This window comes from Cyanistes caeruleus, chromosome 19, assembly GCF_971803275.1.
Source record: "Cyanistes caeruleus chromosome 19, bCyaCae1.hap1.1, whole genome shotgun sequence".
Classification (NCBI taxonomy): Eukaryota; Metazoa; Chordata; class Aves; order Passeriformes; family Paridae; genus Cyanistes; species Cyanistes caeruleus.
The window spans coordinates 2817514-2889602 of NC_141719.1; the positions used below are offsets into that span (position 1 = coordinate 2817514).

Here is a 72089-nt window from a genome sequence, read left to right on the forward strand (position 1 = left end):
CAGCTCAGATGTGAGCAGCTCCAGCCTGGTCTGTGCTCACCAGAGGGTGATGCCTGGGAGAGGGAGGCAGCCCATCTGCAGAGCAGGGCCTGCCTTTGAAAAACCACCCTCTGACTTTTGGCTTCTCAAAAATGCAACCACAGAAAAGATTTTTCTCTCCAGGCCTCATCTGGCAGGGTCCTTGCTCTGAGGTCTCAGCTTGCAGCATAAAAGCAAGAAATTCTTCCAGATCTAATGCTGTAACTGCCAGGGGTGGATGTAGCATAAAGCAAGGTCCCCTCTGGGTCTGACTGACATCACCCACATCCCCAGATGGCACCAGTACCACCTCCAGACATTATCCTGACTGCAGCTGCAGAAGATGCTCCAGCTCTCCAGTGCCTTTTGCATCCATCAGCTCTTTCCCACTCCTTACACTGCTGTTTGCTGGGTCTGTCACCAAATCCATCAGCATCACACATGGATGGAGATTTCCTGTGGGTCACACACATCATTGACATCATGCTCAGTCTCCTTGCCCCAGCACTCAACAGCATCTGTCCTTCAAAAACCACTTTCCCAGAGCAGATCCACCTGGGATCTTCTGGAATCCACCACACACTGACCAGGCCAGCACATCCCCAGGTGGATTCATGAGCAGACTAAGAGTGCCCAGGCCAACAAGGTAAACAACACCCCCGCCCTGCACAAGCCCCTGAGGCTGCTGGCATTTCCCTCCCCGATGGGGATGTGGCAGCATAACACACACACTGCAGCTTTTTCTCCAGGGCTGATGGGACACAGAGCCACGGTGCATCTCCCAAGCCTAGGTCAGAGCAATGCTACCATAAATATCCTGCTCTGGACCCCTTCAAACAGCCTCCAGCAGATCAGAGCATTGGGGTAAGCAAGGACACGTTGATCCCACTATACAATCATGCAGAGGAGGTCAGAGGAGGGTCCTGCAGCCTCTTCAACCCCCCCTGCCCCACTGAGAGCTGCTGTCAGCAGCAGTTGGGGTGACAATGTTGTTGGAACAACACTTTCCCATTCCTCCCCAATTGTGGGGTGATACAGCACCAGCTTCATGGCTAATTTGAAACAGCTTTGGTAAATATGAAATCATAAAAAGAGGGGAAATTTCAGCACAAGACAACTGAAGTCTCTCATGCAACTGTTACTTTCCCTTTGGCTAAATTGATGTGAATGGTGGATAGACCCTGATTCTCATGGGAACTCATCCACTTGCAGTTTATCTACAATGCAATAAAAATAATATTAAAAATAGTCTGTGGAGTAGAAAGAGCAGGAAAAAAAAGAAAATTGACACCTGATGCTGTTCTTCTCCCTTGTCTGAAATCCAATAGCTGAGCTATGGGAACAGGCATGTCCATGTAATTATAACTCCCAGACCTTGTCTTGAACAGAAACTGGGATGAAATTATCCTTCTAGGGGACTGAAATGTTTTCATGTTTTATTGAAGCAGCAGGTATGGTGCTGCCATCTCACCCTGGGACCACAGCCCATGGCTCTGTTCCACCCTCCTGTAGCAGGGAGAACAGATGAAAATATCAAAACCCACAAGGCATTAAGGCATTGTGTTAAAAGGCAGTGTTATAAAAACCTCAATGCTGCAGGAAAGCCTAATTTTGTAACAGTCAAACCTCTCCAAACAACATAAAAGAGGGAAAGATGTCATAAAATGCTGAACCCAAGTGCCAGAGGGACAGGGCAGCGCTGGAGCTCGTCATGCCCCCAGACAGGCTGTGCTCTTCAACACAGACGTGTCTGGGGTGGTTTGCTGAAGAAGTTTTGAATTAAGACTGCTGGGGAGTGAAGCAGCAGGCTTGGAATCTCTGAAAAATCAAAGGTGGAGAGGGAGAGAGGTGCTAGTTCCTCCTTGCACTGAGCCTCGGGTCTGGGCACTGCCTGGCTGGGCAGCACCTTCACTGTTACAAAGTGGAGTTTTTTCAGTCATCATTCACTTTTACTCCTTTTTACAAGTTTTAGTAACGCTCCCATAAACAGGTTTTTAATGTGATCCGTTTTCTCTGACACACTGCATGTTAAAGATTAGCAGAGGCTTTTTATTGCAGGTAATAAAGAACCCTGATGTCAAATATTTTAACAAGCCAAGTGCTCCATGGGAAAAGCCCAAGGGGCTCGAAATGCATTTCTTCTCTGCAGCCACTGTCAGGGAGAGGGCAAAGACACAGAGAGTTTCTGGGAAAATTTCTTAGATTTTATCTAATTTTTGGAAAAGAACAAAGTGTCTCCAACCACACTACTGAACTCAAGAGCTTCCCAGCCAGGCTTTTCCCGCACTCCAAGCAGTTGTCCCTCCTTCAGCATTTTCATGGATTTGTTCAAGGGGGACTCTGCCTTAAAAAAAGAGTGAATTTATGCTTGTCTTTTGTGAGCTGCAGTTTATCCTCTCCAAGACACCCATCCAGAACCTGTACACCACGGGACCCCACAGGGATGAGCCCACAAGGGGGGTTTCTATCCCAAGTGATGCTGCTGGCTGGAGGCATCCCATGCCTTGGCTGCAGAGTGGGGAGGAGGAGGAGGTGAAGGGCAGCTCATCATCACACCACCCTCACAGCAGAGAGGCTGTCATTCACAGTGACACCAGTAAAATGAGCCCCTGCTGCTGTTTGCTCAGAGCACATCGGGTTCCTGATCAGGAGAGCTGGGAGAAGCAGGACTTGCTGCTCCTGCAGCCTCAGCACTTCCCTGCTTCCTCTGCTGTAGTGCAGAGCCCGGATCCCGGATGGGTACCAGAGCATCCGCACAGCATCCCCCGCTGCTGAGCATCCCTTTGGATTTACTGAGGGAAAAACCGGCCATCCCAAAAGCACTCGGGGATGGGCTCTCCGCCCCCACACAGGATCGGGTTTCTCACTTTCAGAGGGGGCCGCAGCCTGAGAAACCAGGAAGAGTCGCACACACACGAAAACAGCCCACGCAGTCACTGCAGCAGCTGCCAAATTTATCACTGCCCACAGGCTGAAGAGGGAAGAGCCTCGTGCCGTTCTCCAGGAGCCCAAACGCTTTTTCCCATTGTTTTCCCATTGAACCTTTCCCCTGTTCCCACGCACAGCCATCCCTCCTGGCCAGGGATGGAGAGCAGGAGGGCTGGCAGCGCTGCTCCGGCTCTCACACTGGCACTGAGGGAGTCCTGCAGAGAAGGAGATGTGTTTGCAGGCCAGACATGCTCTGACATCTGACAGACATGGGACTGGAGAATCAGTAAGGTTGGAAAAGACCTCCGAGGTCATCAAGTCCAAGCAGCCAGCCCAGGGCTGCAGGGACCTGCAGAATCCCCACTGGGGCACCAGGAGACCCTCAGGGCCCTCCCTCCTCCTTCCAGCCCTGCTGAAGAGAGCTGTGCCTTCACTTTCCCATGACTGGATTCCCCTGAAAACAGCAGAAAACACTCCTGCTGATGGTAATTAATCTGACAAGAAGTCAGGAGACACAGATTAAATGTCTCATATCACTGGGGATCACAGATAATTGTAAAGATAGGCTCTGTTACAGAGCTGGCAGACAGTCTCAGCGTGCATTTAGAGATGAAGGGATAGATAGCCAGCCTGTACCCTGGGATCCACCACAGCCTCAGTGGTGATTCCCCACCACTGCTGGAGCTCACACAAACACCCTCACCCCGGGTTTGGTGGGCTCCCCTTCCTTCTGGGGTGGCAGGCAGGGCCCAACATGTTTTGGACAGCTACCACAGGGGACTGTGGGGCCATGGGCACACTCCTGGGAAGGGGAAAGGCATTTCTGAAAGCTTTTAGCTCTGGCCCTGGTCCCAGCAAGGTGGATGAGCAGAGAGAGACAGAGTTATTCAGATACTGACCTCCTACACCATGGTCCCCCCTGTCCAGTCCCTCTTGCTGAGACCCCAAGGGTCTCCACACTCAGCAGATGGAAGCACCTTCCTAAGGCCTCTGGGAGCATCACTTGTCTCTTTCCACAGACAAATCCAGGCACATCCACAACTGCCAAACTCATTTTCTGTAAAAATGCAGCCACAGCCTCGCACTGCTGCAGCCAACTTTCTTTGGGAGCAAATCAGCAGCCACAACTTTCTCTGCCATCCAAGTCCCACATCACAGGTCTCTACAGATGGTTCTGATTAAGATGGTTTCTCCCAGCACCTAAATAGTCCTGAAAATACTTCAAAATTGTATTGGGTAACACCTTTCATCAAGCCCTCAGCACCTGCTTCAAGCACATCTGAGGGAGCTTGGAAAAAATCCATGGGCTGTGATGGCACAGCAAGGCCTCCAGCTTTCCAAGCTGATGCCAGGCAGGTGCTCTGAAGGTGGACACTGAAGACTTGGGCTGTTTGACCACTATTGAGAGCAGCACAGACTTAGAAATGGAAGTGTCCTTGAAGTAGGGCAGACTGCAGGTGATGCAGCATTTGCTTAATGAACAGGAGCAGAATGTGAGAATCGGCCCTCAAAGGAGCAAAAACTATCTCTGATCACTTTTTCTGAGTAGATACATGAAGTAGATGCTTGGTAACCAATCTGCAACTGCATATCATCCTTTTAGGACAATCCATTCAAGCTTTGCAGCCATCCATAACCACACAACCCAATCCAGGCCCTGCACCACTGCTGCTGTGGCTGTGCCTTCCACTTTCCTTTTTTCTCTGAAATAATGAAAAGCTGAACTTGGATCCGAGATCAGAGAGGTTTTGCTTTAGCTGTGCAATCCCTGGAGTTTACTGAGGCCAAGCAGGCCCTGACAGCACAGATATGGTTCTGGACAAACCAGCCTGGGCTGTGGCTCTCTCTTGGAGCACAGGGAAGGCTGTGGCTGGTTTGGGGTTTGGGATGGCTCCTCTGACCACAGCTCTTGCTTCCCAGTAATCAGCATGGGGATAAGCTGAACTCACTGCAAATGCAGTCAGTGGCATCTGGACCTCAAAATTACTCAGGGCATCTGGTTGGCACTAGCCGGAGCAACCTATCCATTTTCTTTCCTCAGAGCTGCCAGGTTTTCTCTGGCTCTCATGTCCATGACTGAAAGCCAGAAGTTTTCTCTCCCTAAATTCTGAGATGGAGAGATCAAGCAAACTGAAGAAGCAATTAAAACCAGAGGTCAGTGCTGTGCTCTGGGGAACCAAGTCCTTCAAGGGAGGGCTGGGGCTCAGCCTCTGAAGCCAGGAACCTGCAGAGCCTGATGATGGAATTTCCCCAGGACATCTCTCCAAGATGATTTCTCTTCAGGAAATCATCAATCAGACAGACCTATGCAGTCTGTCTTTCATCACCCTGACTCAACTTCTCTGCCTGCAGAGGAGAGACCATCCACCACCACACTACCAATCTGCCCAGTGCCCACAGCACCCCTGTCCCATCCCCACCTTTGGTTACAAGCTCCACTAGGAAAACACCCTCACAACATTGATGCCATCAGCTTGCATGACCTTGTTTCCAGCTGGAACAAACCAGGAGACAAGAAAACGAGACTGAGCCAGTCTCATTCACGTGTTCCCAGCAGCTTCTCTGTGAGGCAGGAAGATTTTGCTACTTTGTTTTTTTTAAAAAAATAAAATTCAGAGAAAGCAGAGAACTTGAGCACGGATGTGCAGAGCTCCCAATGAGCCAGGACAGTGGAGATGCTGTCCCACTCTTGACCCTCCAGCACTACTTTCTCCTCTCAAACTCAGCACAGGACAGAGGGCAAGAAACTCCCAGAGAGAGAGACCCAGCACTGATCAGAGCTGAGAGCTGAGCACAAAGCAATTTCCCTCTCTGTGTACAGACTTCACAGGGTCCCACCAAAATGCAGAATGAGCTGCTTTCTCCTCAGAGACAAATCTACCACTGGTCCCAGCATCCTGACAGGGGCCAGGCAGGGATGGCACAAGGATCACCGCTGTGCCCAGCATGCCCAGCCACATGGAACTTCCCCAGGAAGCTCTTTTCCAGGCTGGCCAGTAGATGGGGATGGAAGAGCAGCCAAGGTCTGATCCACGGGCTGTGTTCCTCCAGCCTGGCTATGTCAGGGCTCGGGGGGCACTGGTGACTCCACTGGCCACGTGTAGGGCCAGGCAGGGCCAGCATGACTTGGAAGCAGAGGAAACACCCCAGAGTTTTCAGTGTCATCCCTACGGCAGCAAGAGTAGGGATAAACCCTAAAATAACTCCACCAGATGTCCCTGGGGTCTGCCTGTCACTGATAACCCAGGGTGGAGAGAGCTGTCCTCACCATGGATGTCCCCAGTGCTCGATAGGGAAGGAGCAGAGGACCAGAGAGCAGATGCAGGTCCAGGTGCCTGCAGCACCACTGCAGTGAAACCGTGGCCAAGTGCAGCTCCTGGCAGGAAAAGAGCCCAGGGAGTCCATCACATGTCCCTGCTTGTCTGTACCTGCACGCTGTAACCTCCTGAGAGCACTCAGCACCCAGATCTGTGTCAGATCTGTGCTCAGCCAAGACACAGCATGGAGGGAAAACTTGGAAACCCCAGGAAGAACCCAGAGGCACAGAGAAAACTCCCTCTGCTCAAACAGCTCTACCACATTCAGCTCTGCCCCTCAGTGGGTGCCAGATGTGCTGGATTCCCCTGGGTTGCCCCATGCCGGATTTTCCTGGTGGATGATGATGGCCAGTGAGCTGTAAGAAGTGACAGGACACTGCCAGCACAGTGAAGGGACGGGTGGGTTTCTGTGGGGTGCTGGTGCCTTTGGACACTGCACTGGTGAAAAAGGGCTTCCCCCACTGGAGCTGGGCTGTCAGAGCCCAGAGCTTTCACCCTCCAAAATAAAGAAATGGGAGCAAACAATGAGTGACACTCAGTGCCCTGCCCCTGAGCTTTGCAGTGTCAGGAGCCGTCATTATGTTGATGTGTAATTATACCATTAATTACTGACCATAAAGCTCTAAAGAAAACAGACCTGAAATGAATCTAGTGCTGGAGCAAAGTCCTGGGAGATAACTCTGTGGCTGCTAAGGTGATGGAGACTGAGCTTCAATTTCTAAACCAAAATTGAATTTGCAATTAGCTCGCCTTGTCGCCTAAATCCCACAAAAGACCTTCCTGCATTTAATACCAAGAAGGGATGTCTCTGAGCTGCCATCAAACCACAGAGGCTTACAAAAGCCAACTGGAGCAGAGCAGAGGGAGCAGAATCCCAAATGTTTCCTTGGGCTGAGCAAGGCTCTTGTTTGATTTTGGATTTGCTGCACACTCAATGTACATCTCCGAGCAAGCCACTTAATCTGACCCTGGCCCAAAGTTTAGCTGTCTGTCAAATGTTAGAAAAGGGCTTTGTCTCCCTCACAAGGACTCGGAGGTTTAATTACCGGCCTTGCCAAGATGCCCTTAGGTGGAAGCTGCAATGCAAATGTAAAGTATCATTATTAGAGCTTAGCAAATAACTCAAATGTTTTTCTGCAGCAACTCCCTCGAAAAGAAATTAGATTCCTTTCTGGTGTGTTTGGGCTTCTTTCCAGGCTCTCTTGTTGTGACACTCATGAGCGAGTGGAGAACTAAGAATATGAAGGTAATTCACCAAAAGTCAATGCCCAGCTCCTAAACCTGAGCCTTCGCACGGAGCCTGGCTCCTGCCACAGCCCCCTGTGTGCCCAAACCCGGCACCAAGAGACCAGGGATGGGGCTGCAGCCAGCCAGGGGGGCCCATCAGCTGCCTGTGGACACATCCAGCCCATCCAAACAGCCCAGGGACCCTTGGGGACATGCAGACATCAGCCACTGCCTCCTGCCCCATCCCCACTGCGTCTCCCTGGGGTGGCTCCCAGCCTGAGCACTGTCAGGGCCTTGCTGAGCCAGGGGAGCATCAAAGATGAGAGAGGTAAGGGAGAGAGTATTTGCTGAAAATGTTTTCACAGGGAGCCACACATCCCTATCAGCTCATGCTATGCAAATCCCAACAATTTGAGCCATTTCATGCTCACCTCTGACAGGTCTGGGACATAGATTTGCATCATAAATTCTTTGGGATGGCAGTTCTCTGGGGCTGGGCAGCTGCTTGTGAAGCTCCAGGAGTTTGTGAGTGTCAAAACCTTGCCAGCTCCTGCTGTAATCCCTCAGTACCTTCCTCAGCACTGTGTGCTGGACTGTGGCCACCGAGTCCCAGGCCAGGGGTGCACAGGAACAGCACCACAGCCCCGACAGCCTCATGCGAGTGGGAGCAGCACAGAGGAACATTTTCAATTAGCTTTACAGAAAACACTTGCCTGAAACTGGATGCTGTGTGAAACTCTTGAACTCTCCTTTTCCTTTCAGAGCTGGGGGTGAGGCAAGGGAGGGATGGGGGGAATTGGAAGAGATTTTATTTATTCAGATCGGAGCTGCACTGCTTCGGAGCATGTGTGGTTTGGCCAGGCAGAGCCAGAGCAGGATAAAGGAGCTCCTGCTGTGCTCCACACCCAGGCTGCTCCATGGGACTGGAGCAGGACACAAAAGCAGAATGCCCAGTGCCCATGGAGGAGGTGCCTGCAGGCAGCCCTTGGGCTCAGCCACGCAGTGCCTGCCTGGCACAGGATCCCAGAATGGTTGGGTTGGAAGGGACCTTAAAGATCATCTTCTTCCAACACCCTGCCAGGGACACCTTCCACCACCCCAGGTTGCTCCAAGCCCTATCCAACTTGGTCTTGAACACTTCCAGGGATGGGGCAGCCACAGCTTCTCTGGACAACCTGTGCCAGGGCCTCCCCACCCTCATGGGGAAGAATTCCTTCCCGATATCCCATCTAACTTTGCCCTCTGACAGTTTGAAGTCATTCCCCTTAGTCCTGTCATTCCATCCCTTGTCCAAGATCCTTTTCCAGCTCTCCTGGATCTCCTTTAGCACCTTAGGTCTTCCTGGAGCCTTCTCTTCTCCAGGCTGAATAACCTCAGCTGTCCCAGCCTTGTCTCCAGAGCAGAGGGGCTCCAGTCCCCCATGTCCTGTGTGGATCACACATCCCCTGCTGGGGACTGGGGCTGTGGTGTGCACACCGAGCAAAAAGCGCAGCCGGAGAAGGGGAGCTGGACCTTCCAAATGCCAAACATCCCAACGTTCTCCTCTTACCTTGAGACTAAACCTGCACTGCCTAAAGCCTTCCACTGGCTCTGGTGAACACCTGCAGTCCCTGGTGCCAGTGAGTCAGACCCTCAGTCCCAGTTCTGGACAGTGTGGCCAGACAAGGATGCCCTGCCTGCCATGCTGCCCCCATGCACAGCTGCCTCTCACCCACCACAGCTTTCCTGACTCCAGCACATGCTGTGATATGATTTATTCCATCTAATTAACTTCTCCTTCCCTCTGTGGCTGATTTCTTCACAGCCAGGGCTCCACAGCCTCTCCAGCCCACTGAGCTGCCAGCACAGTCTGTTTTTTCAGTGCTTGCCTCTCCCAGCAGCCCTGTTTGCTCCTGTTCCCCCCAAAAGCACCAGCAGCAGTGCCTGGAGCAGCATTACTGCAACCAGCCAGGGCTACAGCACAGCAAACTGAGCTCCTGTCCCACCGTGAACTCCTCTGAGGTTTCTTTGTTTGTGTTTTGATTTGAAACAGCAACAATTAGGAAAACAGCAAGAGCTTTTATTTAATTTGTTTTTCCTCCTTGGCTGGGCGTTTCCTCCCCAGACACCACCCTGCAAAGGTGCCTCAGCCTCCGCATGGCTGTGCAGGTTCCAAAACATTCACAGCTGTCATTGCAGAGCAGAAACTCTGCTGAGGAGAGAGAAACATGGGGTTTTTTTCATCTGCAGCTCACAACTGTGGCTGCACCATCTGGGACTCCCTGGGTGTGATTTTTCAGCAGTACTGGGCTTCCATCCTCTTGCTGAAAGCACCTCACTTTTATCTTTGGTGTTCCCAGTGAGTACCTGGTCCTCTGGTGCAGATGTCCTGATGGCTGTGTGGCCTGTGCCTGCACTCCCAGCTGAGTCACAGCTTCTACAAACCCCTCCTGGCTGAGGCACGTGTTTTTTAAAAATTGCTATCTGCCATGCAGACTGTGACAATATGAAAAATAAGAGCATTTGTAATTAAAGAAACCCATTGCAAATTACTTAACAGCACAAGCTCACGCCAAGGCCAAGGCTGTTAACAGTCTGAAACCATTCAGCCAAGCCACACTCAAGCCGTGACAAGTCGAAAAAATAAAGTTAATAAAATATCCTTGAAGTGAAATGTAGGTCATGGTACTTGATCTGCATATTTATAAAAGCTGAGTCTAATCCAGCCAAACTTTCCAGAATAAGGATCTTGCTCCTCTTTGATCCTGCCTGTGCCTCCTCAGGGAATATCAGTTTTCCTTCAGCAAAGTTACATGGGATTAAGAGTCACCTCAAAAGGAGCAAGGTCTGCACAGGTTGGGGAAGTGATGGGGAGTTGTCTTTTGAAGCTGAGGGATGTTGAGCTGGCACTACAGGGAAACTCCTGGGTGTGCTCTGGGCACACTTCAGCAGCACTCCAGGCACACAAACTTACACTATCGTGGCTGAGGTCTGGGCTAGTGCAGCACCTGCCAATCCAGCATGAAATTCCATGATCAGCTGAAGCAGAAAGAGTCTCTCTGCCTCCAGGGCCCAGCCCAATCTGCTGAGCCCAGCCTAGAGCCTCATGGCAAAACCTTCTCTTGGCAACTCATTTATCCAGCACTGGATAACGACACTTCTGCAGAACACCTTAACCTTAAAGAATCCCCTCACACTACCAACAGTGAAAATGATGTGAGCACGACCAGGATGGATCCTGCAGGCTGGAGACAAACACCTCGTGGATCACATTATCCACTGCTGCTGCTCCAGCTCTGCTCATGCACTGCCACAAGGCTCCATTTCCACAAAAAACACAGTGGGGAAGGCAGCCCTGAGGCAATGTGGCTTGTGCCTCCTCCCCTGAGAGCCCTGGGGAGTGACATGAGGTGCAGAACCCCTGTTCCAGAGCCCCTGGGTGGCCCTAAACCCTTCAGGTTGTAGGCAAGCTCTTTCCTAGCAAGGCGAGGGATTTAGCACAACAGGTGTGAAGGAGTGTGTCTCAGGACAGGAGATTAACAGCTTCACCCCAGCTGGGTTTGGGGGAAGGAAAAGTCTTGGACACATCAGCTCTTGGAAGTATAAATTGCTTCTCTGCAGTACCAGGGGCTGAGAGATTCTCTATATGTTTGCAAATATAAATACTTGTGCAAACACTAGGGAAACCACAGATATTATTCACCCCAAAATCGTCCAGGAAGTGGCTCCAGAGATTATCCTCTCAGCTACAGAGTAGCAGGAAAATATGATTTCAGGCCAACACAACCAGTGGTCTCAATGTGTTGAGGTCAAGAGACATGAGGGAAAATTCTGAGAATCATTATGATAAAAACAATGTTATAAAAAACCTCTCACCTAGACTGGATCCTGCAGAGTTCTGTGAGAACCAAAGCAGTGCTACCATGCCAGGCCCAGCTCCCCAGTCTGAGCTGGTGTGACATCACCACTCTCCTGCCGCTGCCACCAGCCCAAACTCCAGCCCTTGCTCTGTCCATGCTGTCCTGCACACCCTGCAGGAGCCCAGCCACACATGTGGGTCATAACCCCCTTCCATCCTAGGTCAAACACCATCCCAAAGTCTGTGCAGCCCTGCAGGTGAGGGCTGCCAGCAGGGTTCAGCCTTTGGCTCTGTTACTGACTTTGAAATCCGTCCCTCATCATCCAGCATCCCTGCGTGAGTCACTGCCCTTGTGCACGGTGATGAAAACAACCCTTCATCCCTCTGGCTGTGCCTTTGCTCTCTGGAGACAGTGGCTTGCATGCTGTCACCACGAAAATATGAGTTTCTCTCTCTCTCTCGGCTGCAGAGAGAACCAAAGTGGACAAGTACCACTGAGGCTTGGAGATCAGGAGGTAAATCCCAGGTGATGAGCACACAACATCCAGCATGCACAGCTGGGCTTGCAGCAGGAGGGCATCCATGGGCTTTCTGAATCTTTGTGCAGTGGTACAGCATCAGATCTAATCTCTGCACTGATGTCTTCCATCCTCTTCTCTCTGCTTCCATTCTCCATCTTAATATATTATCTATTTAAATATATTAAAGCACGAGTTTTAACCCCCCTCCATGTGCATTCTAAGCCACACCCACCCCTTGGTCCCTGCTCAAGCCTGGGGCATTGCAGAACAAAACATCAGCTCCAGCTGGGCTCACCACAGAGCTAGGAGTCACAGGGCACTGCAGAGAGGGAATCAGACTCCTCACCTCACCTCTCCACCCCACACGTGGCCAGAGGCTGTGCTGATCCAGAGCCTTCCTGGGGCAGGAGGGAGTCTGGGGTGGTGAAACCATCCACCCAAGGCTCAGGGTGCTGAGCACCAGTGGCAGCTGCTGGCAGGAGATCTGTTGGGCAGAACCTGGCTCCAGGGCCTTGTCCAGCCCAGGGACACTGCAGCCACCTCCTCCTCCTCCTCGTCCTCCTCCTCCCCCTCCTCCTCCTCTTCCTCCTCAGAGATGGTGGCTCAGATGCTTGGAGAGCATTGCAAGGACACGAAGAACAGCCACAGGCTGCAGCTCAGCCTCACTGCCCAGCATTCTGCAGGGATAAGCTAAGGCACACATGGGGCTTCTCCACACAAAATGAGACTTTCAGCAGGCTCAAGTCCTGGGTTTACAGCCAGAAGGAAAGCAGGGGTTTGTCTGTAGTTATGCAAGAAGTTTGTGGAGAGGAAACGAGCCCAATTTTTCCAAGTCCTTGATTATCCCCCCAATAAGGGGATGCACAGTGCTTCCTCTGTAAGCCACAGAGGTTCTTGGAGGTGGGAGGTGCCAGGTCTCTCCCTCTGAGGTCAGGGAAATGCTGGAGGCAGCCGAAGCCTCCCCCTGCTTTCCCACCTCTCCTCACAGAGTGCAGGGAGCCGTGGGCAGGGGCTGCCCCACTGCACCCCCAGGGTCCTGCAGAGCCCCATCCTGAGTCACTGAGCGCTCCAGCCCCTGCACATTATATCAGGATGAATCACTCACTGACCTCTGCCTTCCACAGTGTTCGGTTTCTAATTTTATGGGCTGTATCAGCAGGGTTATTGAATCCAGATGTCTGCAAAATGCAACTGCAGCACACAGAAAGCCACAAGGAAAGGCGTTGGTGGCAAGGACCGGGGCGTGTGGTTCATTTTTCATAAGCAAACCCTGGCTTAGGAGGGAGAGGAAGACACCTCCTGTCCCCTGCCTGCTCAGGGCTCTACAGGAGCGAGTGATTTCCACAGGCCATCTCACATTTCCCTCACTAACTTATCCTTGCATTCCCTTTTCCTGAAAGCATCTGTTCCCAGGCACCTCGGGCTCAGGTGGGTCCCACCTGAGGGAGCTTTGGGAGATGCTGCAAAAATGTGGAGCCCCCATGCCTTGGCCAGGACATGGTCCTGCCATGGGATGAGGACTGGATGGAGCAGAGCTTCAGCTCCCCCAAACTGACCTCTGGAGCACAGATCCATCATGGCAGCCAGGGGCAGCAGCACCTGACAGCTGCCTGGGGTGGGCATTGGTTTGTACACAGCACAGCATCTCCCTCCAAGGGGAGAAGTGAAGAAAAAATAAATGTCCAGACCTTGCCTAAAGATCAAAGGGAAGCCTGTGGAGTGAGCGGCCTGCAATGGGGCCACAGGAACCCCCAGCACTGCCCAGACCACGTGGGTGGCTCCTGAGCATCGACACAACGTGGGATCAGAGGCACCAGGGGATGGAAAGGATTATTTATTTATTTGATGTTTTTAAAAATATTCCTGCCCATTGGCTTCCCTGACATGGCAGACCTGACCTGAGCCTCTCTGAGCTGAGGATTGCCAAGAGCTGTGTGTGGATTCACATGCCCTGAGGTATGGTGCCCAGCCCCCACCATCACCAGCAGCTTTCTGCAGCAGTGCAGCCCCTGATCCTTGGTATGACAATGAGCAAGGTTGCATTCAGGACCCAAACAAACAGCAAAAGGTTTTGCAAATAACCTGTTATAATATTATTATTATTATTATTATTATTAGTCAAATAACTGCATTTTCTGCTTAGCTCCACAGTGCAGTGACTCCAAACAAATCATCCCCTCCCAGGGTTTAGTTCACCTGACATCGTTCACTGACATATCTTCACCTTCAGGAGAAGCACTGGACTCCAGGTGGAAGATTTCTGGTGGTGACTTGCTTCCTGCTAACTGAAAACCCCACAAACCCTTACTTGGCTCTCGCTAACTAAAAGTGACTGTAAACTGCCATCAGGAGATGAACAATTTGGCTGCCTTGTCCACACCTTGGCCTCTGGTCCTCCTGAAAAATCCCCAGGAGAACATCTGCCTTCTACAGAGAGGCCAGCACCGGTCCTCTGCAAGCTCATGGGAGGTGGAAGCAACACCAGTGCTTCATTCTGAGCTTTTCCCTGGCTCTGCTGGCATGGCTGTGGGGAATTTCTCTGCACCCACCTCTTCTCTCACTGCTACAGGGCTCAAACCAAGCTGAGACCTGGCTGGGAAGGGCCTCCTTTGCTCTCACGTTTTCCCTGCAGCTTCCACACCTCACAGACAGCTGTGCAGAGAAGCAGAGAGACAGGAACACATGTGGGTTTTCTCATTTTCTCCTCTGTCACCTTGGAAAGACCGAGGTATAATACATAAAACAGAGAGAGACAGTAATGATGAAGTTGACCTTCAGTGTGGTATTTCATCTGACACGGCTGCACCTACGCCAGGCCGGGCCTACACCGGGCCTCTCCTGGCCTTGGCTGCTCTTAGGGCTGCTCCTGCCTCTCAGGAGCCCAAAAATGAGTCCTTCAGAGAAGCCAGTGAATCTGGGCTGGTATTTCCCCTGCACACAAGTCACACACAAACACTTTGAGAAGGCTCAGAAGACCTGCAGGGGATGAGTTTAACCTACAGCTGGACTTGGTGCCAAGTTTCAGCCTAATGGGAATCACAACAGCTGACTTACAACACCCCTCCTTTAAAGTCAGGCTTTATGGGGAAAGAATCTCTGCCAGATCCAGAAACTATAGCAACTGCTGTAATAAAATAGCGTTTCAGCATAAAGCTATTTTTACAGCACATCGCCACGTTTGTGGGATGGCAGTTTCCAGTGTTTTTCAGATGTCTGCTGCCAGAAGATTTAATTGGATTAGCAGTTAAAGAGGGAGGGATCATATTGGGTTGTCAATACACCCCTTTCCCTGCAATGGGAAAAATTATATCCTACAAGGTGATTCATCAGGTATTAAATTAATATCACACTTGATCTCAGCTGACTAAAAGGCCAGGCTTGCCACAGGGCCTAAACCTGGTCACATTGAAGTCAACAGGGCTTTTGCAACTGGCTTCAGTGAGGCAGCTATGATCCAAGCCACAATCAGACTTGCCTGAAGCCTAGAAACCCATATCCACACTACTCACAAGACAAGCAGCAGAGAGTTACTATCTATAATAGATTAAGGTTTATCTCAGCTCAGCCTGAGCTGATGCAAATTTTACCACTCATTTGCATGGGGCTAAAATGCCAAACAAAGTTGGGCTTAATTCTGAGTGGCACCATTTCTTCCTGTCATTCCAGTCCAGTGTTTTGTCTCTTCCACAGCTCCTTGGTCTTTTCTGTCATAGGAAAGTTTATTTCAATGTTTGTGAGGGTGGAAAAGATGGTCCCATGAGCAGAGGAGAAGATTTACCAGTATCTAAACTTAAGTTTGCATCAGTGGACAGATAAATTGGTCCTACAAGCTTCAGCACTGACAGCACAGAGGAGAAAAAACACTAAAAAGAAAATCAAATTCTATTTCAAAGAGATACTGATATCATATCTGACACTACATTAAACTACTGCTCAGAGAACTGTTTGTTCCTGATAACTCAATGCAAGGGATCCTGGCATCTCTGTGAATGTGACAGAGTGACTTCCATAGCTTGAAACAGGCTTCTTCTGCCTGGTAACCCTAAAATGCCTCAGAACTGACCAGGGGCCTCCCCTGTACACCAAGTCCCACGTTCTGTATTTAATCCAGGCTTTAGTGAAGGCAGAGCCAACTGATTTACCGCATTCTTGGGCCAATCTCTGTCTGCCAAAGCATCTCTCTGTTAATCTGAACCTTCTTCACACAATTTGGGGTTTTTTCACTTTATTGAAGAGTTTGGACCCCTGCCATGGTCTGCTGATGCAGCCCAGGTCTCCCCAGCCCACCTCCTCTCCTCCCACCACGGTTCCCCCACATGCTGCACTCTGCCTGCTGGAATTGGTGCTCTGTACCCACACACCAGAATCCACAGGCACCACCTGAAGCCAAGGTGGCTTAATCAGGGCTGAGGTTTTGCAGTTGTCTCTCCTCAAAACTCCTCTGAAGTTGCAGCCCAGCATGGAGCTGTACCTGCTCCTGTTTCCATTTCTGTCAGTCCAACACAGATAAAAAGCCTAGGGAAATCAGAAGTGATCATCCACAAGAGAGAAAATTGGTGCTGACTTTTGGTTTCCCAAGAAATGCTGCCGATACATGAGGCTTAACACCGAGTGTTCACCATGTGGGGCAAAAAATACTTTGCCCATTTGGTTTGGGGGGGCTCATAGCCACAAACAAGCACACCTTGGGCAGCCTGAAGTGAACAAACCTGGCCAACACCCTTCTTATTGTGTGGAAAATACATATCCTGCTCAGCCTCTTAAATAAACCCATCAGTGCCCTGCTGGGCTTAGCACTGGTGAGGGAGAGCTGCCCTTTTGCTGAGTATTTCCTGCAGTCTTTTCTGCATGGCCTCGGTTGCAGCACTCAAACAAATGGTGAAACTCTGGGTGTCTGGGTAGGGAATGAGCCGTGGGTGCCACAGAGACTGGGATTGGTGTCAGCTGTGCACGAAGGTTTGCTCATCTCGGCTCTCTGAGCCAGACCAAACCAGCCCTCACCTTGTTTATTCACCCAGGGCGCTGTGAAATGCGGGTGGGAGCCATTATACACCCACTCAGGACAGGCAGGAGTGACAACACCAGGTGCAGAGAGATAGATAAATGGACAGGGAAAGAGTCAGCCTCACTCCCATGGGCAAAAGTTCCTCAGCTGATAGCAGGAATTACAGTCAACAGCCCAGAGGACAGTGGCCAGTGTAGAAATAAATTAAGAGAACCCCAAACCTGGTCCTCCTGCCCCACTGGAGATGGTGGCTTTGGGGTGAGCTGGGAATTTGGGGTGGATGATAATCCCAAGGGCAACTGCACATCTTGTGGGGTATCCATCACCCAAGCTGCGTTTCCTCCCTCAGCATCACTCTCCCACTTGTCAGCATCATCAGCTGAAGACCAGACAGTGTGTTGTGACTGAGTAATAGCACCCTTGGCACACTGGAGGATGAGCTAAAACCTGAGTGCTCCCAGAATTAGAGGCACCTCCCCAAAATGTCACCCTTCACCTCAGCGCTGGTTTGCCTCCATGTAAAATGGGACTTAAAAAATTTACTTGCTGCCCAGGGGGGAATTCAAGTATTCATCAGGCAATCTTCAAGGATTCCTTTAAATATGGAAAGTTTTATTAAGTGTTGGAATGGAAGATGATATATCCATTGATATGAAGACACAAAGAGATTTAATTCACTTGAAAAGTGTATTCATACTTTAAAGCTGCAGAGTGGATGTCTGGGGGCTCATCCCCAGCTCTGCTCTGAGTGACTGACAACCCTGTCTGGATTTACACCAGACAGGAATCTGCTTCAAAGAAATGGGTCTGTCCTTCAAAAATCCATATTTAGGCTGATCATCCAGCCTTTGGCATGGCTTAGAAGGGAGGAATATTTTTTCTGTTATTGAACAGATTTGGAAGGGAGACAAGGAGAGAAGTTGTGAGTTACTCAAGGCCATGATAAAGGTTGTGGTTATTTTACTGAGGTCTCCAGGGGCATCAGCCACCTCAGTCACCCGTCCCCTGTTGTGTTGGCTGATAACCCCTCAGGGATCAGTTTTTAGCAGGGGAAGAGCAGATTGTGAACGAAGTTTACCCAGGAGATATAACTGGTGTGGACGAAGCTGAAGGAGGAAAAACATCAACTGTGTAGAAAAGATAACAAATACCTTCAGCATCACTGTAAATAATATAAAGTGAAAGAAAGAGCAACACCTCCATGGAATAAAGATATCCCTATGAGTGACAATCAACAACCACCACCTCCCCTCAGCCATCACCTGTGCTTTTCAGTGCAGAACCTTTTTGTGTCTCACCACTGTTGTCTGATCTGGTTTTTCCCATTTTGCTCAGGAAGGAGCTGCATCCTGGCCTGGCTCGTGGAGGAGCCCAGCCCAGGAAAAGCCCTGGAAGCCCAGGCACAACAGCACCACAAGGACACAGCAAAATCCACACTGAGCCAAGAGCCACAGCCCAGCCTGTCCCCTCAGCCACAGCTCTTCTCTGCCATGAATTGTTTCACAGACCTGCAGGAGGCCAAAGCAGCCAAGGCAGAGCTGGAATCCACGTGCCCAGCACCTGGGGACAGCACAGGGGATGGAAACCCTGCCAAGAATTATTTTAACCTTCCATATTTCTGGCAGCAGAACTTCAGCCAAACGGTTCCTACTGATTTTTCTTGGGTTATGTCACTCTGCCTCAAGCTGGTTCAGACCAAAACGACCCACGTGCTCAAAGAGAGAAGGGTTTGTTTTCCATCTTAATGGACTTTCAGTAGCAGGGGAAAGAAAGCCTGAAATAATAATCCTTAATTAACTCAATAGCTTCAAGAAGGAAAATCAAGCTAGATACAGCTCATGTCCAGTACATGAGTGTATTTTTTCCTCCTCCAAACCACTTGTCAGGCCAGCAGTGGGGCACTTCTCCCTGCATCCCAAGCCCTTCCTGCTGAGCCAGGTGCAAAGTGCTGTCCAGGGACCCATCCCTAAATTGGCATTTTTAGTGCAAGTTACCTGCAAAGAGTATTTCTTTCTGGAAAAGTAGAAATGTAAATGAAAGATTTCAGTTGATGTGAGCTACATTGGTTCCAGTTAACCATATTTTTAAAAAAACAAAAAAATAAGAAATGGTGAGTTTTGAGAGTAATTTGGAAAACCTTAGGGAAACAGCCACTATTGGGCAAGGGAAGAGTGGCTGTGTACCATGTCTTGTGATTTTGTGTGTGTTTGTTGCTGCAGGTGGAGCTTCAGAGGAAATTCCTGCCCTGTTGGAGGATTCTGGGATCTGCACCTGGGCTAAGGAACCCTGTCGGGGCTGCCATGGGAGCAAGGGGCAGATGCTGATGAACAGAGGTTACTTTTGAAAATAACTTATTAAAAATCATGTGAAAAGCAATAAGAGTGGCTTTTTCCATCCCGTTATTTTAATCCAGCTGCTGACCTTGTCTCTGGGAAAATAATTATTCTTGACTTCGAAGTGGGGAGGTTTTTTGTGCCAAAGGCAAATGTCTATAGATTTATACTATTTGGAAAAATCAAACGGCTGCAAGCCAAACCATCCAGATTATAAAACACAACCAACCCTCCAGGGATAATTTAAAACTGACCCTGCAGCACTGAAATTCCAACCATAGATGATGCAAAACATAATTCACCATTTTCTTATCTCCTGGATGCTCCCATCAGTGTGGGCTTCAGGGACAAAGACCAGCCAGAGGAGACTGAAAGTAAAAATAAAATAATAATAATAAAAAAAAAGTCTCCAAAATAAGTTTGTGCTAATGAAGTCAAAAAGGCCTGGCAGGCCAGAAGGCAAACTTTGTCATCCACACAGCCAAGAGCTGCAAAGGCAGCCACAGTCCATGCTTTTTCCATTGTGCTCTGCCAAAATAACCCACAAAATTCTCCTGGGATGAAACAACCCACTCTCTGCTGCTCGAGCAATCCAGGCTTAGATCCTGCTTCTGACTAACAAAACTGTGAGCTCTGCTGCTTCATTCCTAAAATCAGGAGTCATCTGCTGGTGATTGGTGTCTCCAGCCCTCAAACCTCTGAGCACAGGGAAAGCTCCTTTAAATCTGTGAGATCTCCTGCAGCCAGGGGACCCCCTGAGCTGGGATGAGGCAGCACCTGATGCCACCACAGGTATCAGTGCTGGTGGTGAACCAGTTAGGTAAGATGAAAAAAAAAAATGAAAACAAACATTTACTGGGTAAGAAGCTCTTGTGGAACAGAGAAGCTGGAGGAAATTTGCTCAATTGTGTTTGCCATGAGCAGAAGCACCGTGAGGGGCATAACCTGTTGGGGAAGAAGAGGGTTCAGACTGCCAGGATTGCTGTGTGCTCCGCCCTGCAACTCCCTGCAACAGGGTTCTGCTCCAGCTCACCAGGATGTGGTGACTTCTCTGAAAAACAGTAGGTACAGGGCTCATCCAGAGCAAACAGAAGCAAGACTGACAGCAAAAAACAAGATACATGCCAAGAACAGAGTGATCATCCCACAGTACCAAACTCTGAACAAGGGCGTGGCAATCACATCCAGACTGAGCCATCTCAGCACTCAGCAAATCCCCCCTCCAGACCTGTAGCACACATAGCTCTGCCTGTCAGACCTGGCACATCACGTTTCAGATGGCAGTTGCAGTACTTTTTAATACAAGAAACTCCACCAGACCAAACCCCATCAACAGCAGCTCCCTCTCCACCCATCTCTGTCACTGAAGCGCCTCTTTGTGAGCCCCTGGGTGTGGGCACACATGAGGGGGGCAGTCACCCCTCAGCCATGACCAATTCAATGAGGGAGAATTCTTCCTTCCCAATTTCCAAGTGGTTTTGGTCTCCAGCCTCCAATAAAGCAGAGAGTGGAGTGCTTTAGCACTTCACAGCTGCAGACACTGGGGAGGAGTCAGGAGCATCGTCTTGCAGCACTTTATGGTGGTTCAATTACCCCATGTGCTGCGTGCAAAACACAAGCAGCTGAGATCACCTCTTTGCTAATCCCTCTCTTCTACCCACAAGCCCCTCACAGATGTCAGAGCTTGCTTTGGTTTCACTGATCACTCACACTAGGAAATTCTGAGGGACTGAGCTTGTGACTCAGAGAGTTTTGCCAAGTAAAATATTGGCCTGCAACGATGTCCTAACAATACAAAGTAGTTGACACCATAAAATAAACAATTGCATAAAGAGAGCACAGCAAAAGGGTATTTGGAAGCGCCAAGGATCTTGTGGAGGTATTACTGAGCCAGACTGGAGTTAGCAAAAGCAATTTTTATGACAAAAACAAGTGTCAGTCTTTCTAACACCCCAATCCCCACACAGAAAATGCATCTCTGCCCAGAACTGGCCACATTGCTGGCTTCCTCCTTTGAGTTTCATAACTTTTACAGCGTGCAGAAATAATAGAAACTGTGAAAACAGACCGGGACAGAGTATCCACAAAAGAGTGAGTGTACTCTTGGTTACACAGCTCCACACTTGGATATTCAGCTCCAGATTGAAATGGCAAAAGGAGGACTAGAATCTGCTATGTTCTTGTAATACAATCACCAAAAAATTGCTGTCATTCTAAGCAGAAAGTCTTCAAAGGAATCAGCTGGGATCAATTAGTAGCAGCAGTAGAACTGATTCCCCATCATGCTGAGAATATCAGCAGAGAGCAAAGAAGGAAAACAAAGAAATAAAAGAAAAATAGAATTATTAATTGTCAACAGAACTAGAACAGCCCTTACCAGGTAGAATTTCATCATCTCCTATGTCTGTCCTTGCTGTCACTATGAGGAGTGCTAAACTGCTCACAGCCAGCAGCATCAAGCATACCTGGAAGCCTCCCTTAGTGAGCAGGACACAAAAATCCTCAGAGCACACCAGCTGCTTGCCCTAATCACAATTTCCATGCAAGAAGTTATTTGCACTTTATTTTCAGAGGCAGCTCAGATTTTAGGTCCTTCTAGCAGCATCCCACCCTGTCAGATGCTTCAGAGCAGTGTGGGGATCTCCTAGCAGCTGGCTGGTGGCAATATCTGCTCATCACGTTGATCTCAGTCTCAGGCTGAGCTTGTTGGTAGGGCTGGACTAAAGCCCTGCACTAAAACACCTCTTTTTGAAAGCCATCACTGTGGACTAGGACAGCTTGAGTGGAGTTCATCTGCTTCAACAAATGAGATGACCCAATCTAAACTAGTCACCCCAAGCACTGTGAAGTTTATGATGACAAGCAATCCCCCCAGAGAATGAGCCCCCACCTGCCTTAAGATGAAGCACCTCCCAGGGAGAAATTACTCCATTTTTGCCTATTTATTCTGATTACAAAGAAAATAACTTAGCCTTGGATATCCTGTGAGTTTGGTGAGATGACTCTTGCTATCACTATCATATGAAACCTGGTGCCTCCTTGGACCCTGTATTGCCACAGCCTAAAGCACTGTTCCTTCAGGAGAAGGAGCATGGTAGGGAGCACAGCAACCGAGCACAGCTGGTGCTGCCAGGCCACACGAACCTCCCAGAGATTCCCATTCCCTCCTGAGAAGCTGCCCAGAACGCTGCTCCCCGTTCCCACGCCTCGGCTGAGCACATCCTCAACACCCTGCTCAGCAGAGCAAAGCCTGGACGTGGTTTTGAAGGCCTTTCCTTGCCAAGAGAGGGATATTTCTGTGACCTTTCTCACCATTTCCTATAGCAATCTCATCTTAATTTAAAATGTCATGCCCTGCGGCTTCTCCATAAAATTTTAAAAACACCCAACACACAAATAAACAAACAGAGCAGATGAGGTTTTTTTCTATAAGCAGCAGAAATAACACAGGGTAGTTTCCTGGGGATTTCTGCATTGTGGTTGGATTCTCTGGTGCACAATAAAGGATGTGCTGTGATTGAAACTCCTTCTGTGGTTGGAGCATTTATAGCATCCCCCTATGTGGATTCTCTGCAGTCTACTAAGGGCTGAGCTTAGATGTCAATCTTCTCACTGTCACTATTAATAGAAGTGCTTTTTATCTTTTGAGCTGCATATTTCACACAATTTTAGAGATTTACAAATGCCAAGAACACTATCAAAATGTCATATTTTTTTTTGCTGAAATTTGGGGCTCAAAAGCAGCATGTAGGACTGGATGTGGATGGATAAACAAACACATGCAAACACACACACACACAGCCCCAAATGAACACACCATCCTTTCCTCCTTAGGAATCCAGGATTTAAATAAAATTACTGTTTAGAATTTGAAAATCTGCCATGACAGTCTACATCCTTTCCTATTTTTAGTTGACTTTTGTTGAGAAACAACTCTTTTGTGATCACACCCTGCAGGCCTCTCAGAAAGGTTTGTGCTCAGCTGGCTGGGAGCAGCAAGACAGGGGTGCAAGTCTTGCAGGCAGAGTGACCACATGGTTTTGGAAAATCTGCACCTGGTTAAAAGAAAGAGCCCTGACAATGCAGGAAAGGCAGAAAAAGCTTTTCTTGCCCAGCCACAACGTAGGTATGTGCTGGCACACAGCTCCACACCAACCTCTACCAAGATTTTTCGAATGGCAAACTCCATAGCTGGAATTTCTGAGTGTAGGACCCACAAGAGGGACAATTTCCAAAGGACAGAGCACCCATATTTATGTTTGGGTCTCTTCTTGCTCATTATAGAAACGTCCAGGGACAGATTTATGCGTGCTCCTCTCTAGAGGTGGTAGACACACAACCCTGAATCCTGTTTTTTGCTGTTCTCTCTACAGCAAAACCAGTTTGTCATCTTGTTTTCCCCACCAAAATGCATTTTGGCAGCCCTTAGGTATCTTTTTCACATTTGTAAAGCAGCCCAGTTTGTTTCATAGATTAGATAATGCATCCACTTGTTTGTCTGATGGTGTGCAGAGAAACAGGGTGTTTTCAAAAAATAGAAACTACTTCTGTAAATCACTCATCATGTCCTTGTCATCAGCCATTTTCCAGAGACATCATCACACCAAACTCCACGTCCATTTCAGGCTTTGAATGATATCACAGTTCCATTTAGCTGGCTGACAAGGATGTAGGGCACAGCACAAAAAAAATCCGAGAGTCTTCCCAAGATTTTTAGGTCAGGCACAGTTTTCAGGAGATATTCCTGCTGTCAGCTTCTGGTGCAACATAAGAAATTGAAGCTTTGAACAACCACCATCTCTTCCTATTGACCCACAGCCCTTCTGAGCCAGGGCAGCAGTGCAGATACCCTCAACAGCATCTCACAGAAAGGACCTGGCAGCCAAACCACAGGCACGGACCAAGGCTGGCCCAAGAACCAGGCTCAGCTATCAAAAAGTGTCTCTGTTATTGTTAAAGCAGTGAAAGAGCACCAAAGGACCAAGAGCCAGCATGAACAGCACCTGCCAGGTGACCTCCCCAGCCTCCCAGCAGGGATCAGCAGTGTGTGTCCAGATCTTCCTTGCTTGGCTGGCACGGCAGGCTGAAGGCAAAACCTCCCTACCCTGCACCATCAAGAGCTGGCATCCCACACACATTGAAAATGTAATTTCAAGAGCCTCCTCTGGTTCCACAGGACAAAATGGAAGTGGCAGGTGCTGAGCTGTTTGCTTTCACTGGCCCTGGAGTGGTCACTGTTTGCATGTTTGAAGTAAGCAGGAGAGTGACATGTGAATCACTGCGCCAAAAAGAAACTCACACTTAGGAGAGCCATAGCAAAAACAATGACAATTTCTCCCTTTCTGAGCTGAGCAGATGTTTAAAACTATGTCAGTGACCTCCAAACCATAAACATTTCTCAGGAACATGTAGATGTGGTTTGCCAAAAAAAAAAAAGAAGTGTCCAATGTAAAGCAGAGGCCTCTGCTAAGCCAGCCCCCTTCCAGCAGTGGGAATGTCAAACATGCTTGACCTCCAAATCAGCAAAAAAGCACATTATAAACAATGTTATTAATGATTATGCTCTCACTACAATGAGGAGTCTCCCTGTTTGTTGAACGAGCAGCAAGCTGGTTAGAGTGTACATAGTTTCATGGCCAAGCCACATTAAAGCAGGATGGGGAATTTGGTCCTGCTGTTCCCAGCTCCACTGCTGGAAGGGGTGGTAGATGGCAGGAGAGGAGAGACACGGCTAATCCCAGCACCATCAGGATCACTGACATCATTTCATGTTTAGATACTGACCCTGTGCCTTGAATCACCAAGTAATCACCACCAACGCTTGGGATGGATGTGAGAGGTCATCACTTCTTTGTGAAAACAGAAAAGTCTCCAATTTCAGCACAAGCAGATGTCCCCCTGTCCATGCAAAGTTCACTGAGGACTCAGCCAGTCCAGAAAAAGGTGCTTTTGCCTTGAGAGGAGGACAAGAAACAAGTGAGGTTTTCCACCAGGACTTGTCTCTGTTCCCCTTGTATCCCTTCATACCTGACATATATTACAGCCAGAGTAACTGTAGCACATTTCCAAAAAAAATCCCTGTGATCCTATAACCTTCCTGCAAACAAAACTGGGCTCAGGCAGCCAGTCTACATCATAAATACATCCCAAAGAGCTTTTGGGCTTGTCCACCACAAAATTAATGTGTAAAAAATTCCCTTTTTACACAACTCTAACCCAACTACCAGGCATGGAAGGAAGGAAAGGAAGCTGGAGGGCACAGCAGCAAATGGGATGGGAAATTTCAGCTCAGGGTTGAGGCAGAAGTGTGCAGAGTGACAGAGGTGAATGTTACATTGAGCTGCTCAGACCATTGGTCTCCAAGATCCCCCTTTGCAAAGTGTCCAAGGGACACGTCTCCTGAGGAGTGGCTCTGGTAACAGCAGGATTGTTGCAGGTCTCACAAGGCCAGAAAGGAAATCCCTAACAAAAATCACATAGGGTTTGGTCATACCTGGCCCAGCCCAGGTGCTGTGCCCATGTATCCACGTGGCTCTGGGGCAAAGAGGGGAGAGCTGATCCACTTCTGCTGTTGCTCCTGAATTTTTCAAATCTGATCCTCAAACTGCTAAACCTTCCCAAGTGACCACACTGCAGCAGTCAAAGGTCTTGATGTAAGGAGTTCAGGCTCACACTGAAAGTGTACCAGATCAAGGGTTAACTCTGAGGGAAAATACAGAATGAAAAGAAAAAAAGAGTTGTCCAACAGCCTTTCAAATGAGTAATGATGTCCCAAGCACAAAGAAAAATAAGTAGGAACCCAAGCAAGGCAACAGGAACAGCAGCAAATGGAAGGAAACAGAAGGAATTTAATATTCCTGCACTGAAAGTCTGCACTTTGAGATGAACTTTCCTGCAGGACCTTGGCAGAGCTGTTGGATCAGGGTGGCCTTGGGAACCTGAGGTGTCCCACAGGGCAGAGAGAGCAATCCCTCCCTGCTCAGCTCCTTCCAGGGCCAAGGACAAGACATTCCTTCCCTGTCTCACTGGCACATTGAAGGAGCACAGCAGCACCAGCGAGGCTCTCGGGGGGACTGTGGTGAGGAGACCACACTGACTGCTCTGACAGCACCGCTCAAGGCCATGAGCATTTTGTTTTAGGCAGCTAACTGATTATTTTTACCACTTAAGGACTCATCCACATCTAATGACATTGCTCCAGGTCGGCCCAATTTTCTCCACTGATAAATCCCCTCCCTCCACCCACAAGACATTAGTTACTGTCTCCCATATTTTATGAGCACAAAAAAAGCCCACAGCAGACTAAACACCTCCCTCATCTTGAAAGACTTTGTGGAGCAGCAATTTGTCATTAAGGACAAAACAAGATGATCCAAGGAAATGAAAAGCAGATGAAGATACTGTCTCTATATGCTCCAGAAAGAGAGGCACAGAAGTGGCAGGGAATTGCACTGTGAAAGAACAGCACCCAGAGGTAAAGGCCACAGTTGTGATTTGTACTGAATGAGTGCTGGGATGAAACTCTGTGTACCCAGCCTTTCCCATTAGAACAGCTCACAGAAAGCTCCTCTGCCTCCAGCTTTGGCCACACGATGGAGGAAGTCACAGGGACTGAGGAATGTGCACCAGGGAGAGCAAATAAACAGAGGTGCGCAAATCTGCTAAAAATAACCCAGGAATTGGGGCTCTTGGAGGGGAACACAGGCACTCAGTTGTTCACCACCACCTACCACAATTGAGGCCTTGTATGAACAGGTGGGTGGCTTTCCTGGCAAATCCTATCTTAAAAAAACCACCACAGAGAAAAATCCCTCCTCAATCATTCCTGCAGCCCCTCTGTTTTCATCTAGATTCTTGCCAGAGGTTGTCAAAACAAGAAAGAAAAAATAAAGCTTCAACATGTTCTTTGCTGTTTTCCCACTGCTTTCCAGGGCATTGATGTGTTGTTCCAGGCAGCCCAGAAGTGAATGCCAGCACGCTGGTGACAAGGGACAGGGCTGGCAGGGGACACAGCAGCCAGCAGTGCCAGGAACAGGCAGCAACCTGTCTGAGACTGCCATACACAGAGCCCCAGAAGGAAAAGGTCCTGAAGAATCCAGTGAGAACTGGAAATGGGATTGAATTATAGATCCCTGTGTTCTTGAGCTCTCAAAATTGAGTAACACAAGCATCAGGCACAGCAGGAGGAGGGGAGCATGTGATGGGAAGCTCAGCAGAGGCACTGGAGAGATTGGGTTGTGTAAGACTGGGACTGCAAACCAAACCCACTGGTAAGAAACCTAAGCACTCAGATATTTTTGTTCTAATTCCCACTTCTAAGTTCAGTGTGGGTAAACCTCCCAAAGTCGGGAGTGTCATCTGTGTGTGTTAAGAAATCGCCTTGCATCAAAATTTCCTGGTGATGTCTTTTATTTCTTTGACTCCTGCCTTAATTTAAATTAAGATAAACCCAGATAACCCCAAGTCTCTCAAAGCAGAACCTCAAAGCAAATATTTATTTCTGTCTTTTTTCTTTTTTTTTTCCGTCCCCTTTTTGGCCAGGCCTCTCAGAAGTCTCCTTTCAACTCACCCAAGTCTGAAATTTGCTGAAAGTGTAAACCCAAGCTTAGACTCAGGTTAGCTGATCTCCACTGGGTGCAGAGGATGGGCATGATGATCACAGACATTATCTTTGCTCTAGCCCTTCACTGGGGATGGAGCCAGGCCCATCTCCTGCACTTCCACACCCTCATTTCTGGAGCAGACACCATGGATGGCAGGAGCCCAGCTCCAACAAGAGCAGTGAAACTCCTTGGAAGGGGTGACACAACCAGACCAGGACATGGGGAATGGCCCAGACCATGGCACCAGAGCTGTTAACCACCAGAAAAACACAGCACCGGTGCTTTCCCCACCTCCCATGGGTGCCAAACCCCTTTCTGGGCAGCATTTAAAGTGTTTTCACTCCTGGTCCACAGGAGTGGTTTCTACAGCTTGTGTTGGCAGCAGAGCCCAGGTAACTCAGCTGGCCTCAGCTCACCTCAATGTGCCTCCCACCAGCACTGGGGACAACACAGCAAGGCTTGGGGTCAGCATCAGGGTCTGGGGTCTCAGGGCTCTGTGCTGTGCCACACACTGCAGCTGGTTTTAAAGTCAGGGGTCACTGCTCTCTATGGCCTGGGACTGGGCCATCCCCTGCTCCAACTCACACCACAGCAACCCCTTTTGCTCCTCAGCTCCCTGTGCTGGGTACTGGGGGGGCTCCAGGAAGCCAAGAGCCAGGTCAGTGGAGCTGAGCAGGCTGGACAAGCATCAGGGTGTTCTGATGCCTGGAGAGGCTCCCTAGAACAGAGGATAGACAGAGTTAAGAGACAAAGGGTAGGTATTTATTAAAGGCCTTCAAAGGGTACACCTTGGGCAGAGTAAGAACCTCACAGAGGCTGCACACAAGATGGATGACAGCCACCAGTTTTTCAGACAGATATAAGCTTGGTCTATTTGCATATCAGAGGTTAATTGTCCAATTACAGCTTCAGGTAATGAAGTCACTCCAAGTTTGTCTCCCCTAATTCACTGTTGTTGACATTTTTCAGGGCCTGAGACAGTAAGGTGTCCTTGAGTTTCAGACCTAAAGAGAAATTGTTTTGTCTGAATAAAATGGGAGAACAGCAGCTGACAGGCTGTGGAGTTTGAGCTATACACTAGAGCAGTACTGATCTGAAAAACATAAAAGCTTAAAATTAAGGCATCACTTCCACTTTGTCCTGAAGACAAAAATCTGCACCTGAGGACACCAAGAGAAAGAGCAGCCTGTGCGTACATGGCATGATTCCCAGGGAGAATGCACCGAGCTGTGGGATACCCCACCCAGCACAAGGCACTGGGGATCCCCTTCCCTGGCAACCTCAGCACAGCTCCCCACATCTTCCCGTCCTTGCCCACTGATGGAGTCAAACACAGCAGGATCAGTTCAGCTGCCTTCTGACTGACTTCATGTGGCCTCAGCTCCAGTGCCTGATAAGATAATCTGCACTCCTGGCTTCCTCTGGGTCACTGGGGATCCTGCAGAGCCCGAGCTGGGCTGCAGATCTGGCTGCTCCTCTGCTGCTTCAGCAGTACCAACAGCAGCACAGCAAGTCTGGCCTGGGCCAGGCTGATATGAACTGTAAAAATAGTTTTCAGACTGCATAGGCATAGGAAAGTCTTTGAAGGGAATAAATAACTAACCTCACTCGCAGAGGCACATATTTGACCATATTACCTCATCTCAGCTGCAAACTGTCCAGCTCACAGCTGGTCCTCCTGATTTCTTCCCCTTGAAAAACTGCACCCAGCTCCCCCCAAAGCTGGATTAACAGCCTCCTTAACTGGTGATGTCCTTGGCCATTTGCTCCCTATTTCAGATGAAGAAAGCAAACTTGAAATTTTTTATGTATCAATTCAACCACTTTATTCCTTGCTCGAGACACCTGGTTATAGCATTGCCATTTCATAACTGCTATAGAGTAGACGCTCTTTATAGCAGTCAGGACAGTATTTTTCTGCTTACTTAGTCTAGTTTTCAGTCTGGTTAAGCTCCAATGACTACAGGAATTACTTTTATTTCCAGTGCTGCATGCAAGTCAGCTTAGAAGCTGGTCTGATACAGTTTCCAGGCACTTGGCCCCCATGTTTCACAAAGTTATGGGCAGGAATGGTATTCCAAGAGAACTTCTGAAGGAAAAAGCAAGAGAGAGGGAATGGAATAAAATATCTTTCAACTCAGCAGTTAATGTCTGGTCTGGGGTTTTCAGTTTTCCACCAGTTCCGGAAATATCAGCAAGGTTGAAGATAACGAGGATACAAGAGCCAGTCTTCCCCATCTTTAGACAGAAGGTGGTTCAAAATTTGCTGCTCTTACACACAGCAAGGAGAAAACCCCTGTCCTGCCCCATGCCCTGCAAGGTGCTGCAGGAATCGACCTCCTGAGGTCATGGTGAGCACTGGTGGGACACAGCCCTGGGGTCAGCATGGATGGATGGAACACAACAACACTCACCAAGAATGGCAAACCTCCAGAACCCTTGGCTTTGAGGAGTTCTGCACAGCTCATCTGCCTGTGAAAACCCCTGAAATCCTTGGCTGTTGGCAGAGGGAAACTGAGGTAGGGTTGCTCTTTGTAAACTGCACCACGAAAAATAGAGACAGCACTAATGTCAGGTTCAAAACCACTGTCAGCTGTGTGGTTAGCACTCTCAGGACTTCTTGCATCCCCCAATAAAACCATTTATGACCTCAAGAATTCCTGTGTCAAAGTAGATAGTCTCCTGCAAAGAGGTAATTCAGCCTTGTGTTGGGTTGGTCACCCCTGTGGTCTCAAATAAGACATTTACAAAAGCCCTCATCTAGCTTAGCTTATAAATGAAGGGTTTTTCATCTTTAGTAACAGAACATAAATTCTATGTATTTGCCTGCTGGTACTTAGTCTGCAAAGTGAAAAAGATGTACATTTTCCAGGTTTTCTCTATGACTCCAAAAGGTAAAGCAATTTCCTCCCTCAGATTCCCCCTGAATCAGAAGGGGGAAGAAGGGTTGTTATGGAAATGTTGAAGTTGCCAGGATTCTGATAAGGACATGGAAGCAGACACAGCCACCCTGGCATCACAGATGACAGAGGCAAAGCAGACTAGTGACTAATACCACATGCAGCAAGCACAGTCCAAAGTAATTCGGGTCAAAAGTGCTGTGTTTTCCTCTTTCATTTATAAAGCAAGACAGGAAATGTATAAAAGCTGACGGGATCATTAGGGATTTTATAAATGCTGCTTCCTGTGGTACAGAAAAAGGAAAGGAGAGAGGCATGGGGCCAAATTATGTGCTGGAGCAGACACACGCGGCTGATGCCGCTCTACAAACTGGTGGACCTGCACCCAGAAGGATAAGGAGATCCAGGATCTGGTCTGCTGTGAAAATCAGGGCAAAAGCTTAAAAAAAAAAGCTTAGAAACTGTCCCAGAGGGCAGGTGGTGAGGTGGTGCTCCCCACGGGAAGGCTCCAGCACCTGCACATTTGATGAGTCAGCAGCCCTGGCCCCAACCTGAAACCCGGGACAGGAGGCCCCAGGATGGGAGGGGGAGTTGGTTTTGTTTTATTTTCTTCAAGGCTTTCTCTATGAAAACATAACCTCCTACCAATATCAGACCGTTTCACCGAGCTGACAAAGTCAAATAATGAATTTTGGCACTTTTCTTTGGTATCTACTACCCCTCTCCGAGTCATGCTCTGGGAATCTGGAGGGAGAAGGGCTAGCAGGGAGGCAGGCTCGTGTTTGTCTTGGAGAGCTGCACACAAACCCAATTTGAATCATCACTCTTCATTCTGCTCTCATCCTTGGCCACAGGCAGGGAGCCCAGGGTGCTGATGGCTGCTCCAAAAGCCTCGTGCCTTTGGTACCCATATTCCAGCATGTTCAGAAAAACAAAGGAGAAGGGAAGTGGTGGCACATGGATTTGTTTAAGAGGGAAGAAAAGAGCAGAGAAACAACGCTCACCACAGGACAGGGTAGCTTTAGTAGCATGCCATGGCTTGGAGGTGTTCCCAGGGGACCCCTGGCCAGCCCCTGCCTCCCAGTCCAGGCAGGATGGGAGCTCCTTATTTACCCAGTCCAGTTCAGCACTGTCCAGAGCAGGAGCCAAAGCTCAGCAGCCAAACCTCAGCTCCAGAGCTGGTTATCAAGTGCCAACACACCAGCAGTGTCTCGGGGGCTTTAGGAGTTCTGGACCAGAGCATCCCAGTCCTACAATCCCTTTGCAGGTGTATGCAAGAGCACTTCCAGCAGAGAGAGCGGGTGAGGGGTGTGTAAGTCAGGCTGAATCGTGGCTGTGGAGCTGCAGGGATGTGCAGCATCCTCGGGGCCCTCTGCACCCACATGGATTCGCCTGCCTGATCCAACAGACGGGGAGGAGACGATGCTGGAGGAGCCACAGGCTCTGCCACAGATAAACCCACTGTGAGCAGCACAGCCGAAGCTCTCCAAGTGTTTGGGTTGTTCAGGAGCCAAAGCAAACACATTTGCTCTGCAGGTTACAGAAGGCTGTTAAACCAGCCGTGCAACCAACTCCTCCAAGCCAAAAATTATCTTCTTCCTCTGCACTGCAGCCTAATTCCTACAGTGACCCTGTTCAATTCTCCTGCTGCTCAAAGATGCACATTATAAATGAAAGGATGAATTTGTCAAACTCCAGATTCATTGTATTTCTTGTTTAATGAGCTTTTTGCTACTTGCAATTGAGCTCAGTCTTGGCCAAAACAGGGAAGAACATCAAGGATTCTCCCTTAAATATTTGAGACTGAAAAGGCAGCTGATATACCCCTACAGCAGAAGACACAAGGGCAGAATTCATGTCTGGGTTTTATGTAGGGTGTTGTCAAGCAGACACCTCCTGCTCACCACTGCATTTGTTCCTGCAAGGAGTTCCTTTGTGACCACGTTCCCTGAAGGCTGGTGAGACTGGGCTGGCACCAGCTCACTCGGAAGGTGGTGACAGGAAATCATATTGGACTTGTGTCAGTAGGAAGGGAGGAGTCCCTGGCTGTCCCTTGCTCCTCTCTTTGCACAAATAGCAGGTCAGACACCAAGGGCCCAATCCTGCCCATGAAGCAGATGCCAGGGATGCTCATCAGAGGTGGCACACAGCAGAACACCCAAGGTGCAAGCTGGCTTGATAACAGGGGACACTTGGAGGAATATTAATCCCGGAGCACCTGTCTTGTGAGGTTTTTCTGATCTCCATTGTACTTTGTCCCTGATGAGTCATGCTTAACTCATAGCACCAACCTCTGCCCCAAATCCATCAGGTTTAAATTGCTGCTTTTCTCGCCCTGAGCCCCAGCCCCAGCCCAGCCCAGCCTGGCCTGGCCTGGATGCTCTGCAAACACATTCAGCCTCCAGGAGGAAGACAGCCCTGCTTCTCTAAAGCCATTTTCACAAGATACCTGCAGTAGCTCTGAAAATGCCCACATCTCTCCAAAACACCCATTGTAGGAGTGTTGTTTGTGTGGACCAGCAGCTCTTATGCCACACGCTGTTGCAATACCTGCCTATCTCATCAGATCTTCTCTTCTGTCAGCAAACAACTCCTAAACACCACTCAGAATCCCCACAGCCCTGCTTGCTGCCACAGCATCTCCTCACACAGCCCTTGCACAACAACCAGACAATCTGGATTACTCACTGGCACAGTTTGCTCAAGTCTCTTCACTTATCAGAAATCAAAGGAGGATTTTTATATTTGTCAAGGAGACAACACCTAACATTACGCCAGGCAGGCTGATGGTTGTCAGGGCTACAAAGCCTGCAACCTTCAAGCCATAAACCAACCTTTTAGGGATTAAATAAAAACTCTCCCCTGAGTACAGGTTAGTTCTCACTTGCTGACAAGGTATTTCTTTCCTTTTCCTCACCAATGTCCAGCCAGTCACTGTAGGAGCAGGATGGCTGTGGGATGTGCACTGCCTTTCTCAGAGGCTTGGGGGAGCCAACCATTTAAATAACAACAAAACAGAAAGGAAAAAAAAAAAAAACCCAGAAAAAAATATCCCACTTTCATTTATTTTCACCTTCACTGACAGCATAAACACACTGCAACTGCTCCACAACAGCACGCTGCACCCAAATTATTTCTGTGGTTGTTTATTTACTGAGATTATAGTCATGCCTCAAGGCCTCATCTTTGTTGTCTGAAACTTTGAGGGCAACATTTTCTGGAGGAACAGAATGATTTCCAGTATTCCCCATCCAGCCCTGTGACTTGGCCAGGGTCACCCAGCTGGGCAGTGGCAGAGCAGGGACAGCACACCTCTGCAAGGGGCAGTCCTGGGGTGACCTGCCAGCACCCCTTTCCTGGTTCCAGTTGCAGAGGCACCAAGGAGCAGGTCATCCTGGTGAAATCAGTGAAATTAGGCAGCTAAACCATGCATGGCATCTTGGCTCAGGTCAATTAAAAAAGAAATAAATTGAAAACAAAGTCAGTTTCACTGTGAGTAAATCATCTGCTGTACACATTTAGCAAAGAGCGTATATAGGAAATAAAAAAATCAAAAAGAAACTCAGCAAGAGAAAAGAGCTCAAGAACATCTGCACAGCAAAGGACAGAACTACCTTCAGTACCTGAACTTGCTTTCAGTCAGGAGGGAGGGGACAAATGACCAGATATAGCAGCCTTAATTTCTTCAGCAGGTACAAAAAGCAAGAAGGAGCAACAGACACCAAAACCACCGATCATTACAGGCTAATGAATCCTCAGCTAAACCAGGCAGCAAGGCTCACATGAGCCCCCAGATCCTGAAACAGGAGAGGCTTTGCCAGCCCGAGGGAGCTCCCAGGGGCTGAACACAGCCCAACCTTCATGGCCTAACCAGGTCCAGCAATTTATAGAAAAACAACTTTGACACAGGCTGCAGGGCAAGGAGGGAGATTTGATACCAATTAGGAAACACTGGAAAAAAGAGCCTAGGCAGAGGGAGTGCAGCTCCCAAAAGCCATGCTTTGCCAAGTCACTGATGGAGTATAATTGGAATATCTCAGACAAGTGAAAGCAGGAATGCTAGCAGGAATTTCTACATGTGTAGTGAGTGGGGAGAATGTCATATATTCCATCTGAAGGGGCAGCAAAGGAAAGATAGCCAAGAGCAGTTTTCCAAATGGAGAGCCAGATAAAATAATATATTAGATCCATTTTTTGGCAGCAGCAGAAGACTTTAAGGGTCTAGATACAGGCACAGGGAATCTTTCACCTTTCCAAAGTCCAATCTCCATTTAATGCTGTCTAAAATGTGGGGATCAATCCCACAGCTGAATCAATCCCCAGTTACAACATGACAACACCACATTTACCATGGACAGACGCCAGCACTGTTGTCAGAAGTCAAAATCAAGGAAGACACGGGCTGTGCTCAGGTTTAGGCTCACAGAATTTCACATTGACATTCTATCAGCTTCTGTTTGTTTGGGTGAGATCAAAAACCAGAAAAGTTTGGTCAACAGCTTACAGTTACCCCTGGTTTCTACTTGAAAGCAAATGGCCTGCACCAAACTGCTTCCAGATTTGCTCTGAGGACTTGCAGCCTTTGAGGCATCAGCCAGGGAACTTGTAGGAAATTCAGATTTGAACCCAAGTATGGCAATGGAATCATGGCTCACAGCTTTCAGCCTTCATCAGCCTTCTTTACCCTCATTCCATTCCCACCCCAGGGCCTTTGCTCCAGGAGGCTCAAATGATAGCACAGACCCACATAATGTGGGGTTCTTCCTGCTGGCTGTGTAGGATCATGAAATGCTTTGGGTTGAAAGGGACCCTAAAGATGATCTTGTTCCACCCCCTGCCATGGCAAGGACACCTTCCACTGTCCCAGGCTGCTCCAAGCCCCATCCAGCCTGACCTTGGACACTTCCAGGGATCCAGGGACAGCCACAGCTGCTCTGGAAACTTGTGCCAGGGCCTCACGACCCCCATAGGGAAGGATTTCCTCCTAACATCTAGGTTAGATCTCTGCTTTTCCATTTAAAATCATTTCCCCATTGTCCTTTGGAGTAAGTATCTCTCCCCCTTTTCATAAGCTCCCTTTAAGAACCTTAGAATTTCTCCTTGGAATGCCTTACATGAAAACAAGTGGAGAAGCAGCTCCAGAACCAGGATGACAGCAGAGGCCAGCTCAATCCCAGCAACTGCTGCAGTGGCTGCTGGGCTCACAAGGCAAATAAATGCCATGGAACATCAGCTCTGCAAACATGCTGTGTCCACAAGACAAAGGATTCAGATGAAGCGAAGAATCTGGAAACAATGAGTGAGCGTTTTTCTGAGACATCTTGGTGATGTACAGAGTGGAATTTAATGCTACTCAAAAGTTCTGCTGAATTTCTCCAAGGGCTGCCCTAGATTCAGCTCACTTTTATGATATATTGCTTTATAGGACTCACAAGTGCCTTCCCAAAATACAACCCCCAGACTCTCTGAAGATCCACCAGCACCGTGACTATTCTAAGATCAAGAGCAAGTTATTAATACCTAGCAGCAGCGTGTGAATTGAAGGGGCAGGATGAGCTGCCCACAAATAAACAAAACTATAATGTTCTATTTTGAGGCACAAGTGTGAGTGGATGAAGTGCTGGAGGGGCCCTGTCAGTGTTTTGGACACAGCTCAGTTCAGTGCCAAAAGTCAGAGCAAAGAGAACTAATAGTTTAAATTTGGGGCACAGAGATGGAAAATTTGCTCTAAAATCCCCCAGAAAATGTCCCCATGAAATTTGAAATCAACCCCTTTGGAAATTTGAAGAACTACAGACTGAGCTGCTGAGATTTCCTACTCACTCCATTGGCACAGGGCTCAGATTTTGGTGAAAGTGCCTTGAAGTGGCACTGAAGCAAACTGCAATTCTGGGGGCAAAGAAAGTCACTGGAATTTGTTGCTCACAGAATTTGTCCCAGTAGGTTAAGATTTTCTCAATATTTTTCTGCCCAGCAGATGAAATAATAATTCTTTTCTCTTGTGCAAAGCCATGAAACAAAGGGTTGCACTCTGATCAAGAAAACACATTAGATACCTGCCCAAACATGAGGCTTAAATAGACATTTTGTGCATCTCTCATTGCATTTGTTCAACCCTTGTACAACTAAAGAGTCCTGAGACTTTATTCTTTTTTTTTTTTTCAGAAAACACTGGGATCTGTGTAAAATGGGTAGTTCCTGAAGATATTCCCTTTGGGTTGTTAAGTTCGTTGTGGGTCTTGGGACCCCATAAAGGGAGAGCAGACTCCCTTCTGCCAGAAAGTTAATAACCAGCACAGAAAGCAGAGCTGCTGCTGACAGACATTGTTTCCATAACCTATAGACAGAGAGGGCAGAGGGGACAGGGGAGATCAATGGGCCTGGAGTGTGTGTGGAAGCCAGCGTGTCTCTGATCAGGTTTCCTCCAGGGGCTCGATCTCTATTTTTTTAACTTAACAGAAAAAATATCTCCCAGCCCTGAAGAGTGAGTTTGGACATAGATCTTCAGCCATAATAGAATTAAAAAAAAAAAAAATAAAGAAAATAAAGAAAAAGAAAGAAAAAGGAAAAAAGAAAAAGCTAAAAGCATATTCTTCTCCAATTACAGTGGTGTGAAACCAAGCAATTGGTTTACAGTGCTGTGACTGGAAGCACAGATTATCTTATCATTTTACATGTTTTCATCCAGATTAATGAAGCTTTCATGCTTAGAGTATATTGGTCAACACTTAGCAGTAACATCCCATGTTTAAGTGTTTGTAAAAGCACTTGTAAAACAATGAGTAGGACTGTTATTTCTACAGCCAGGATTCTGAAGAAAATGAGTCATATCCAGCAGCACTGCCTTTTTCTTTGTCCCTTCCTCTCATTACTCCTAACCTGGAACTCTTGAACTTCTTGGCACTTTTCAGTCACATTTTCATAGGCATCAGGAGGATATTCAGACTCCACCAGCTCTGTAGTTTCCAGACACCCCAAATCCCATTTAAGTCTCCTCAACCCTCCCTGGATCTCAGAGAACTCCCAGCTGCACTGCTCCAGCTCTGAACACATTTCCATACCATGGGTACCAGAGAAATCCCAGAAACCATCAGATCTGCTTTCTGCCATGGTTTGTTCGAGACCTTCTCCTGCCCCTGAGGCAGGTGCACTGACATGTAAGAAATGTGCTTTTCTGGTGTAGCATCTTCAGCTAATTAATAGAAACATAGGTTGGAAAAGACCCTTAAGGCACCACATCCAACCTTAAATCTAAAACAAGATCTGCTCCTTCCATGAATCTGTACAACAAGAACAGACCTGCCATTCCCAGGTAGAAGATGAGCTCTCAACTCATGAGGAACCACATCCAGGGCTGGAAAATGCCCTTACCAGAAGCATGGGTGAAATTACACCAAAACACCACTTTAGCAACCCCTGCTTACCACTTTCATCCTCTCCTCACAGGCAATGTTTTGAAACTCCTTGCTGTGTCTTTTCCTGAATTTTATGGTGAAGTTTGGGCTCCACATCCTTTGCACACCAGTGAGCTGCCCTGGGAGCTGCGTGCCCAGCCACCTCTGCTGGACAGAAACTGTGTGTCAGGTCCTGTGCATTGCAAAGGGCTCTTCCTCCCCCTCAAAACAGGGTCATTCATGCAAGGCTCAAACGCTGGACATACACATGCCAGCCCCTCAGAGCTGACATTCAACATCCCAAAGCCATTTATCACTCAGCATCCTTATCCTGGTTTAAAATCCCCAAGTCACAAGGCAAACAACATTTTTCTGTGCTTTTGTACGTTTCTGACTGCCTTTCTCCTTCCGTCTATTCAGCTGCTTCAATGAGCTCCCCCAGCGATCCCAATCTCGGCCGTTCTCCTCAGTGCCACCATTGTGCACCCACAATACCTTTGGGGCTGCCCCATCCAAGCATGTCCATACCAGTTTCCCCCATCAATTCCCCCACAATTTAGCAGTGCCATCTGATTCACAGCTTTTTTTTTTTTTTATGTTCCCCCGATAGCAGAGACCCCAGCGAGCTGCTCTGGCTGCCTTAGCATTTTAAACAGCTTTACCCTGAACTGGTCAGCTGAAAAGCACTTATTTCTACAGAAAAGGAGATGACATCAGCTGATGTGGGATAACCATGACAACCTCCCCAGACCAGCAGGGCCACATGCTATTTGAATAAGAAAGTTTAACTCCCAACAACTCTCCAGGCAGGACCTCCAGTTTTAATTGGCAGGGTGAGCACACGTCACTTTTTGCACACACGTGTGCTCCCCCCAGCATTTTTATGAACTAAAGACTCCTAAGACATGGAGAAGACAGTGGTAAAAAGGAAATCTTTCCAAAGTGGCATTCTGCATTCCTACCTGCCACAGAGCTGACGTGCAAATAAAGAGGATATTAGCCCCAAAAGCTTTCTTCACTTTGTTTTCTAGCACCAGCATCAAACAATCAACCATTCCTCCTAAGAAATGCACTTTGGGATTTGACACATGACAGGACTCCAGGAGTCAGGCTCCTCATCTTTAATCATCTGCTAGGAAAGCAGAGAACTGTATGCATTTCAAGGCTTGGGTTTGGATCCAAACAAAGCCAAATCCATCTTCTAAATTTCATCTTCCTACAGAAAGGAATCATCCCATGACTGGTGTTTTCTTGCTCAGGTGGGGTGGCTTGGCTTTTAAACAGGCTGGTGTGCAGAAGCTAGAGGCAGTGTGCTGGATCTGGAGAGGTTAACTCTCCTCTGCTGCAGTTTTGAAGCATGGTTGCATTCTGGAAAGCCCCACGCTTACTTTCTACACCATTCCTTTCCAGCATATAAACTCTTTATCAAAATAAATAAGTGTAGGAGGATTAGCCTTCTGGATCCAGAATCTCTTACTCCCCACTTCTTCATAATAGTGTATTTATAAAACACATGTGTCCCATTTTGGGGCAATTTAAAGTTTGTCTAGTACATAAATGCTTCATTGAAACAGCTGCTCACAGTCTGTTAGTATAAATATTTTTCACCACTTTCTGATCATCATGAAGGGAGGCCAAGGCCAGAGCCATGGATGCAAACAGCCCTGCATGTCAGAGGTGTTCAGTATTTACATTCACATAAATACTTCAGGGCTTGAGCCTGCTCCCTTCCAGGCTCTGGGAATTTTGCACCCCTTGGGTCCTCCCTGGTGGAGAAACCTCCAAGAGCTGAGGGCACAGGGAAGCCAGGTGTGTTTGCAGGAGCCCTCTGGAGCATCTCTGTGCAGCAGGACTCGACTGATAGAGTTATGCAGGCATTTCAGCTCTGCATTGACACATCCACCAAAAAGGAGCAGTTCCTGTGTCACCACATGTGTCACCACATGTCCCTGCTCCAGACCTCTCTTCATGCAGCCCTACAGCTCACTGGGTCAGGAAACTGAAAAAGAAGGATGATTAATTAGGCTGGAATAAAAGATTTTCAGCCCTCTTTCTCACCTCTGCCTCACGTGTTTCTTGCAAGTTTGGAAAAAAATGAGCGGAGCGAAAATCGAAAGCCCAACTATGAGAGATGCAGCCTGGATTGTGCAGCCCCAACCCTGATAAACACTCCCAGCCCAACACCAGCAGATTGGACATAACTCACAGACAAAATGAACCTCTCGTCACCTACAACAACATCCTAATTTGAGACCAGCAGGCCCCAAGGGGTCTAGCTGGGAACAGGCAAGTCTCCTCCTCCTAACACGTCCCTGCCAGTGTGGAACAAAGACTTGTTCACTGGCCCAAAAGATCTGTTTGACTTGGAAAAATTAATCATGCCCAGAAAGCCAGTCTCCTTGAGATCAGGAGGCTCAATTCCACATTTCATTAAACCCCTGCCCTTCTGGAATAACTGCAGCCGAGGCAGCAGGGTCACATCTGATTCATACTGTGACTGGGAATGAAACCCGAACCGCGGGCTCAGATCATTAATCCTGTTATCTGCTGCCTCCCTGCATCAATCCAGAGAGGAGGAAGCCTCTTTATCGCAGCTCTATGCCTCATGATGAAATAATTCAACTGGATTAAATCAGCTCTTTGGATGCATCAATCACGCTATTGTCCCTGGAGCAGGAAGTTTCCTCCTTAGCCTTTACCCACCTCTGCCCTGACCCATATTCCAAGGACTTCCCTGCACATTTTGCTCATGTCTGTATTTTGCATTTACTTACACAAGCAGTCGTGTCCTGTGAGCAACAGCAATAAAAAAAAAGCTAATAAACAATAAAGTGAATAACTCTTAAAGTAATGCAAGATCTAATAGATACAGACACAGATGCCTGGTGAGATTTTCATTAGAAGCAACCTGTAACTTGCTGAGATTTCCTCCAAGTAGGGTGTTGAACAAAGCATTTTGGCATTTTGAAACTATCAGTAAGCACCTGCTTGAATGGAAATCTCACTCAGGAACCCACATCTTCAAACAAGATGTTGACTCCCAGTAAGACTTGAGCAGTATCAGATGCTGAATCTCCCTCTAAGGCAGCATTGGAGCAAGACACCAGTCAGATACACTGTCCATGTGATTTCCCAGCTAGAGCCTGTGGGTAAGAACTGGGGAACTCAGGGACCAGAGCAAATAAATGTGACAACAAAGACTCTAGTTCTTTGCTAAAAATCAATAGTGACATTGGAGACTCCAAAGGAGAAGCTTTTTTGTCTCAAACCCCTTTCTTGCCATGGGCATGACAGCAAAATCCACATCCCACTATATGGCTCGATTGCTGTGCTTTGAGAGACCAAAAATCAGACAACACAGGAACAATTTTTCCCTCAGCTTTTAACCTGTGGGGCTTCTTCTAGGCCCACAGGGTGAGTCTGGGGGTGTCAGTGGGGTCTGCTTGTTCAGCAGTGCTGTTAGAAGGAGGGGAGAAGCACGGGGACAGCATTTTCCCTGGGAACTTTGCACCCTAAAGCACTTGTGTTGCCCAGGCCTGTCTCCCAAAATCAGTCCAGAACTATCAAGGTGCCCCCTGCTCCTCACTAGCCCCTGTCTGAACTCACACCATGGAATCAGTTGTTTCTCTTTAGCAGAGATGTGGTGCAAAGGGACTCTGGGGGAGGGAAGCAAAAGTGATCAGAGAGGATCAGCTGTTGGGCTGTGTGGGATTTGGAATCCATATGAGCTCCACAGTAACAAAATAGGCATTATTCCATAGCATTATTTGCTATTCCATAGCATCTCCTGATGCAGAGATAAACCACCACCACCTCCTTGCATTACCCTCTTCCAAGTGAGAGCAGTGAGAAACATGACAAAAAAGCATTCCCATTTAAATTCATGCCCTTTTTCCCCCTATCCCAAATACACATTCGCTTTGAGCCTCAGGTTAACAAAAACCACAAAGCCCCACTTAGCCAAAACCACAACATTTTCCTTGATTTGGGGTCAAAACTGACAAGTTCTGCCTGTTTTCCTCTTGCAACCATCAGACTTCTCAGGTTCACTCTCAGAGCACCTCAGTAACACTGAAAAGTTCACAGACCTGGCACAAGTTTGGGATTTATTATTAAACCTGCCAGATTTCAGGTTTGATTTATGACTCTTTCACAGGGCCCTGTTATGGAGTAGAGACAGGCCCTGCAGTGCATGCTGTGAGGCATTCTCAGAGCTGGAAACCAAAGCCAAAAGGGACCACTTGGAGCTGCTCTGCCCCACGTAGAAATGCAGAGCAGCCACCACCTACCAGGAGCAGGAGTGTGGCTTTTAACAATACTGCTGTATTTTGTGTTTCTGCAGCTTTCTGTGGTTTCTAGGGGTTCACAGCAGCAGAAAGGATGCTGTGGAGTAAAGAAAAGGGCAGGGACACCTCGTCATGCCCTCGGTTCTGTGGTGGTTTGGCCTCTCTGTGGTGATGCTGAATGCTGCGGGAGCCACTCGGGGAGGTGAAGCTGTTCCTCTCACCCAGGTGTGAGTTACAGAATTTCTCCCCTGGTCAGAGCATTTTGGCTTTGTCCACAACCACGGCACTGCTCTCCCTGCTTTGGCTCAGAAGGATGACAGCAGTTTTACACTCAGCAAGAAGGCTCATTTCCAGCTCCACCCAGGACACCCCCAATCTCCAGGGAGCAGGATTCCTGCAGCATTTCACGAGCACTGCTGCTTTTGGGTACCTCCCTCGTGGATCCAAAAGTCACAGCTTCAAGCACTTCCCCAGGATAGTGGAAGTAGGGAAGGGCTGTGCACACACAGCTCCGTCCTTGTTGACCTGTCTGCAGGAGGAGACAGAAGAATAGGTAATTTTTTTAAAAAAACACCCAAAAACCCCACTCAGTATTTCTGTCACTATGACCCACAATAGAAACAAAAATTGGGACCAACTGATATTGTCCCAGGGGATAAATCTCCATTTATGTGAGCTTCCAGAGGTCTTGGAGAGATTACAGAAAGTGTGGAGAGGAAATAGTAAAAAGCACACACAGGAAACCCTGACGCGGTGTCACTAAGCCATATGGTCAACATAAAACATTCAATACTTTTGTTTGGATTTGCAATGTGACATTTATATTATTTTTATACATTTTATGTGCGTGTATATATATATATATATATATATATATATAAAAGATAAATATAATTTATTTATTTTACATGTTAAACTCCAAGGATGTCAAAGGCAATCTGCAGAGATGAAGGGTGATTTACTGCCAAGGTTTCAGGGGCAGTCCCAGGGGCCCCGTTCACAGTTATAACAACACATTTTATCTCTGCACAAGCAGGAAGGGGGGGCACAGAGAGACGGAGGGGCGGAAGTCAGAGCTGGCAGTGAATCAGATGATGCATATTAGGGAGATAATAAGGAGAGATTACACACTTGGCAACTGCTCTGTGCTGTGCCCTGGGTTTGTAAAGCTCAGGTTCCCCCGCCAGGATTACTCCCTGTTCCGTAGTGCCTCCGGTAGTTTAGTCTAAAAGCACATCCCTCCAGGAAGAGCTGCTGTGGCCAAGGCTCCTCATGCTCTCTCTCCCTTTCCAGTTTCGGTGAAACTCTCATCTTCAGGAGAGGATCAGCACGGAGCCAGTGAAGCACTTCAGCCCCAGCCCTCCACAACTTCCGAGGCTCCGAGTGCTGCACATCCAGCACTCCAAGTGGGTGGCATGCCCAGCTGCCAAGTTCTCATGTTCAGTAGTATCATTCTAGCACCAGGGGTTTTTTGGGGTTTTTTTTTAAGGCAAACAGCTGCACTGCAGACATGTAAAAGGGCTCAGCAGGAGCCATCACCATCAGGTAGCTGTGCTGCCTCTAACAGTGAAAACTATTCATTCACACGGGGTCTTGGCCAACACACACCCTTGTTTAAAGGGCCTGGAGGTTCAGTGGAAGACTGTTTCCAGTTCAAAGTGGCTGGCACTAAGAAATACTTAATTTGACAGCATTGCTTTGTGGAAAAGTAAAAATATTATCCATTCAAAGTTTTTTCTGTATGTCCTTGTTCACCTGAAGGTGGCCAGAGCTTCATAAATTACTCAGGTGAACTCCAAATATTGTATTTAATTTTTTTATAAAAGGGTTTGAGATGGAAGGAACATTAAAGATCCTACAATTCCATCCCCAGCCATGGGCAGCTACACCTCACTAGACTGGGTTGCTCCAAGCCCTGTCCAGCCTGACCTGGAACACATCCAGATGTGGCATGCACAGCATTGTACACTTCTGTACAGCACCTCTCAGTCCTGGCTCCCTATAAAACTTCAGAAGCTCCAAAGGAGCAGCACTTGACTCTAAAATAAGCTTTTGCTGACTTGCCACAGTGATTCACTATTTTCATTCCAGTAAATGGTCACAAACCTGTTAGGTTTTGCAGATGCTCTCTGGATTCCTGCAAGCATCACTCTGCCCTTTTGCTTTGGCACTTGAAGGATTCTTTCAGCAAACCACAGTGCCACGTGCTCAGGAGGGACCAGCTGAACCCATCAGTGGTAACAGACCTGTGGTAAGCGTGGGAGCAAACAAAATATTGTCCCTCCTCCACCGTGGGGTTTGTCCACTCAGTTTTCTGAGCTAGGACTTTAATTAAGTCAGGTACAGCTGCAGGAGTAAAAGCAATGAATCAGCAACTCCCCTTTGCCACCAAATAATTTCCCAGCATGGAGCAACAAGTGTGGGAGGCAAGAGAAAAAGAAACCAAAACAACTATTTTTAGTAATGATATTTTTATAGGTGGAATGACCCCAACTGCCCAAACCAGGAAAGTGATCAACACCACCATCTGCAGCAGCCAAGGCTGGGTCTCTCTCATACATGTGCTAAAGCTTCAGGAGGAGATGCCAAAACCAGCAGGCAGATTTCTTTGGCCAATGTTGGGAGCACATATAATTAGGTGACTGGAATAGGCACCTTTGGACCTAAATTGCACAAAACTATGGAAATGCTCAGGTTTTCACTTAAACATGTGCTGAAACACTTTGCTCAATAGTTCTAATTTAGACAGATACAGGTCTAGCACTATTTAAACATATTTTAGAAATGAGTAATAACTTATTTCTTTATAGTTTTTTAGCTGTACAGCCTAATGAATGAATTTTGTCCCAAATACATCCACATCTTCATCTGTTCTGTGTATTAATTCTCAAAAGGAGCTTCAGTAGATGATTTCTTATCTATGCATTCATCAGTTATAACTCTCTAGTGAGGTTATTTCTGACGTTTTTAATAAAGAGAGACTTTTGATTCTTGGGGTTATGTTGCAAATTATATCTTCACTAATCTAGCAGAGGTCAAAAAACAAGTCAGAGCCAAAGAACATCTCTGACTCCTTAGCACACGTGTGTCTCAAGGCTTTTAAAAACACACAGTCCTGCTGTTATAAATAGAGCATTCTTCTCAAAGGTCAGAAGCTTTCAACGTCCAGGAAAACAACGTTTTCTTTCTCTTTGTAATTATTATCTGTTTTTTCTCCCCAGAATAAGGGTGCACTAAACAGGGACAGGAGTTGCATGATTTCAACCCATCTATTTTTACACTGTCAGAGAGTTCACATGAACATCAGTGTCATTTCCTTTGTCAGACACTTCAGCAGTGCAGCATTGAGAACAGCAACCAGACACTAACACGAGAAGAGAGTAAGAGCATAAAAAGTCAAGAGTGAAGAAGAACAGTTTTCCACTAAACCCTCTCCAAGGACACGAGCGTGGGAAGGTACCAGGGTAGGGTAAATCCCGTGCTTGAGGCTGTGATCAGTTCTCTTACATTAAAAAGGTGCTTGAACATGTAGAAAACTGCTCAGGGGAGTTTGAAGAAGCAAAATCTGCTGAGTAACTGCACAAAGATAACAAACTATGAGAAGAGAAATCCAAGACGTCAGCTGGTAGTTGAGATGTGATGAGACTAAGGGATTCTCTGAAAAGGGGTTTTTCCACAAGGTTAGCAAATATTCATTGCCTCCTTGGTTCTCCAAGTGCAGGAACTTCTCTTCCATCTCCAATACTTGTCCATTTCCTTCGAGGCTGATGGAAAGAGCAACCTCAGTCAGTTCTCTAATTGGCCTTACTCGGGAGTGATCTCATGCAGCAACTCAAGTCTCTACATGCAGGATCTCTCCTTGCTGGTGAGGTGGAACTTTGCATGGAGACAGCTGTGGTGAATATGGCCCCAGGTTCTGCTTGGAGGGCTGTGGAATGAGCAGGATTGTGCATTTGCATGGTGCACAAATCCAGGTTCTTCCATGTATCAGATCTGCAAACAGCACCTGCCCTGTCCAGATTGTTTTAGCTTCTGCTCTTGAACTGGTTTGTTTTCAGAACACTTCATGGAGTTCTCTCATGGGGTTTGGTCATAGTCTCTGAATTCAACCTAGAATAAGGGGAATCCAAATTAGGTAAGAGGTGCCAGTTCCTTTTCTGTTATTAACACTTCTCTGTCAGGCTAAGCTTGGCATGACTGGTGAGGGTGGTGGGATCTCTGAAATAACAGCATGTGCACTCTTCCAAAAGAGCAGCATGGGGACACCATGGCTTTACTGAGGGACACCTCACTGTGCTGAGCTTCTCATTCACTTCAGGCTTAAAAATGTCTCCTTTGGAGCAGCCTGGGAAGGCTTACCTGTTTTTAGGACCTCAGCTTTTGAGGAGCTGCTCTACAATGTGATAATGTACAAGCTTTCTTTAAGCTTTTCTGTTCCTGTACTGATGCCAGGAGATTAAAAGGGTGTTGAGTGGTGCTGAGCCTCTGGAGGGGTCATTAACATCACGTGCAGTACTGGAGTGGTTTTCACTGGCTCAAACCATCCTAGCCTGCTGATGAGCAGGGCAGGGATCAGAGGAAGTTTCTGTGGTCATAGAAACACATCATTTGGGGTTTATCTTTTCTCCCATTTCTCCAAGACATGTTACAGCTCTTGGCCAAGCCCAAAGCCATTTTCCCAAACCTCCTGAGCAGCACTCCCCCCTGCTGCACTGCCCACCATCATGAGTGCTTTGGAAGTGCAGTAGCAGTGCAGGGGGGAGCCCTTGGCAACGTGCACCACGTGTGAATTTTACCAGTCCCAAGAGCAGAGCTCATTATTCATGCACACACCACCTCCTTTCACATGCTCAGACAACGTCCCCCAAAAGCACTGTCAGCTTTATACAACCTCAGCAGCCTGGTTGTTTCACAAAAGTTAACACCCAAGAGCAGTATGGATGTTACACCTCCAACATTAGGGAAGTGTGGAAGGGAGATGCTTTTCCCAACCCTCCTCCTGCACCTATTCTGCCCTGGCCAGTCCCTCCAGTGAAAAATTATCTCAGCTGGCCAAGGCAATGGCTGCCAGGCTTAGAGATGTGCAGTATCCATCCCCAGCATTGCTTTTGTCAAGGGTCACCTCAGTGAAGCCTTTCCCAACTACTTTCTTGCAGTGGCACAACAGCCATGGCAGCTGTGCCACCACCAGTGTCACCAGGCATGGCAGAGGGAAGGGGTGGCACCTGCCTGCTGAGAAACTCAGGAGGCAAAAGCTGTGAGCAGCCACCACATCCAGGTGTAGGGGTGGGAGAAAAACAAGACAGAGCTTGAAAGGATCTGCCAGAGCAAGCCAGACCTTCTGCCAGAACATCCCCACAAGAAACTCAGCACATCCCAAAGGACAAGTACCAGTCTAAGGGCAGGTGAATCTCACCCTGGGGATTCTGCCCCTGTGCTCAGGTCAGACCCCACCTGCAGAGCTGCCCCAGCCCTGGGGCCCAGCACAGGGAGGACCTGGAGCTGCTGGAGAGAGCCCAGAGGAGGCTCCAGGATGAGCAGAGGGATGGAGCAGCTCTGCTGGGAGGAAAAGCTGGGAGAGTTGGGATTGATCAGCCTGGAGAAATGAAGGCTTTGGGGTGATCAAATTGCAACCTTCCAATATCTGAAGGGAGCCTAAAGAAAGATGGAGAGAAACTCTTTACAAGGGCTTAGAGTGAGGACAAGGGGAATGGCTTCAAACTGATGGAGAGTAAGTTTAGGTTAGATATAAAGAAAAAATTATTTTCATGTGAGGGTGGGGAGGCTGTGGCACAGCGTGCCCAGAGCAGCTGTGGCTGCCCCATCTCCAAGTGTCCAAGTGTCTAAGGCCAGGCTGGACAGGGCTCAGAGCAGCCTGGGATGGTGGAAGGTGTCTCTGCCCATGGCAGGGAGTGGAAATAGGTGATTTTTAAGGTCCCTTCCAACCTAAACCCTTCTGGGATTCTGTGACAGCGATATCCATCCCCTACCACCCACAAACAGCCTTGACTCTTCCCAAATCTTGTCTCCTCTGCTCAGCACTGACAGCACCCATGTCAGCACCCATGGCACCCAGCTCACAGGGATGTGTGCTACTGTGACATGGGCTCAGATAAAATCTAGTAGTTAATCCCTCCTTGAGACTTACATACATCTATAGATATAGATGTTTTTATGAACATCTATAGCATTTTCTCTACCAAAAGACTGCCAAAACCACACAGTCTCCCCCTGGTATTATATCCCTTTCAGTAGCCTGACCTTTCTGGTGAGTTAATATATATATATAAATATATAAATAAAAATCCACCTTTCCCTCCCCCTTTCCAAGCAGCAAGTCCAACAGGAGATCAAAGCAGGCAGTAATTTAGCCCATGGAATAATAAAAGTCAATGAGAGCAGTGTGCTGCTGACAGGGGAGTTGTGCCGTGCCACAGTGGGGAGGAAGGCTCAGGCAAGCCAAGAGTTATTCCCTGAAGAGGCCAAAGAGAGCAGGGACAGAGGGAGCTCTTGTTTAAATTCTAATTTTTAAAGAGGACCCCCCAAAGCCAGCAGTATGGATATTTGTGGGGCCAAACTCAGTAATCCCATACCCCATGAAATTTTCCACTGGCTTTAATAGGTGCTTTTCCTTCCTCTTGGTAGAACCCCCTGAGCACCATGCCATTCCACACTGTGGAGTGTGGTTGTCTTCTCCACTGCATGGACCTGGCATCTGGAGCAGATTCAACTTTTTATGAACATCAATTCTGCTTTTTTGAGCTTCCCTCAGACACAGCTTATAGGTGGGAAAAGACTTTTGGAATCTCCAGAGAGAAAGCAAGAGGAAAACAAAGCACACTGTAGAAGGTGGCAGGTCCAAGCTGATGGTTCTTCTTCTGTTTGCTTAGAAAAATTCTTGGTTTGTTCCCAACTGGGAACAATTGGCCATCACCCAAAATGCAATGAAATGAGAATAGCTACATAAACCCAAACCCTCCCGCCGTCAAATGGAAAAGAAAATCAAATTGCATGACAGAGTCAAAAATAACTTCCCAGATGGCCAAGATGACAGCCCAGTCCCCACCTCCAGCACAGGAATCCTCTCAGCCACACATGCTCATTCCACATGAACTTCTCATCTGAAAGAGGAGGGAAGGAAGTGACAGCTCCACAGCTGCCAGCTAAGGGCTCATGGGTTAAAGATCCACCTTAAATATTACACATGGAAAAAAAGCAAAGTTTTCCTTGGCCTGCCACACATCCCAGGAGATTCGCTGCTGCATCCCTTTCCTTCCTCCTCCAACCTCCGCTACCATCGCGCCAGGAACGTGGTGAACGGAGCGAGCAGAAACGCTGCAATGACAGCCCCTGGCCAGAGGACAATAATTTGATCAAGTGCTCATTGGCACACATTCCTCAGGCTGCAGAAACAGCTGGGGCTTTCCAAGGCCGCTCTGGGAGTCCTCCCATTTGGCCAAGGCAAGTGAGGGCTGGTGTGAGGGTTCACTGGTGCCACAAAGGTGATCTGGTGGGCTGAAGTACCCCAGGGAGACAACACAACCCTGCACGTGTGCTGCAAGAGGAGCCCAGCCCCACTTCCCCTGTTCTGATGGAAGGGTGGAAGCAGAAACACCCAAACTAAACAAACTCCAAGTGTGGGTCTGACCTTATGAATTGGACAAAGTTGTCTGCTGTTCCTCACAGGAGAAGAAGGTCTTCAACACAGCTTCTGAGGCCCTGCCACACTGACACACAATGACCAGGGTTAGGTTCCTGCTTTTGGATTCAGCAGAGGAAGCAACCAGCCCAAAGCTGAACCAGCCAGACTCAAGCCAACCCCCTCTGAGGTTAGAAAACATCAAGCTAACAACCTTTTTTTGTCGTGCTTTATTTCAGCATTTTTGCGCATCTCTGCACTTTGTTGGCTTTGGCAGGTACCCGAAGCCACAGTGCTAAAAATGGAGATGATCTCTTCTGGCAAAACCAAGGAGCAGTGGCAACCTCATACAAGTTAGCTTCTAATTTTGTGAAGTTTCCAGATTTCAGTCTGGACCAAGAGCTTCTAATGAGTTTGGATAAACCCTGGATAATCCTCTGAACTCTCAAATGTCTCAGGAAAACAGAATCAAATATAGTATCTGGGACTTGGAAAGGTGCTTCAGAGTTCAGTGCTCCTGGATCAGCACAAGTATCAGAGATGCAATAACCATCACATGCCTGGGACTTTCATTGAAACTGGAAAAAAAAAGAGAAAGAAAGAAAACCCCCACACATTGTTACTGAACTTATGGGAAAGAAAGGCAACCCCAATTCTCTCATTATATACCAGCCTAAACCTGCAGGGGAGTTCACCAAGGCACACCAGAAAAGCCAAAACAGATTTATCTATCAGGTTTAAAGAAGGGAAAGGATGAATGACAGCTCCTTTCTTAAAAGAGAAAGAAAAGAAACATTAACTCCTGGTGTTAAAATGCTGTAAAACTGGCTTTTGACTCAGCACAGCATAATGCTGCTTGTAAATGGTGTAATTGGTTTGTGTGAGGTCATGAAATGAAGCATGCCTGCTCCTGCCTGTCCCCTCAAGCACAGTCAGCTGCAGGAGAGCACAATACCTGCACAGCCCAGGTGAGGCTGAAAGGACTCAGGTATCATGCAGCCCATTCATCAGAGGTAAAATCTATTGATAAATTTAAATGTGTGAAGAGCTAAATATCCGAGAGTTACCCCGGAGGCGATGCTGTGTTTTCTGTCCCATCCCTCCTCAGCAGTGCTCACAGCCCCCTCCTGCTCTGCCACCTTCCTGGCTCAGAGGTCCTCAGCAGAGCCAGGGCTGAGCGTGCAGAGAGCAATCCTGTGCTGGAAGTGAGACAAGCAGAGCTTGGAGGGGTGGCAAAGCACTGAGAATGAAACACACAATGTGGTCCCAACATCCAGACACCGGGAGAGCTGCTGGAATCCCTTCTGTTTATGTTTCCAGACATCTCCATCAAGTAGGGGGTAATTAAACACTACAGCAATTGGGTGATAGAATGATTTATTTTTAAAGCACCCTCACAGCCTGGGGCTTTGGGAAGCACATGGAGACAGGAATGTTTCTCCAAAGAGGAGAGAGAGCAGAGCACTCCATGAAACCCCGAGTGAGGGCAGGCAGAGGTACAGGAAGGAGGAGTGAGCAACAAGCCTGCATGGAAAAGTGACGCAGCTCCTTATTTCACTGTCAGCTCAGGCTCTTTAATCTTTGCAGGGTTTGTTTATGAGTTCAGAGAGAAGAAGGGAGTGGTGCCAAAAAATGTGAAAAGAAAATAAAATTACATATTTGAATATGAAGTGTCCCACTTGGAAAGCAAAGTCCGGCACACACAGGAGGAATCGCAGAGACCGTGACCACAGATCAGTGGGCAAAAATGAAAGAGCCAAACCAAGCTGGAAGAACCTGCCTGGGCTCACCATGGCAGGTCTGGGGTAGAGGTGAGAGAGGTTTTTCCAAGCTTCTGTCTATTTATCAGCTGCACTTCCCCAAAAATTACTGTTCCCTGGGTTCCCTGGTTTTAAGAGAGAAGAGAGCAAGTGTTCGATCATAAGAGAGCTGTGACAAGCAATAAAGGACTTATTCCAAAAGGGACAAATAACAGGGACAAAGGCTGCAGGGGTGACAGAAAAGGGATCCTGAAAAAGGCATTTCCACCTCCCCAGTGTTTAAAAGCAAAGGTCCAAAAACATGAATGACACAGGGCCATTTGGCTTCAGGACCTATCCAGTCCCTGGAATTCTTTTTTGGTCTTGCTTGTCCTGAACCCCTTCCCAGTAAAATCATGGAAGAAGGAAAGAGAGAGAGCAGCCTGACCATTTGAAATACACAGAGCACCAAAGGCATCCTGTCCTGCCATAAAGGTCAGGAGAGCAGATCCTTGAAGCCAAGGACCATGGGAATTCAGCTTTACATCCAGTCTCGCTTCAGTCCGTTTATTTTACATGTTTATTTAACATCTACATGAATCAAGGCAATATTATTTCATAAAAAAAAAAAAAAAAAAACCAACAACAACAAAAAAAAACCAAACTTGGCTTCACTTATTCAAACATTTGGACAAGGAAGGAAGAAAGCCCAGCTCAAGACTTGGCTGGGTGGAAGAATAGGAATATGCAGTTATCACCCTGTTGTCAGTGGTTCAAAACCAGCCCGATTGGAGGAACTGAAGCAATTTTTATCTGGCAGCTGTTGGAGAAACCTCCCCAAAAGAAGTCATGGCCTCAGCTCAGATCCAAGCAGATAAGAGTCCTGTAAGGACAGGAAGCAGGACAGTGCCTTATTTTTTCCTGGAGAACAAGAGAAACTCTGGAATTTCTATAGGTTTGGGTCCCCCAGTGAGAAGGTGTTGACACAGCTTTTACAGTGCCCATTCTGGACTAGGAGAAAATCAGACCTTCACTGAACCTAGCCAGATCCACCCAGCTCTTGCCTTCCTGGCACCTTCCAAAATGTGTCAGTGCCCAGAATAACAAACACCCAGAGCAGGGAAACTCTCCTAAAAGCTGGAGAATAATACCAGCAGCACCAGGTCATAAACTAGCACTGCCAAGGCATCAAAACAAGCAAGGGTTGTTATTCCCCCCACTCCCCTCCCCTCCTGAGAATAACATTAAACACCAAGGCAGCTGCAGAAGCCATATTTTTCTAGGCAATTCCCAAAGCTGCTACCATGTCTTGCCTTTAAATCAAGGCTGGATGGGTTTTTGGAAGATGTGCTATTGTCAAATGCAAGTTATAGGGTTCAATAAGGGTTGAAATTCTCTGGCCTGTGCTATACAGAAGGTCACAGCCTGGATGATTTAAAGTCTCTTTTGGTTCCAAAACCTATGGAAAGAGCTATGAAGTCTCCTGCACTAGAAATAGAAGAATAAACAGCGGCAAATAATAAAATTGTCAAATACAGACAGCATTCACCCACAGAATAGCCATGAGCAAAATGAAGGCTCTTTGGCCCTGTTCATTAATAATAAGGATTCAAATTCATTGCTGAGGTCTTTTATCCCACTTTCCAAATGAAACAAGATTTATGGAGTCACACTGCACGTTCACTCCGTCCTATCCAGAGTTTGGGCCTATCATCCACGGCCAACAAGGCCTGCAGGTCTGGGATATTAACTTACCTCACTTTTGGCAAAGGAAACTAAGTGGGCAGAAGTAAAGAGAGCTCGATTGATATCCCCAGTGAAAGAAAGGCAGTAGCATAAAAATCAATCCTCTGCACACCAGGAAAAACCTCTTGGAGCAGGGGAAGGGGTTAGGCCCCCCACCTTGGGGAGGGAAAACCTCTGGTCAGGGTTGCCATACCCTGAGGAACCTACTCCAGCAACATTTCTTATTGGTCTGGATTTTCTGACTTCTAAGGACAACAGAGCTCATGCTGCAGCTTTAATACAATTAATAAAACTTGAACGAGCCACTAGACACCAATCAACGGTAAACTGAGCTCTAGGAGTTTCAGAACTCACAGAATTACTTTTATTTATGGTTAATAAGCCACAGCACGGATGGCAGAGCTTCAAAGCAGTTCACAAGCCCCTCCATCACACAGCCTGCAGTGTGGATACCACTGGGAGTGTGGATGGGCTGGGGCCAGAGCCCCTGCAGCCCCCTGTGTACTCACTCCTAATGAGCAACAGAGCTTTCTGCAGGGCTTACACGGTCTCCATCAAGACAGGACCTAATTTAACAGTTTATTCTCTCCATTTTCTTCTGGGGAGCAGACCAGGGGGAATAAAAACCGCCCCAGCACCATTTAGAGCTTCCCATGTGTTGGTTATTGTTATAGTTTTACTCCCGTTGCTCGGGCACCCTGTGCAGAAGGCAGAATGTAAAGAATTCCTGCAATGACCTCATCCTCTGGCTGGCAGGCACTGCTCTCGCTGTGTCCTCGGGTGGAATTCATCATGAATTGGCTTTTGCTTGTGTCCTTGTATATGCAACACCAGTGACATCAGTGGGAGCAGTGGCTGCTCACAAGCACTGCTTGCAGAGGCCTGAGAAAGCCAAATGGTGATTTATATAAAATACTATATAAATTTCACCCCCACCCCTGTGCCATTTAACACCAAGACTTAAAATACTTTTATATTCCATATAGAATCAGCTATACCTTCATTGTAGTTTCATAGTTTTTAATCAGGGATGATACCCCAGTGCATAAAGATTAGTTCTACATGCCTGAATTCATCACTGCCTTGAATAGATACCCCAGTGAAATCAAAGGATTAGGTGCACCTTTCTGGCATAAATCCAGAGTGAACTTTGGGAACCTGCAGGCAGACCTAGGGTCGGTTCTGACCCACAGATCACCCATGATAAACAGGTTTCAAGAGGTGCAGATTCACTCCAGGCTGTCCTGTAGCCAGCACAGGACAAACAAAACAGAAACAAAGAGCTCCTAAAAAATGAAATATTTTTTTAAATATTAACACTCGTGCCTAATCTGCACCCTGTGATTACTCTACTCAACAGTCAAAGCTAAATTTATTTTCCAGATATAACATTGCTTTGCATCCAACATTAATTCAAGAACCTCTGAAATCCCAATAATTTGGTGTGTTTATCCAAGTTGAGAAGATTTAACAAATCTGTCTGTGCTGTACCTGTCTGCTCTCTACCTGTAGTTTTTGCTGGTTTTCTCTATCAACATTTAATACCACTTGCTTTCACTTGGAGTCAAACCCAGTTTTCTTCACACCAAATCGTCTCAGCCAGTCTTCAGAAAATCCATTCCAGCCAGCTACTATGGAAAACCCTGGGTTCACCTGGAACTGATGAATGAGTAAAAATAAACTGTGAATGGGACAGTCAGGAGCAGCAGTTTCCATGGAAAAATCTGACATTTTAACAACCAGGTAGTGGAATCAACCAGCAATCCTCTTCCAGGCTGGATACCAGGCTGAACCAGCTGCTGCAATGTTCTTTCTTATTCCAGAGTTCTCCCTCACTAAACCTAAGCCAAGTATTCCCCATCACCTCCCCAGCCTGATGGTTTTCTCATCTGGGCTCTCATTCCTGTGAAGTCCAGTAGCAGAACCATGCCAAGTGCATGATATTGAGATGCTGGATGTGAGAAACCAAGTCTTTTTCCTTGCCTGAGCCCCTCCATACCAGAGCTCTGCTGGACACTGCTGTGTCCATCCCATGGGCTGGCAGGTGTCACCACTGAAGGCAGCACAATTTTTCCTACAATTTTTTCCTTTATTAACTTTCAAAATATGTTTAAAATCCATCTGACAAGACTTAATGATCCACGTCAAGGTGTGGATTTATGGTTTGTTTAGAGAGCTGCAGAGCCCAATATTTAAATGAGTTCTCTGTGCATCTATTCCTGTGTAGAAGATTTGGGGGGGGAATTAAAGGTCAATGGAAAATGAAAAATTTCTAACACTGCTGAGAAATAATCCCTCACCACTGCATGATTCTTCCATACAGACCAGGTTTATCCTCATCCTGCCTTTCATCACAGGCCCTGCAGCACAGCACGCACATGCAGGATGTCCACTACACAGCCAAGACCACATCACAAAATCTCATCCCTCAGCCCCTGGCCACTGCAGCTGACCATCTGACCAAAGCCACGTGTCCTGATAACTCCAGACATGGATTAAAGCCCCCTCTGCAGCTCTGCCCAGGAGCAAGGTCCCCATGGGGCTGCACACCCCGGGCTGTGCAGGACAGACCAACCCAGTCATCAGGGAACCAGGGCTGGGGTTCAAATTAAAAAAACTGCAAGAAACTTTCAAGCCAAGAACAACAATACAGCTGGAAACAGTGCAGTTCTTCGCACTGAACAAACATGAGATAATTTACCAGAGCACTGACTCCAGCTCCTTCCCGAGATAGCACTGGCGGCAGCTCTGAGCACAGCAGACAGAAGCAGCAGAGGGGAGGGTAGGTAGGGCATGGAGAGGGAAATTCAACCAAAATAGTCTTTTAGAGTGAATTAGACTAAACCAAAACAAGGACAGAGGGCTTTGAGCTCCCGTGGAACTCTGTTGCTGGCTGCAGACGCAGTGCATTCAACCCAAAGGATGTTGGCACAAGACAAGCACTGGAATAATACGAGTGCAAAAAAAGACACAGATGTGTAAAGACACACACACTGTCTCACCGTGCCAGGCTGCTAGACACACCTATCCTTTAGGAAAAGTGCAGCTCAGCAAAGTCATTTCAGCTTGCTGTAGGTCACTCCCGTGTTCAACTTGATTTCAATTTGTCCTCGTACCTTTGTTGTACAAAATTTGGCTTGAATATCAGAGGATTCCAAACAAAACTCTGTGGAGTGCATTTACAAGTGAAGAATGAAATGCAAACAGAGCTGCCAGTGGTTTCCAGTGTCACAGCCCCTGCCCTTTCCTAGCAGCAGTCAGAGCATCAGAAACCTTCAGAGATGTCCCATTCCTTGCTAAACCTCTTTTTACCAGCTCTAATGTCCCTGTAAGATCAGAAAGTCTGGATGCTTCTCCTAACCACATCTCAAGGTTTCTCTGTCGGCTCACTGGCAGTTCCAAGGGGATTACAGCCGGGTTGTCACTCGGTGTGGGTTCCTTTCCACACACCATGGCCAGGCTCAGCTCTGCCTGTGCCACCTCCTCTCTCAGTCACAAGTCCCTTCAGGCACCTCAGGGACAAGTCCTTTACTGCTGGGCTTATATTTGTGCTTGGTGAAAACAAAGTGCTCAACTTCTCCCTACTTGGGAATTTTTGCTTCTTTAACGACTCCTTTATTATTTCACCAAATCCCCCCTATCTCTTTACAAGTAAATATAAGCTGTGCCTTCGTGAGGGGGTGGGGGAAGAGAGGACACTGTTTTCCCTCTGCAGTATCAGTTTTCAGTGTGACACACAGTTCACTGTGAAAGCAAACAGCCCTAATGAGAGTGGCTGTGCAGTTGCTGCTCCCTGTGTCAGCTACTTGGCTCCTTAGCAGGGTCAGAGCCAAGGAAATGGGGAGCAGGACATGTCCCACATCCCTTGCATCCCCTCCTCGCTGAGGGACACTGTGTGCCAAACCTGCTGAGACTACAGTGGAGCTGGGGTCACTGCACCCTCTGCCATGTTTACACCACATCAAAGGGCTGAGAAATGCTGCCAGACTTTGCATCCAGAGTGGTGGAGGGCCAGGGACACAGAGAAAGCTGTTTTCTAACTTTAGTTAGGTGGTGTTTGGATGGGAGGACAAGCCTGGGGCATTTCATGAAGTACCTCAGGCTGGGTTCAGACGTCCCCGCACTTCAGATGTCCCTGCACTGAGGGACCAGTGTGTCCTAAGGAAGGTGTAAGAGTAGCAGCCTGAAAGAACTCCACCCACAGAGCTGGGCAAGCAAGCTCTGCAACCATTTGCAGCATCCCATGGACCGTGCTGGGCGCTGGAGCACATTCCCAAAGCATCTCTCTCCCTGCTTACCAGAGCAGGTCTGAGCAGGCATCTCCACACACTGCTGAAGGCAGGGCCCAGGGCAGACCCCTCCCAAGGGTGAGCTGTAGGTCCTGCCTCCAGGATCCTCCCAACCCCAGGGTCCTGGAGGGGGACAGAGATGGCCATCACCCCTTTTCCCTCTCAGCTGAAGGATCAGAGTTCCTCCTGTTTGTTTGCTCACATGTGCCTTTTCTCAGGCTGTGTTTTCCTTTTCGCTTTTGACCAACGACCACCATTTTAATTAGCCTCCAGCTCCATGGCAATTATATCCTTATATATCCTTGCCTTTTATCTGCCTATCAGAGAGCTGTCTGTCAGATTTAGGACACCCCACAAAGCTGCTCCTCAGGCTCTGAGTGTCCCCATTGACTAAGGACGGGATCCCAGGCTGTGGAAACCAGCATCAGATCCTCATTCTTCACTCAGCTTTAATTTACTCCTGACACCAGGAGTCCCAAGTGTGCCTTCATTGTGGTCCCCAGGCACCACAGCAGCTCAGCACCAGGGGCTGAGGGCGAATGACACCTGAGGAGCGTTGCCATGGGCGCAGACGATTGTCCCTCAGGGTTCCCATGGCACCGGGCCAGACATGCAGTGGTGATCAGAGGGAAGAATACACACTAGCCAAGCTATTTGTAGCCCATCTAAGCATCTCACAAGTTAAACAGTTTGTCTTTCTTCCCCCTGCTCCCAGCACCCATCCAGCTCAGGGGGCTCCCCCACCCGCCAGGGCAGCGCTCACAGCGCACAAAAGGCTAAATAATTGTCCTGACTGACCTGGAGACAAAAATAAAATTCAACACGGGTGCTCAAGCGTGGCCAAGGGCAGAATTTGGCTCCAATGAGCTGCCTGTTGGCTGGTTTTCATTTTGCAGTTCTTGGCATGAAATCCTCATCTTGGCCCGTGCTGCGGGCAGGGGTAGGGAAGGGATTTGTGCCCAGGGCTGGGCTGCAGCCGGACCTTCAGAAACCCACGGGGGAATTTCTTCAACCCTGGGAAGCACAGGACACAGAAGAGCACTCAGGAGGCAAGGGAGGAGGATTTCTCCAGAGCATGGGAAGGCCACGGCAATGGAGGCTCATCCCTCTGGCCAAGGACAAGCACGTATGGGACAGCTCCCGTCACCTGCTCCCTTGCAGGCTGACTTGGACAGAACAGGTTATTTGTCTGGTCTGGGGTGGTTTCCAAAGGTACAGGAGCTCCAACCAAGCCTGTGGCCACATGCCACAGGAAGGTTCCCTCGGTCTCCCTCGGCAGTGCCTGCAGACCCCTGATCACCCTGCCAGAGATGAGGCTGCATCCGCTGCCAGCACTCAAGTTCTGCGGCATTTTAAACCCACTCTGATGCCCCGTTCAGCTGGTGATGTCAGCCAAAAGATATTTCAGCAGAGGAGGGGAAAACAGCCCAGCAGAAGCTTATGGTGTGATCAAATCCAAAATAAATTTTGCATACTAATTAAGCATCTTCCTTCTATAGACTGTTCCCCTCCTTCTCCAGGCCCTCAAACTCATATCACCCCTCAGATCTCCCCACAAGCAGGGGAAATCAGCAGCTAGCCAGTCCTCTGGACATGGTGGTGAGAGCAAGAGGAATTAGTCTCCATAGTACATGAAAAGAATTAGGACTATTTAATCTCCTTTTCCCCTTATCAACGGTCTCAAATATCCCTTTGAGGGGGAAACTCAGTGGAAATTCCTGCAAATCTTGCCTACAGTTAAGGAATTGACAAGATTTTTCAGCTTTTTCTCTCCATGTTTGAAAAATTACTACATAAAGGAAACAATCTTTGGGGCACATATAACTCACAATAGGCTGAAACATTATCTTAAACTATTCGTCTGCTTCCTGCTTAAGTAAGCATATTAGGAATGTGTGTATATATTTCTTGGGCAGCTTAAAAATAAAAAGAAGAGGTGTCTAGTCTGTCCTGCTTTTGAGGAGCATGTTGTTTATGTTGTTATAAGCACAGGTCATATTTATAGCTGAACACTCCGTGGAAGTGCAGGCAGGCTGGAAAGCATTTGTTAGGTTTAATGATCTTTTATTTAACTGGTGCAGAAAAATGCATCCCTTTGGATTGATTCATGACACAAATTGTATAGAAACCTTCTTCCTTGAGAAAAGAAAAACCTCAAAAGGTCAATCTAGCATTTTAGCTTTCTCAAACACCCAGCAGAGAGATGCTCACAAAATTCCCAGCCTGACAAGCTGGATGGGGTTAGGGCAGGGAAAGGATAAACCACAGCCAGAGACACATTTCAGGACATAAAGCAGAGCCATTCAAATCACCTGGACTGGAAAGGACCCATCCTGCACCACAGCAGCCCCACTCAGCCTGTGAAATGCACCACGCTTCTCAAAGCTTCCTGAGGCAGAGCCTCCACAGCCTGCAAGAAAGGGACTGACTCCTCCTTCTGCTGTGGGGCATCTCCCCCATCCTGAAAACCAAGGCCCAGATTAACTCTGGCTCAGCCACTGAGTCAAAACCAGAGCTGAGAAGAGCTTTTCTCATCTCCCAGCTGCCTGAGCTGGCTGCAGCATCTGCTGCTGCAGAGGAGCAGCTCCTCTCCCCTCAGGGGTCACTGGCTTTTACAGGTTGCACCTCTCACCTTGCCAAGGTGCTGCACCCCTGCATTGCTGCAGAAACAGCTCAGGCCTGGGCTACAGCGTGTGCTCACATGTGTGCACCAGGGTTTGCTGCCACAGGGGCCAGGGCTGGCTGAGAACTGCTTTTGTGGTTGTGTAGAGGGAATGGTGGGCACAGACCTGCACAGAGCACTCCCATGGAGCTGCAGAGCCAAGGCAGCCCGAAGGGACCTGGTGCCACAGCTCTCCCACACCATGGAATGACCATCCCTGGGGCCACAGGGAGCAGCCAGTGCCCCAGCCAAGCACATCCCTCTGCCTGTGGCTTTTCCTGAGCTCCACTTCCACTGTGGGGCTGAACACTCATTAGGTGTTGTACATAAAACATAAAACACCCCCCAGTTCTTCCACAGACTGTAAGGGAGCTCTATGGTGGGAGCTCCCAAAGCCCAGGACAGCAAACACCATTACTATTTCCCTTTAGAACCCCAGAATCAGGCAGGTTGGAAAAGACCATGGAGTCCAACCATTAACCCAGCACTGCCAACCTAGCACTAAGCCACGTCCCTAAATGCCACATCTACCTGAATTTTAAATCCTTCCATGGATGGTGGCTCCATCACTTGCTGGGCAGCCTGTTCTAATGTGGATAGCCCTTTCTGTGAAGATATTTTCCCTAATAACCAACCTAAACCTTTCCTGGAGCAACTTGAGGCTGTTTCCTCTTGTCTTACTGCTTGCTGCCTGGGAAAAGACATCAGTCCCACATCATTATAACCTTTCATATAGTCTCCTATTCTCCAAGATAAACAAGCCCAGCTGCCTCAGAGGCTCCTCACACAATTTGTTCTCCAGAGCCTTCACCATTTTCATTATCCCTCTTTAGACACTCCAGAATGTCTGCTGAAGGTGCCTCAGTTCATCAAAAGGAATAGAGGGAACACAAGTTTTCTACTTGCTAAAAATGCTTTAGAGGCAGAAAAAGAGGGGATTTGCTCCCAGAGATCACCCAGAAGAGTGGCATCAGAAGGGAGCAAACCCCCATCACCTTTGCTCTCTCTCCCAGAGGTGGCTGTAGGTCTCCAGCCTCTGAGGTTTGCCTTGTACCCTGTGAGGGTCTGTAGCACTTGGGGACAAGGACAAAGCCAGCAAAGGGCAGCTGTTCCCTCACAAAGCTGGCTGCCTTCAGCCCTAAACCAGGTTAGAGATAACCATGAACCTTTATTTGCTGCTCCTGCCTCTTCCCATTACCCACAGCAGGGCTCTGGGTTAGGGAAAGTCAGGACAGCAAGAATTGCTTCACACTGGCCACGTTCTAGGAAAAACTCAGCATTTTCAGTGCTCGGCAAGTCACAAGTTCAAGCAGCAAGTAAAGGAAACATGAAAACCAAAACAAAGCACTTAGCTACTTTGTCCTTATCTGCCTGAATTCTCCCTTTTATCACACAGCTTTGGGGGAAACAAGCCTACAGGCAAAGGAAAATTATTCCACAGTGTGGAATTCACCACCAGCATCACTCTGGCCCTCCCCACAGAGACAGCTTTCACATGGATTAAATTGCATCTTTGAAAACCTGCACCCTCTCTAAGAGGGCAGCCCCAGGGCTCCTGCCCAGGCCTGGCTGCTCTCAAGCCAAGTAAACTTGATTACTCCAGTTAAACCTCTGCTCTAGCAGCTCTCCTCTGCAAATTGTATCAGCTTCTGTTTTCAAGGAATCTAAGAAACAGATGAATGCATTAAAATTCATCAGTCTTTCCACAAGGAGTTTTCTTTTCCCCAACCAGGCAAGGTGCAGAGAGCTCTCTGTGCTGGCTCCCCACGGCGCAGTTGGGGCAGTGGAACATTTTGGTTGGAAACTCCTTTAGTTTTTACAAGAACCAGATTTGCAGAGCAGGATCTGTTTGCTCATTGACTGCTGTGTCTCCTAAACCTTCTTTTTGGGACCCATTTTCCACAGGCTGGGGGTGAAGACACTTTTTCTGTGGTAGGTAACAGAGAAGTCCCCAAGGGGAGCTCCATGAAACACCATGTGAGAATATGATTGGGATGAATTTCTGCTGCCTACACAGCAGCATCCAGCCATGGCTGCAAGAAAAAACAGAAGGTTATACCAGTGCCACTGAGCCTGGTGGGACAATTGTGAGTTTGTCTCTAGGATGAAAGAAGGAAATCAGTTTGGACTGCAGCAAAGCCTGGAAAGCACAGTGGGGAGATTTAATGAGAGTTTAATCACCACTTTTAATGGGATTTGCTGCAGGTCCTGCAGGGCAGAGGAATGGTAGACTCATAGAATCATTAAGGCTGGAAAAGACCCTTAAGATCATCAAGTCCAACCATTGACCCAGCACTGCCAAGACCACAACTAAACCATGTCCCCAAGTGCCACATCTACTCTGCTTTTAAATCCCTCCAGGGGTAATGACTCCACCACTTCCCTTTCCCAGCCCTTGACAGCTCTTTCCATGAAGAATTTTTTTTCCTACCATCAAATTTAAACATCCTCTGGTGCAGCTTAAGGCCACTTTCTCTCATTCTGTCACTTTTTACCCGAGAAAAGCGACAAACTGGAGCTCCCTGCCCATCACGCTGGGTTATCTCTGCAGGACTCGCTGTCCAGCTCCAACATGGACCAGCCTCAGGTCCCCACTGCACTTTGGTGCCTCAAGTGAGCACCTGGATGTGGTGCCCATTTCCAGGTGAGCCCTTAGGGGGGGCTTAGCTTGACAGGACCTGTGAGGGGGAAGGTGTTTTAGAAATCCAAGTGGTCACTGTTTTTCTCCATGGAAGATGAACAAATTTCACCATTAGAGGATCAGCCTTGACGATGGTTGCTGTAACCTTTACTCCTTCTCTGAGCATTTTTTCTCCTGAAGAAGTAGCTGCCAGGCCAATTCAGAGGGACTGCTCTTTCCAAAGGTGGAAAATGCTGGGCATTGTGTCCAGCCTGTGTTTGAAGTGGGAAAAAAGCAACTTTGAATAAGCTTTTGATGGGGCCCATGGCTCTGCTTGACCATAATGTCAACTTGTAATTAGCAACAGATACCACTTCTGTCACTCCTGATGTTATCATCAGCCGTCTTGCGTTTCAAAGTGAGGAGAGGCATGTAAATTATGGGCAATTTGGTCTCTGAAATGGATTTTATGGGTTTTTTTTCTGCTGGGTGACCCAGGAAGCCTGGAGTTTGTTACAGAGATAGTTGTTGAGCCAGCAGAGAGGAGCAGGAGGAAAGCAATGAACGTTCCAGAGCTGCTCCTGCAGATCCCTGGAGGAAACACATCCATGCCAGCTCCTCCATGAAGGCAAGGCTGAGTGGTGGCTCTCACAGGGTCTGGGTGTTTTGAGGAAGGAGGAGAGAAGGTTTGGAAGGAGCCACTGTTCTGGAGTGGGGGTCTCTGCAAGGCTCCATTCATACATGGATGTGGAGAGCTGGGTGGGAAGAGGGTGCCTTGTGCCTGGGCAGCCAATGCAGTCTGATTTCTGCTCTGCATATTGCAGGCACTCAGCTCACTAAGGCTTAGCTGGCCTGAGAACAACTGAGGCAATCTTTTCCCCTCATTGATAGAAAATGTTGCCTTCAATTAAAATTCAGTTTTCAGAGTGAAGGAAAGGCTTGTGTCTCCCAAAACACAAGGTTTGAGTTTTTGTAAGAAAAACAAAACCCCCAAACTCACGTAATTTCCAGTTTTGACCAAAAGCAATTCTAACTTTTGTTAGAATAAAGGGAGCAAACAATTTTTTGCTTCTTTTTTAGAGTGGGGTGGAGCAAGGGAAGTCTACCTCTTGCAGCAGGTCCAGTGAGTTTGCCAGATCCCCTGGCACTGCTCTGCAGCTCAACAGATCCCACTGCCAGAGCAGTGGCCTAATATTTGATTTTTGCTATTTTGATTTTATATTTGATTATATTTATATTTGATTATTTTGCTATTGCTGTACCAATTACCAAGTGTCTTGTTTCTCTGGCTTTCTGCAGAAGGACTCACACCAGAGCTGCTCTTTACAACAGCTCCCCAGGAAATGGGCTAGAACAGAATTTGGCCCCACATTGACTCTGTGGTGTCAAGTTCTCCCCTTTTTTTTGCTGGAGGAATTCAAGCATCACTCTGCTGCTCCAATCTTTCTATCTACCACTGGCAAATAACACAGCCAAGAAGGTTATCTGCCTCAAACAGAAATAGCTTGTGTTTAGAAAAGAATTAAAATTTGTTCCCTTTAGAGTTACAACCACATCCTCAAAGCTGTTAACCTGAAAGTGAACTTCAGATAATAAAAGTCTAACCTCACCCCTACAGAGGAGCCAGCAGCCAGGAGCTACCTTGTGTGCTCTGCCCCATCGATTGCCTGATAGCACGGCTTGTTTTCTTTTTTTCAAGGGAAGACAGCTACTAAATCTGTGCTCCCCATCCCTCTCAGCACTCTTGGGCTTCTCCACAGCTGCAAGGCTTTTCCATCGTCCCTGCTCTCAGTTAAATAAACATTATGACACATACTGATTGCTTTAACAAACTTTACTGTTCCACGTCCTCGGCAAAGCACGGTTATCTTTTTACAGGGAACATTCCTTTCCTGTTGCTATGCCTACTTCAGCACCATCCAGCATGATAGCCAAGACTGCTGAACAAACCCACAATTTCCAACCACTCCATTTTGCTCATCTTGAAATAGCTCAGAAGGGGTGTGGGGCCAGACCGCCAGCAGATGTGAGCTGTCACAGCTCCTCTGCCACAGCTCATCCCAGCAAGGACCAGGCCATGCTGCTGCAGGCTGAATGTTGTCTTCTGAAAATGCCTCAGAGCTAAAAATGTCTTTGTGGAGTGAGGTGAGAGAAGGAAAAGAGGGGTGTAGTCATAAATATTCTCCCAGCACAGCAGGGGAAGGTTGGTTTTATCCTCCCTGTAAGGCTGCGCTCGATCTTCTATAATTTGCAACTAAATTACAGAATCCAGAAATATTTCTGGCAAATGGTCTCACAACCATTCATCATCATCGTGCACAATTTCCTTTGCATGACAACCTATGTTTTAAAACTCGCAAAGAGAGGGGAAACTGTCATTTGTTTTGGCCAAGCCAAAATCGCCCTTGGCCCGGGGGCTGGTGGTGCTGGGGTTGCTCACGGTGATAAGCCCAGCAAGGCAGGTCCTGCCAGGTGGGTGAGGGCATCTCCTGCTCCTCACATCACCCAATGGTTTGAAGAAATGAGTGCATTTCAGTTTCCTCCAACCATTTTTCACCTTTAACACAGCAGAGCTATCACCCATGTGGTTGTGCCACTTTAATTACTGCCAGGCAGCCCAAAGATATCAATGACAAATTTCCCCAAAGGCTGTGATTTCACCTTTTTACTTGTTGTTTTCACTTTCCTTTGTGCAAACATTTTCTTTTCAACCACGGGCAGGTTAGCTCCTGAGACACCTCAGTTCTCAAAGGTCTGATTGTTTGTCTAATGAAGTCTCAGATGCTCCAAAATACACCTAGTATGTTGGACAACAGAGGGACAGGCCAGAGAAGCTGAAGAGGATTTCTGGCAGTTGATCAATAGTAAAAAATAGTTCTTCCTCCAGGCATCAGCCAGAGTATTTTTGGGTCTGCAGGATGTGTGCCTGTACTGCCCTCACAGCTCTCTGGGGTGTGAGCAGGGGAAAGGACTTGGAAGGAAGCAGATAAATCCCAGCCCAAGTCACTTGTAGCTGTATTCCAACAGCAAGAACATTTACAGCTATGCAAGGGTTGGGGACAGCCCCGTTCCCAGGGCCAGGCCAGCACTCAGCCCTTTTGGGGCTTTCAGCACCTTGTGCCACCTCTGCACCCAGAGCTGAGTCCATCTCATGGGTCCAGGAGCTGAGGGCAGAGGTATCCCAGGATCAGGGAGATTCTACACACAATTGAAGGGGTCACCTTGGGATAAACCCAGCACTTGCAGAGGTTTCTCTGTTCTCCCAAATGGGTTGTGCATGATGGCCCTCTGGGGACCCTCCACCAACCCTGCCCCAGGGGACCCAGCCTGGGCAAACCTCTCCCAAACCCAGGGGTGCTTCTGCTGGCAGGCCACCCAGGACTCATCTGCAGCCCCAGCAGCACAGCCAGGGCTCACTGGAAGCCTGTGTGGCTCAGGAAGTGAAGGGATGAGAGAGCTGGACAGGCCCAAACCCAGATGGGGAGAGATGGCCACGTGAATGGAGGAAATTATTCAGAACCTGGAACTGTGAACAGCACAGGCTGCATGCCCTGGGTCTTCAACTGGCCTCTCCTGACAGAGTGATTGGGTTTTTTTTTCCAGGACTCAGACAGGGATTCTTGGAAGCATATCAGGGCTGGGTGTGTGCAGCAGATCCACGTGGAGAAAATCTGTTGTCTGATGTCTGGAACATCAGCTGAGCATTTTTCCATTTCGCTCTTCGAAGGTTATACAAGCTGAAGATTAAACAGATGCATTCCTTATGTTCATTTGTCTTTATTAAAGGAATAATGTACCTGCACATTACCAGCAAGCCCTACACCTAGAAGCACTGTAGGTTATAATAGGAACAAACTGGCCTTCTGTGGAAAAAAACACATCCAAAGGCTCTTCTGGTCCATCAGGAACAATTCTTTGCTGTAATTCCAGTGCTTATTCTCACTGGTCAAGATCAGCCACGTTGGAAAGGGCTCTTTCCCACCCTTCCCTATTAGAACCTGCTCTGCCCTGCTCTGGAGCTCCCTATCCCCAGTCCCCAGCTCCTGGGCCAGGCCCCCTTCACCACCCTGGATTTGAGCTCACCTCACATTAACAAGCTGGCACCACTGGTCCCTTTTTCAGCTTTTCCAGCCCATTTCTCTGCTTTCTGCCTCTCCACAGAAATGGGATTGAACAGTCTAATTGTCCAGGCTTTAGGTAGAAAGGGGCCTCCGAGACACCTCTGTGACTCCCCCACCAGCTTTCCCTGTTTGCCAGCTTGACCCTGTGAGGCCAGCAGATGTTCCCTTTTGCTTTGGCTCCTTTCTGACCGTTTGGCAAAGAGCTGTAGAAGCACATCAGACACCTTGGCTGCTTCTGGAAAGGGACCCCCTGATCACTCCCACCTCCATTCAGTCCCAATCAGCAGCTGCCAGCCTTTGTTCTCACCCCATCCCTACAAGGTTCCTGAAGTCACCTTCTTGTCCTGCTCATCCAGCTTGCAGAAGTGAAATAATTCACCTTTTCCTCCTGCCTATGGTGGGGCCTCCACCAATTTACATCTTGGCTGGGCAAGAAAAAATCAAAGGCAGCGGTGATCCCCAAGCTTTGATCACCCCAGATGCTGCTGCAGGAGTTGTGACAGTCACAGGAGAAGGAGAAGATTGAGGGTGGATGGTCCCAGGTACCATTGTGTTTCATTTCAGCTCATTAAATTGAAACGGGATTGAGTTGCATCCAGACAGTCCCTAAGAAATACAGTCAGGAGGGTCAGTGGCAGGGTCCAGCCCTTGGACAACACTGGATGTGGAATGGAATGAAGAAATCAGTTCCCCATAGGACAAACAGATGAAATATTTGAATTTGTCTGAATTTTATACACAGGAAGGGCTAAATCTGCCCACCTGAGAAATTAATCTATTCCAGACCAGCCTCAAGCCTGGTCCTGGAGGCAAACACACCTCCCTGCCCCTGTGTCCTCTGGAAACACCCCCTAAATTAGTGGGAAGGGAGTCTGCTTTCCTGTTTGTGCAAGAACTGACTTCTCTGAAGATCTGCCAGTGCTGGGGCTGGGTTTCAGAAGCATAAAATACTGGTGAGATGAAGGGGAGCATCAGCAAAGGTCAGCAAGTATTTTGGGTTAAATTTCTTCCCAGATTTATGTGAGGTTTGCATTGTCTGGCTTTCTTAAGCTGTGTGATTTCTTGCATTCCTATGAAACAAGAAGACAAATTCAAATACTCTATGTCCATTCATTCCTCTCCTTAAATTAATTTTGCTCCCTCTGGGGGAGGGCTATGGATATTTTACCTTTGGCTTCCAGCAGGCTCAGCTTGCTTTGAGCCTGCCTCTGCCTTTGAGCCTGCCTTGTAGTTTTTTCCTTTCAGGGAAAGAAAACAAAATCAAAATCAAAATCAGACCCACATTTCCAAGTGTATCTATTCCCTACCATCTGTTTAGGAAAGAGGCTTAGTGAATCTTTACACATCTCCCAACAATAGGTGCAGAAAAGAAAAGTTTGGTGAAGAAGTGGAGAAAGAAATCTGCAAACTTACTCCAAGATGGAGCAACAGATGAGGTCCTGCCTCTGCTGCAGAAATGACACCAGGAATCTGGTGAGGAGATGGAACAGGCTGCTTGCTGGATTTTCTGTCTAGGAAGCAGCAGGCTGCCAGAGTCTCCTGCAAATGGAAGTTCTGGAAGAGAGCAGCACAATCTGTCAAAGGGAAGAAGTGGTGCCAACCAACACCGCCAACAGTGGTGAAAATGGAGAGAGAAGACCTTTCTTTGGACCATTTGAGAATTTCTGTCCATTACAGAGCAAATCCCCACAAAATCCCAGCTCAGACTCAGCTATTCCAGAAACAATTGAACCACTTCAGAGCAGCAAGCAAATACCTAAATAATCCCTAAAGAGTCCTGGGGCCAGCAATAGGCTGAGGAGCCAGGTGTGCAGGGGTGGGTACAGAGCACACTGCTGCAGCTGTGCCTCTCCTGGAGTGATCCCTTTTCCCTTGGCCAGCCCCCCACCAGGCCATGGTCTCTGGGTCAGGGAGCCAAACTGGTCTGCAGTCCTGAGATGGCCTCAGGCTTTGCTAAAGAAGATGGTTTCACTCCTTTTGAGCCCTAACAGTGGGAACAGGACAACACCTGGACACACAGACCAGAGACATACACACTTTTGGGGTGCCAGGTATGTGAGTGCTCCCCTCAACCTCTTCCAGAAATCACTGCCCCACTAATCTTTCCTTCTTTCTGTCATCACCCCTTTCTTAACATATAAAGTGTGCTTCAGTCATTTCTTATCTCCAATAGTTTCCTGTGGTCCAATACAGAATGGGATAGGGGGCAATGGAACAAATCATGGATGCAAGGAAGTGACTCCCAGAAGACACACACACACACACACTGTGAGGCACAGCATCAAATAACAATTCAGCTACCTGGAAAGAATATGTGGGTTCTCCCACATGGTTTTTTTTCCCTCCAGCCCAAAACTACAACTACAACTACAGCTAGATGCAATAGCTGCTTGCTGTGGCCACTTTGTAGTAAGAAGACACATCCTGGACAGCTGGAAAAACCAAGATGGGTTGTCACGTCTGCATTCCCTTCCCTGTCTTTCTTCCCTACTCCATGAGCACCCAAATGAGATTTTAATGGATTACTTTATGAGAGGAGAAATTCATACCTCAAACAGCAGGGACAGAGTATGTAAATGCCTGCACATTTTCCAGAAGGGGTATGGATTTTGCAGGAGGCTGCCCTTCTTTTGAGCTCTCTGCTCTAAAACATCTCTTATAAGAAAGTTGTCATTAAGTTATGCGACATTTTTACAAGTAAACAACTGCTGCTTAGAAATCAGTTCCAGTCCATCTGCAAAAGCCTGAAAAATGCCAAATTCATGATTCCAAGAGAATATTATGTCTCAGGGCTCCCGCCACTTGATCCAGTAGCAGATCTGCACTCATTTTCCAGCAAGTTATGTTTAATTCTGGCCTCTTAGAGCCAGATTGCTTAGCCCTGGAGCAGGAAGTCTAATACCCCTTTCAGAACATCGTTAGCATTAACTATTTTTACTGCATATTCCTGTTATTCATGTAAGTGGATCCCCTCTGGCTCCAGGCAAGCCCCTGAGCATTTGCTCAAGTGAGCTTGGTGTGCTCCAAGCCACAGCAAAGGGCTCTTCCCAAACTTCCTGCAAGTGCTGCTCACTGAGCACGAGCTCCACAGCTGGACTGGCTGGCTTCCCTGGACACAGCCCCGGTCACTGCGCTCGTGGCTGCACAGGGATCCTGAGCTGGGGAATGGAGCACGGCCAGGAGGACACACAGGTGCTGTGGCAGCTCTGCTGACCCACAGAGTCAATCACACAATGAACCAGGTTGGAAAAGACCTTTGAGATCATCAAGTCCAACCAATGACCTTGCACCTCCTCATCAACTAAACCACGGCCCTGAGTGCCAGGTCCAGGCTTTTCTTAAACACCTCCAGGGATGGTGACTCCACCACCTCCCTGGGCAGACAATTCCAGTGCCCAATCACTCAGTAAAGAATTTTTTTCCTGATGTCCAACCTAAACTTCTTCTGGCACAGCTTAAGACTGTGTCCTCTCATTCTGTCAGTGGTTGCCTGGGAGAAGAGACTGACCCCCACCTGACTACAGCCACCTTTCAGGGGGTTGTAGGGAGTGATGAGGTTCCCCCTGTGCCTCCTTTTTTCCAGGCTAAACAATCCCAGCTCCCTCAGCTGCTCTTCTCAGGGTTTGTGTTCCAGGCCCTTCACCAGCTTTGTTGCCCTGCTCAGAGCCAGGGCAGACCCCATCCAGCCCTGCTCCACCCTGCACATTGCTCTGGGAGAAGGAAACCCTCTCTGACTGGGTTTTTCTTGTTGTTGTTGTTGTAGGGCAGCTTGCCAGCCTCCCTGCAATGGCTTCAGAAATGCAAAACTGTCTGATCTACATCTCTGGTTCACACCTAGTTTTTCAATGGTATTTTTGGAGTGAGCCAGATTCTTAATCAGAAAAGATGTTACCTGGTGCCTCTGCAGTGAGGGTCAATGCTAGTGCTTCCTCTCATCATATTCCCCCATTTGTTCTGCATTGAAAGCAATCCTAAAATCTACACGTGAGGTTGGAAAATCTTCTCCAAGGAAGATACTTTCAGTGTGACGATGGCATTTTTCCTCATCTGCTGTGAAAGTCATCGCTGCAAAGTTCCCTTTTAGCACTCTGGGCTGTAGCTCTGTATTAGGCCAACAAAAATAATAAGTCCTAAAATGAAAACCTCCAGATGATCTTGGCAGAAACAGCATGTCCATCACGAATGGAAATCACATTTGATACTCCACAATGGCAGGAAACTCACCTGGTTTTATTTAGTCTCCATGCAGCTATGAGCTATTGGCATTTCTCCAGAGTATCTTTTGAGAGGGATTTTTTTATTTTTTAACTCTCAGTTAGTGTCTGTCTTTTCTTATCTAGAACAGCCCTCATGTTTGATTTTCACAGAGGCCCTGTGCTGATTTTTTTGTTTGTCTACTGTAAAAAGGTATAAGGGAACTCAGCAATTCATGCATTTACAGCTCTGTTCCCACAACAAGGTTCTTAAAATAAAGAAATTGGCTCAGGGTAATTGCTTGATATGAGAGAGATTATACAGGCAATGAACATCTGTATCACAGCTACAGTTGATGGCTCTGAGTTCTGTATCATGTGCCAGGAGCTCCCTGCCAAAAAAAATACTCAGGAAAAAAAAATTTCCAGCCCAACATATGCTTATATAAGACTTCTCCAGTATGCAAAGGAGCTCATAAAAAAAATTAAAAAATAAAAAAAAAGAAGGAAAGGAAAAAGATGAGAGTGTTGAAATAGCTCAGGAAATTATGCAACCGATACCTGAGCCTGAGCATTGCAGATCCTACCCGGAAACCTCCCTATCTCACAAAGCTTTGGTAAAATAAAACAGGTTATCCTTCTTTTTGAAACCAAACTTGTTGATATGGAGTCAGATGGAGGTTTTTGCATCAGTGTGGTCAATGTGGTCA

General features: G+C 47.8%; 1 long non-coding RNA gene across 1 annotated transcript; it reads right to left on the reverse strand.

Moving 5' to 3' along the window:
* Nucleotides 1-41837: 41837 nt before the first annotated feature.
* LOC147649792 (uncharacterized) lies at nt 41838-46480 on the reverse strand. The gene is made up of 2 exons (XR_015277970.1): nt 44477-46480; nt 41838-42899 (listed from the first exon to the last, which is right to left on the reverse strand). It is a non-coding gene; the product is annotated as an uncharacterized LOC147649792 (long non-coding RNA).
* Between the last annotated feature and the right edge of the window lie 25609 nt (nt 46481-72089).